This window comes from Tachyglossus aculeatus, chromosome 25 (genome assembly GCF_015852505.1).
Source record: "Tachyglossus aculeatus isolate mTacAcu1 chromosome 25, mTacAcu1.pri, whole genome shotgun sequence".
NCBI lineage: Eukaryota > Metazoa > Chordata > Mammalia > Monotremata > Tachyglossidae > Tachyglossus > Tachyglossus aculeatus.
In genome coordinates, this window is record NC_052090.1 from 22,218,586 (window position 1) to 22,279,334 (window position 60,749).

At 43.7% G+C, this 60,749-nt stretch overlaps 1 protein-coding gene across 4 annotated transcripts; it reads right to left on the reverse strand.

The window, feature by feature from the left end:
* Positions 1-18,389: 18,389 nt before the first annotated feature.
* MYBL1 (MYB proto-oncogene like 1) lies at positions 18,390-53,872 on the reverse strand. Of its 4 annotated transcripts, none has more exons than XM_038766744.1 (17): positions 53,782-53,850; positions 48,034-48,145; positions 41,790-41,895; positions 40,678-40,749; positions 38,196-38,288; positions 36,887-37,107; positions 35,835-36,009; positions 34,768-34,839; positions 33,342-33,443; positions 32,665-32,898; positions 30,919-31,287; positions 28,404-28,546; positions 27,668-27,782; positions 24,989-25,105; positions 24,526-24,627; positions 23,594-23,773; positions 18,390-21,042 (listed from the first exon to the last, which is right to left on the reverse strand). In XM_038766744.1, the coding sequence occupies exons 2-17, from the start codon at positions 48,057-48,059 to the stop codon at positions 20,914-20,916; spliced, it is 2,256 nt and encodes a 751-aa protein (XP_038622672.1). In that variant the 5' UTR covers positions 48,060-48,145; positions 53,782-53,850; the 3' UTR covers positions 18,390-20,913. The 4 variants fall into 4 exon arrangements, with proteins under 4 accessions (XP_038622672.1, XP_038622671.1, XP_038622670.1 ...); XM_038766743.1 differs by having other exon boundaries at positions 32,665-32,895; positions 33,342-33,446; XM_038766742.1 differs by having other exon boundaries at positions 33,342-33,446.
* Between the last annotated feature and the right edge of the window lie 6,877 nt (positions 53,873-60,749).

Sequence of the window (60,749 nt, forward strand, 5' to 3'; positions counted from 1 at the left end):
AGAGAACCAAACTCGATTAGGGCCAGGCTTGAGATGAATTCAGATGGTTCCCCAGCCCCCTATTTTGGGTGGAGAACTCCATAATAATTATGGTTTTTAATAATAATAATGCTGTTTGTGAAGCACTTATTATGTGCAAAGCACTGTTCTAAGCGCTGATACAAGGTGATCAGGTTGTCCCACATGAGGCTCACAGTCTTACTCCCTATTTTTACAGATGAGGTCATTGAGGCACAGAGAAGTGAAGTGACTTGCCCAAAATCACACAGCTGACAGGAGGCGGAGCCAGGATTAGAACCCATGACCGCTGACTACCAAGCCCCTCTTCTTTTCACTGAGCCATGCTGGGGTAGGTACAAGGTAATCAGGTTGGACACAGGCCCTGTCCCACATGGGGCTCACCCTCTTAATCCCCATTTTACAGATGAAGGAACTGAAGCCTAGTGAAGTGACTTGCCCAAGATTACGCAGCAGACTAAGTGGCAGAGTCAGGATTAGAACCCATGACTACTGACTCCGAAGCCCATGTTCTTGCCACTAGGCCATGCTGCTTCCCATGGGACATCAAAGGCCAAGAAACCCACTTCCCTCCTCCTGTCTCCCCCTTTCCCTACTCGCTTACCCTCCCTCGAGTAGTATGGCAAATCACTAAACTTCTCTGTGCTTGTGGTTCTCCATCTGTAAAATGGGGGTTCAAAACCTGCTCTCCCTCCTCAGACTCCAAGTGCTTAGTATTGTGCTCTGCACGCCGTAAGCATTCAATAAATACGATTGAATGAGTGCTCTGTCCACTGTAAATGCTCAATAAATAATATTGATTGGCTTGGGTCCCATGTGGGACAGGCACTGTGTCCAAGGTAATTAACTCGTGACTACCTCAGCACTTAGTCCAGTGCTTCATATACAGTACACACTTAAATACTACCACTACTATTATAGCACTTTGATCGGAAAGCCCAGGCAGCTAATTTCTCGCCACTTCTAATTTGTCACTGCCACCGCAACCTAGATCAAGCCAGGGTAAAAATAAAAGAGGCTGTGGCATTGCTTCCCCCTGCTGAGCCCAACCAGGCTCTGCCCTCTCTATTGCAGCTAGCAGCCCTTCTGCTACTTAAGAGCACATTTTGCTTATATTTTCATAGCTCCATGAAGCAGGAAGACTGTCAGAGCACAACATTAGTTGCTAGGAATTGTAATCCAATTCCCCACCCCACCAGCAGCAAGTGTAAAGTATCCCGTGACTGTTAAGACAAGAGAGCAAAGGATGGCAGCTGCAAGGTAGATGAAATTGAGAGGAGAGTGTGAGCAACCTCAAAGGGAAAGGCTTTTCTTCTCCAGCAGCAAATCCAAATGAGCTAGTGCTTTGCTGACAGAGGCTGCCTCCTGGAGAAGCTTCATCTCCTTCCCTGCTCCTCCCACAACCCCAGTCCTGCTTCCCATCACACATATACACCTGCAGCCCCCTCACTCAAACAATGTTGTAGGTGGAAACCAAAGCAGTATTTGAGGGAAATGGATACTCATTGCTGATGGGCTGAAGAGTCATTGGATTGGACCAGTTAACTCACCCACCAAGTATTCAGTGCTGACTGCCTGATTGATGGCCCACTAAAGAAGGCACACAACATCTGCACCTACATTTAGATGGAATTTGCCCATCTGTGGGGTGGGCGGTGATGCCAGAAGCAAAATGCAGGTATGTCATTACACATCCCATACCAACACCACACATCTGGGCTCAGACAGGCCCTGGAGAGAAAGTGAAAAACTGACCCACCTGGAAGGGTGTCCTATCGGCCCCTTTATATTCAAAGGAAGGAGTCTTTTAAAATGTTGCAAAAAATGGTGGGAGTGGGAAACTGATGGGACACCCTGAAGTGTTTCTTATTTGGAATCATGGAAGAATATGAGTAATGATAATGGCATGTATTAAGTATTTCTGTAGACACAATTCCTGTCCCACACGTGACTCACAATCTAAGAATAGGGGAGAGGAGTTTTCTTACCCTTATTTTTCTGATTGGGGAACTGAGGCACAGAGCAGTTCATTGATTTGCCCAAGGTCACACAGCAGGCCTGGCAGAGCTGGGATTAGAAAGCAGGCCTCCTGGCTCCCAGATTCGTGCTCTTTCCACTAGGCCACACTGTTTTAGAAAATGATTGTCTCTAAAGGAAAAGTGTTATTATCATTATTATTATTTTTAATGGTATTTGTTACACGCTTACTATGTGCCAGGCATTGCACTAAGCACTGGAGTAGGTACAAGTAAAGCAGGTTGGGCACAGTCAATGTCCCACTTAGGGCTCACAGTCTTCATCCCCATTTTTCAGATGAGGTAACTGAGGCACCGAGAAATTAAATGACTCCATTCAATCATTTTTATTAAGTGCTTACTGTGTACAAAGCACTGTACTAAGTGATTATAATTTAACAATAAACAGACACATTCCCTGTCCACAACGACTTTACAGTTCTGAGGGGGGAGATAGACATTAATATGAATAAATTATTGAAGAACAGTAATTACTGAAACTGAGGCACAGAAAAGTGACATGCCCAAGTTCACACAGCGGAAACGTGGGGGAGCGGGGATTAGAACCCAGACCCTTCTGACTCCCAGAACCATGCTGAATCCACTAGATCACATTGCTTCTCTATTATTTTATTTGTTAAGCACTTACTTTGTGTCAAGCACTGTTCTAAGTATTGAGGTAGATACAAATTAATCAGGTCAGACACAGCCCCTGCCTCACATGGGGCTCACAATCTAAGTAGGGAGGGAAAATAAGCGCTGAATCCTCATTTTGCTGATAAAGAAACTGAGGCACAGAGAAGTTAAATGATTTGTCCAAGGTCACACAGCAGGCAACTGTGATTGGTCATTGTTTCAGTTTGCTATAATTGTATTTATGTATTTATTGCTATAATTGTATTGAATAATTGTATTTTTGGAAAATACTATACTAAGCACTGGGGAAGAGTATTGTACAATAAAAGGTAAATATGACTCAGTCCCTGGCCCTTGAGGGGCTCACAGTGTAGGAGGGTGGGCGCTGGGCTTTTGGCTAAAATGAAAGTTTTAGATGATCTCTGCAAGTCTGGAAGTCTGGCATCCCCACTTTCCTTCCCCATATCCCCTGGATCATGTAGAATCAATCAGTCATATTTATTTAGCACTTACTGAGTGCAGAGCTCTGTGCTAAGTGCTTGGGAGAGTACAATGTAACAGTGTAACCAAGTTGGTAGGCATGATCCCTGCCCACAAGGAGCCTACAGTCTAGAGAGGGAGACAGACATTAATATAAATAAATTAAGGGTGTGTACATAAGTGCTGTGGGGCTAAGGGGTTGGTGAATAAAGGGAGCAAGTCAGGGAGATGCAAAAGGGAGTGGGAGAAGGGGAAATGAGGGCCCAGTTAGGGAAGACCTCTTGGAGGAGATGTGCCTTCAAGAAATCTTTGAAGATGGGGAGAGTAATTGTCAGATAGGAAGAGGGAGAGTGTTCCAGGCCAGAGTCAGGATGAGAGTGAGTGGTCAGTAACAAGATAGATGGGATCGAGTTAGAGTGCGTAGGTTGGCATTAGAAGAGCAAATAGTGTGGGCTGGATTGTACTAGGAGAGCAGCGAGGTGAGGTAGGAGGGGACAAGGTGATAGAGTGCTTTAAAGCCAATGGTAAGGCGTTTCTGTTTGTTGTGGAAGTAGATGGGAAACCACTGGAGGTTCCTGAGGAATGGGGAAACATGGACTGAATGTTTTTGTAGAAAAAACGACCTAGGTAGCAGGGTGACATATGACTGGAGTGGGAAGAGATAGGAGGTAGGGAGATCAGCGAGGAGGCAGTTAACGGTCATCAAGGTGGGATAGAATAAATGCTTGGATTACTGTGGCAGCAGTTTGGATAGAGAGGGAAGGGTGGATTTTAGCAATGTTGTGACTGAGCAAGGGCTTTGAGCACAGCCCCAAGTAGAACAGCAAGAACATAAAGAGGAGGTGGGGAGGGCCTGGATCCTCAACAGGGAACATCTGAGTCATTAATTCCAGAAATGAGGTTTCAGAGTTTTACTGCCATTTTTCCCTTCCTCCTGTCCAGGGCACTTTTGGTATGATTAAGGTGGCTCCTGAGCCTGCCCAATCCCTGACAGTTCGGATCGGGTGTCCCCTCAATGGTCACTGTGCAGTTTTCTCCCCCATGGGCAGCAGGAAATGTTTTTGTATCTACTTTACAAGGCTGAATGTGTGGAACATCTTTTTTCTGAGTATCTCAAAGAGGTGGGTTTCTTCAAGCTTACTCTTTCATTGATAATTATCTGATCTTCAGACTGGAAAGACTAAAATCTGAGTTGGGAAAAAGATTGAAATTTCCAAAATCATAAAGGGTGTAGAGCAAACTCACCTCTTGGATGTCTGCCAAATCCCACGACACCAAGACTAAGGGGCCACCACTGAAACTTGAAGGTGGTAAACTTAAAACAAACAGAAGGAAAAACACACTTCACCCAACAGGTCATAAACATACGGAATTTGTGAAGACATTGGCTGGTAAAAATGTCGGTAGGTTCAAGACAGGTGTGGGTAACTTCTAAGAAGTCCAGAATCAGTGACAAAAGGGGAAATTAGAGCTATTAGAAGACTCGAGGAGAGTTTAGCCAGACTCCTGGACAAGAAGCCTTCAGTTGATTATTGGAGGGAAAATTTGAAAATTCCTGTTAGATTGTAAGGCTCTTAAGGACAGGGATCACATCTCCTATTTCAGTTGTATTCTCCCAAGCAGTGATTACAATGATCTGCACACAGTGAGCACTCAATAAATACTATTAGAGGAGATGTTAGAAAGTGCATTCCGAACCAAGAGGTTGGATGTCTAGGAAGTAACTGATGCAAAGTTCTTCCAAACATCCTGTTGTCCCTTTCCAAAGAAAGAATTCTGAACCAGCTAAATGCTGCCTTATAAATACAAAGAGTGTCGGAGTTCATGGACCCAATGAAAAGTAAAGGCAGCAGCTAATTCAATCAGTCAATCATATTTATTGTGCGTTTACTTTGTGCAGAGCACTGTCCTATGCACTTGGGAGAGTACGCTATAACAGAGGTGGTAGATATGTTTCCTGCTAACAAGGAGCATACAGTCTAAGGAGCCGAACAGTAGCATCTATATTGCCATAGGTCAGGTCACCTGTTCTGGCCCTATCAACTTTGTTAGTAATAATAATAATAATAATTATGGTATTTAAGTGTTTAATTTGTGCCAGGCACTGTACCAAGCGCTGGGGTGCATACAAGCAACTTGGGTTGGACACAGCCCCTGTCCCTTGTGGGGCTCACAGTCTCAATCCCCATTTTACAGATGAGGTAACTGAGGCACAGAGAAGTGAAATGAATTACCCAAGGTCACACAGCAGATAAGTGGCAGAGTTGGGATTAGAACCCAGGACCTTCGGACTCAGGCCCGTTCTCTATCCACTACACAATGCTGCTTCTCAGCATTCTAAAATTCTAGTGGATTGTTTCCAGCCTAGCGGAAAGAGCATGAGATGGGAGTCAGAAACGTGGATTCTAATACACACTTTCTTCTGTGTGAACTTGGGCAATCATTTAACTCCTCTGGGCCTGTTTTCTCCTGTAGACTGTAAGCTTTCTGTGGGCACAGAACATGTCTACCGGGGCTTAATGGAAAGAGCACGGGCTTGGGAGTCTGAGGCCGTGAGTTCTAATCTTGGCTTCTCCACTTGTCTGCTATGTGACCTTGGGGAAGCCACTTAACTTCTCTGTGCCTCAGTTACCTCATCTGTAAAATGTGGATTAAGACTTTGAGCCCCACGTGGGACAACCTGATTACCTTGTAACTAATCCCAGTGCTTAGAACAGTGCTTTGCACATAGTAAGGGCTTAACAAATACCATAATTATTATTATTATCATTAACTTTGTTAAAGTGTACTCTCCCAAGTGCTTAGAACAGTGCACTGCACACAGTAAATGCTCAATAAATACAATGGATTGATCTATTAAATTGGACATAAGATAAGCTGTTCTGCCTCCCCCTTAGACTTTGAAGCCAGTGGCAACACTGGGACCAGAACCCAGGTTTCCTGACTCCTAGTCCCATGCCAAATGCTTAGTCCAGTGCTCTGCATATAGTAAGCACTCACTAAATACCGTTGTTTGACTGCCTGATGCTCTTTCCACTAGACCATGCTGCATCCCCAGAGGGATTTCGTATTCATTCAACTTCTTGAGATCTTGGCTTGGAATCTCCACTGAGAGATGTCACTCCCAGAACCTCCCTGCCACAGCTTTGGGGCCCTGAATCCAGCTGGAGCCAGACAGAAGAATGTGCTTTCCCAGTTGCCACCTCCTTGCAGGCTCTTGGAGACGGTAAATATTGACTGTTTGCTTGGCAGCTGTTTGATCCCCACTGCCCTCCGCCCCTTAGGACCTGTCCTTTGGCCAAGGATGCAAGTTGGCAGTGAGGCCTTTCAGATGTGACTGGTCCCTTTTGGAAGCAGACCCTGTTCTGGCAGCTGGGAAATTACTCCTGGTGGCCTGGCAGAGCCGTCCCCGTTTCCAAACCATATTTACAGGGGAAAAGTTCATTAAGAAAAAGATTTGCCTGGCTTGTGAGATTCTCTCATTCTTTCTCTCTTGCCCTGTCTTTCTCACACACTCAAATACACATGTTCTGCACACCCAGAGAGGCCAGTACCACTGAATCTCATCAGCACTGACTCGTCTTTGAAAAATCTTTCCAGCTCCACTGTCCTCCCTATTCTCATTATAAGCAAGACTCCCAGAAGCTGATGCTTACAGTCTGTGTGACGGCAGCCAATAGGAGATAGGGTTGATTTGTAAATAATTAAATATGCCCATCTTTCCTTTCCCCCTTTAGATTGTGAGCTCCCTAAGGGCCAGGAACTGAGGCTTATTTATTCTTTTTTTTTGTTTTCTTTCCCAGCATCTAGTTTAGTGCTTTTACTCCATAAATACCACTGAATGAATGAATTATTAATAATTGTAATAATAATAATAATGGTATTCGTTAAGCACTTACTATGTGTCAGGCATTGTACTAAGCCCTGTGATGAATACAAGGAAATCAGGTTGGATACACAGTCCCTGTCCCACGTGGGGCTCACTGTGTCAATCCCCATTTTACATTTAACTGAGGCACAGAGAAGTGAAGTGGCTTGCCCAAGGGCACACAGCAGACAGGTGGCGGAGTTGCGATTAGAACCCATAACCTTCAGACTCCCAGGCCTGTGCTCTATCCATTATGTCATTCTGCTTCTTCTCCCAAGCGCTTAGTACAGTGCTCTGCATACAGTAAGTGCTCAATAAATACAACTGAATGAATGAGTGAGCACTCACAGAATGCAGTACACTGTATTGAGCACCTGGAAAAGAACAATGGAAATCACATTCCCTGCCCACAAGGAGCTTACTCTTTAATGGGGGAAACGGTCATAAAAATCTTTACAAATAGAGAAATCAGAATTCTCCCTCTAGACTGTAAGTTCTTTGTGGACAGGGAATATGTCTACCAGCTGTGTTGTACTCTCCCAAGTGCTTAGTACAGTGCTCTCCATTGAATACCATTGATCAGTTTATTGATAACGGATTGAACAGTTGTGTATATGTATGGACACATGAATGGTACAGATGGTTGTGATATGACCCAGGATGTTAAGAATTAAATGGGGAAGGCTTTTTGGAGGAGGTGGGATTTTAGAAGGCCTATGAGGGAGGGCTGAGAGCTGCTGGATTTAGGAGGAGAGGGAGTTCCATGCTAGGGTAAAAGTAAGAGCAAGGTGCCAGAAGCGAACAAGGAAAGAGCAGGGTTCAGTTAGGAAGTGAGCCCCTGTCAGGCAAGGGGGATGTGCTTTGCATTTGGTATACTCTCCCAAAGACTTACTACGGTGCTCTTTACTCGGTGTTCATAAACACCTTGGATGATGATGATGATGGAGGAGAGACTCCCTCCACCCCCCACCCCCACCTCTTCTCAGGCATTACTGAGAAAGAGAGAGAGGAGCAGCAAGAGGAGGATATAATCATGAGTTCAGCACTTCCCTTCCAATTGGGGCCAGGAAGATGGGCCTTGGGCAGGAGGTGAGGCTTTCCCCATTGCCCCTCTGCAAGAAATGGCCTGGGGTCTTGAGGAAAGAGTAATTCAGGACCTTAATGTGAGTCAAAATGAGAGTCCAGGCAGACCCATTCTGAGGGCAAAGGGGCAGCCAATAAAGGTAATTTGGGGAGTGGGTAAGGGCTCAGAGTTGCCCAGTTTTCTCAGAGCTTCTGCCACAGCTCTGCCATCCGCTGAGCTGGAATGAAACCACCCCCCTGTCTGGAGAGATGCAGCATCCGTCCTCTGTGGTTCGCTGGGTTTCCACCCTATGTTTGACAGCAGGGCACAGAAATGGCAAAACACCCCAATAACTCAGATTTGGGGCTTTTTTGTTTTGTATTGTTTTTTGTTTTCTTAAGGCTCTTTTTTTCTTGTTAAGAAAATGACCAAACCTTCCGATCCCTCGGCAGGCAGTGGGACGGTCTCCCCAGATTGTGTCAGAGGTTTCAGCTCTGAAGTTAGGTGAGATCTCTCTGGGCAAGCCTTCCTGTCTCCGAGTTGTCATGCGGGGAGGGTGCCCCACAGCCCGGGACCAAGATTTCCCCACAACTTCATAGCAACAGCCGAGTAATATAAACATTTACTTTACTGCAAAAAGCACCCCACAAGTCCCTTTCCCCATAAGCACTTCTCCCTGACTGTGCCCACCCAGGACTGTTCTCCAGGAGCCCAAATAAGACAGCTGGATCAAAAAATTCCCCTTTTCTCTCCTTCGACACTGATGTTTTCCGCTCCCTGTCTCTCCCGACACCTCGCCCCACCCACACTTCCCTTTTTTGAGAGAGTATGTGTGTGTGTGTCCGTGCCTAATGTAACTTGTAAGTTCCGTTAAGGGCAGAGACTGTGTCGAGCTAGGTTCAGCCTGATGCACAGAGCAGTCAGGGTTAAAACAATAATAATAGCTCTGCCCCAGATCAGTTGGAACTCAATGGCGTGCAAACATTTATCGAGCCTTTTCTGTCCCAGGGCCATATGGAAACTCCCCCTTAGTCACTGGCATGGCTCAGTCAACAACTGAGAATAAAACGGTTTTCAAAGCCAGAAGAATGAGTAGGCCAGAACAGCCCCTCACCCGGTGCACCCACAAAATCAAAGGGACATTTCTCTAAAGACCCTGTCACAGAGAAAGAGTTAATTTCTCTTCTTTTTTTAAATTATTATTAAAGCTCCTTCCCGCCAAAAATTACGCAGCAGCGGGTCTGAGAGCGTCTGCCAGTTGACCTCGTTGTCACATCCATAATTGCTTCCCATCTGGTGTCTGGCATACACAAAGCCTGACTCAATCTCTGAGCAGGAGGACACATATACAGCCTGGCTTGCTGCTGGCAAAGCATCCCGCCCAACCTCCCTCTCAACGGATGGCTCCGCAGAGGGCTATTTCTTCTAGAGCTGGCCCGAGGTATTTTGGCACCCTGGGCAGATTGTTTAAAATAGCCCAGCTAGTCAACATACATAGGTAATAACCATTTATTTATTGCACGTGCTGATTTGCAGATGTATAATACATATCCTGTCTGATTCATTCAGTCATTCAATAGTATTTATTGAGCGCTTACTGTGTGCAGAGCACTGTACTAAGCGCTTGGGAAGTACAAGTCGGCAACATATAGAGACGGTCCCTACCCAGCAACGAGTCTGATGCAATATTCTCACCCAATTTCAATAGAAACGTGAACACGTGTGATTTTATATTCATTTGAACTCTATAAGCAAAGTGCCCCTATGGCAGTGGAACCCCGGACTGCCATGGAACCCCAGCTCCGATTTGAGGAATTGGTAGAACAAAGGCTGTTGGGCCAGGGCACACTCTACCCAAGGATGGGGGCTCAGTCCAGCCAGGTGGGCTCGGACCCCTCACGGCCGACTTCAGGCACTTGAGCAGGGTGGCACTAGGAAGGGGCTGGAGAAATCCTGAACCAAAAGGGCGGCCAACACCCGTCCCCAAACAGGGCCAACTTTACAACCTCGCACAGGCTGAGAGGAAACCTTTAACCTGCTCAAGGGTACTCTCCAAACACAGCAAATCACACCCTCCGAAAATTGAAATTACCCCCGAGCTCTGCCTCTACTGAAGTGTAAAACGATACCTGCCGTTTAACCTTTCAGTGAAATGCAGAAAGCTGGTTCATCGCCACTGACTTCCTGCTTCTGAATGCCACAGATGAGAGGCTCCTACCATGGTTTTTATTTTTCAGGGTTCCTTATGACTTGTCATTTACAGCTATTGTCTATGGATTATAGTTCAAACAGGCAGCTGTTGGAAATGCCTATGGTGCTTGCTTTGCCAATTACTTTACATTATCCCATGCCATAGTTAGGTCTCACCACACTGGCTAAAAATCTGGATTAAAAATAGCTGATCAATTTATTTTTTAGACATGGAGCCTATGGAGACATCGTCAGCCTGGCAAGGCCCCCTACTTAATTTAGCCAAAAGCTGTCTCATTCTTATCCTTTAAATCCTTTAACTTGAACTTCCTCCCTCCACCCGGGCTGTAATATGTGCCAAACATCTCTTCACAGCATTGGGTTTATCTGGCTTCACATCCTCCCCACAAATGTTACCTCTGGCCTGGCTCCTCCTTTAGAGGGTGTGCAAATGCGCAGACGAGTTCCCTGGCAAGAGGGCATTGTCACTGCCCTAAACCAGTCTACGTGTGGTACTAAATTGGGCACCCGTCAAAGCTAGTTAAGCAGGAACGGTCCCTGTCCCTCTAGGAGTGTATAATTCATTCATTCAATTGTATTTATTGAGCACTTACTGTGTACTTAGAAGAGTACACTGTCACAATAAACAGACCCATTCCCTGCCTACAATGAGCTTACAGTCTAGAGGGGGAGACAGACGTTAATATAAATAAATTGCAGATAACCCAGGCATAGCATTAAATGGCTTATCAACAGCTTCAACACAAATTCAGAAGACATTAATATATGTTACGTAAAAGCAAAGGCATAAGTGCATCTTGTAGGGTAGTGAATAGAGAGGGGTTTTAGCTCTTCAAAGACTGTCTGTCCTGCTTCTTTCCTTGAGTCTCGCTCCCAAGAAGCTCCAATCCCATTCAACCGCCACACTCAAAATAAAACGTTGGCCCCCATGGCTCCACTTTTAATACCAACATCATTTTGTTCCTTCAAAAGGAGGATACGTAAAAGGACCAGTAAGTGCAGCATTCCTATTAATAATTATGGAAATAATTATGGTATCTGTTAAGTGCTTACTATTTGCCAAGCACAATACAAGATAATCAGGCCAGATACAGTCCCTGTCCCATATGAGGCTCACAGTCTACATTGGAGGGAGTTGGATTTAATTCCCATTTACGAAACTGAGGTATAGAGCACTTAACTTGCCTAAGATCACACAGCAGACAAGTGACAGTCAGGATTAGAACCCAGGCCCTCTAACTCCCAGGCCCTTCTGAAATCCTTGCCATCATCTAGCCAGACCACACTGCCATGGGAATTACATCATCTCTGAAAAATCAGGTTTGGTGACTGTATTCTTTCAGGCAATCCACTGGCCCTAATGCAATGAGTCCACTTTCCATAAATTAGAGCATCTGGAAAATCAAATTATCCTACAGTTTAGACAATGGAATCAGAAGGGCACATATTTTCAGTTCTTCCTCCAGCCTCCTATCACAAACTGAAATTATTGGATTAAAGCAAGGCCAGTTGGAACATCAGAATTCATGAGATTAGATCAATTCTATCAGTAAAAACTGTCCAATGGACCAGTGATCACATACTCCAGTGGACTAAAAAGCATAGGGATTCTTGTATTCTAGTTCTAGCTATCCCATCCAGCCTGTTAGGTACAGATTTTATAAATGAAGGAGCCTTTTTCAAGTCAGTGGCAGGTGGAGAAATCGACTTTGTTCTGAATTTTCAACCAAGGCACGATCTATCAGGGGAGCCATTGCTTCCCATGTAAAAGTGATTTGGGGAGCTGCCTCCCCCGGTAGATTGTGAACTCTCTAAGGGCAGGAATTATGTCTACTAGCACTAGTATTAGTAATTATTATTAATCTTATTTATTGAGTGCTTACTATGTGCTATTGGTTTCTTCCAATCTTCCCTCTAGACTGTAAGCTCCTTGTGGACAGAAAATGTGTCTACCAACTCTGTTGTGCTCTCCCAAGCAGTTGGTACTGTGCTCTGCACACAGTAAGTGCTCAGTAAATACCACTGATTGATTGATTGATTCCAAGCACTTATAACAGTGCTGTGCACACAGCAGGTACTCAATAAATTCTGCTGATTGTCTGATGGATTGGGAGATAAAGCATTCAAGAAGCCATTAGGTGTCTTTTCTTCTGCCACTTTAGAAATGACATATATAACTAATAAATTGGATAAATAAGTTCTTAAAAGTCGCTCTAAAGCATTTTAGGAGCAAGGTTCAGAGGCTTGAGACATTATTATCTCTGAGCTAGAAAAAGAGTTTAAAAGTTAACTTGAGACAGTCCCACTATAAAATGATGACACTGCGGTCAATAGAGTCCCACTTACAAATTTGTTGCAGGATCACATAATAAATATTCCAAAAGTCAAATTCCTTATGCAACAAGAAGCAGCATGGCCCAGTACTGGGAGTCAGAAGGACTTCCGCTATGTGTCCTTGGGCAAGTCATATAACTTCTCTGTGCCTCAGTTACCTCATCTGTAAAATGGGGATTGAGACTTTAAGCCTCATGTGGAACATGGACTTTGCCCAACCCAATTTGCTTGTATCCACTCCAGCACTTAGTACAGTGCTTGGCACATAGTAAGCACTTGACAAATACCACAAGTATTATTATAAATTCGTGGATTAACATGGTAGCAGTTTTGATGGAGATTAATACCATGAGTCCCATGTGGGACATGAACTGTGTCCCACCTGATCAGCCTGCATCTACCCCAGTGCTTAGTATAGTGCCTGGCACATAATAAGTGCTTAACAAATACCAAAAAACAACAACAACAAAAAAAGTTTGACTCAGCAACCCCAGCCGTCATGATTCTGGTAAAGTGCAGGTTCTTTCAAAGACCTTTTTTTAAATCTAACAAGCAATGGCTTCATACTTCATTCTTCAGTCTTTGTTTTTTATTAGTTTAGCATTTTTCAGCATCCTTTACACTTCTATTTATGCCCTGTAAATAGAGCAGTGGGGAATTGCTTTGTAAGTATTCCCTGAAAAGGAGAATTCTTAAAAAGCCCTTCTTCTTTGAATGTTTTGACACTGAATGGAGTAAATGGAGGAACTTCCATACTTTGTTCATCAGGAATTATACTAGTAGAGGATGGAGATTAAACGGTCCATGGCCTGTGAGCAGAAGGGCGGTTAATTTTGCTGTTCCTGGTGGAGCAGGCTCAGATGGATCTGCCCCCAAACTAGCAACCCCGTTGAACAAAAGCCCGTAAATGTGTTTGTTTCATGCTCCACTGAATGAGCACAGTGTGTAAGTCTGACCTTCCATGTGCTTATTATTCATTAGGAAGATTCACCCACCCCCGCTGGACTGTTCTTTCACAAGGAACAATAGGGAAACTCGGTTTAGTGCCACATAGAAAGCCCACTCCGCATGCTATTAAAAAGCCACCACGAGTCTGTCGTAGCATCTTGGGTTTCCAGAGTTGTCTTTCACCCTGAAGTTTTGTCTACAAACAACTTCCAAGAGCTGCTTTGTCCACTACTGAAATGCATCAGCTCTGGGATAGTTTCAGGAAGCTGTTGACTGGGCACATTACCACATCATAGAAGAGTTTAAGATAGGAAAGGGGGAGGTGATTCACCCGTAGCGTATAAAAATGATGACTGCCAAAGAGTAAATTGTGAGAATAGGAGCCAAAAACATATTGTACTGTGTTTTTTTTTCAATCAGTCAGCCAAGTTGGAGTGACATGGAACTCAATCAGTTTCTCAGTAAATGTGTTAAACCTGAACCATGACTTGATTTAGCTCTGGGGAGTAAGTGAGGGGATGCAGCATGGTGTAGTGGATAGAGCACAGGCCTGCGAGTCTGAAGATCATGGGTTCTAATTCCGGCTCCACCTCTTGTCTGCTGCATGACCTTAGGCAAGTCACTTCACTTCTCTGGGCCTCGGTTACCTCATCTGTAAAATGGGGATTAAGACTGTGGGTACCATGTGGGACATGGACTAGGTCCAACCCGATTTGCTTGTATCCACCACAGCACTTAGTACAGTGCCTGGCACAAAGGAAGTGCTTAACAAATACCACAATTATTATTATTATTATGCAGGAGAGGAAGGGAAAGGAGGAATGCCCAAATTGGTACCAGCTGCTCTTTTTCCTGTGTTCTCACATACTGTGTCTGAGCCCATCTATATTTGGATAGGAGTTTGAGTCAGAAAAGAGGGGAAATTTGTAAGTTTGAAAGGAAAATAGGTTATAAAAATAAGAAAATCAGAATTAGAACCTAAGTAGGACCCTACTTTTCATGACTCCTTGTGGGTAGGGAATATGTCCACCAATTCTCTTATATTGTACTCGCCCAAGTGCTAGTATGGTGCTCTGCACACAAAAGCACTCAGTAAATACAGTTGATTGGCTGATTGTAGAGGTGGTGGGCTAATATTTCACCCATCACATATCCTGTAGTAATTTAGTGATGATTTTAATGGGGGCCTTAGTAGGATTCCTCTCTTTTTTAATATTATGAAATTAAAGTGTGTTCTTCATGGAGACAACCAACCTATTTCATCTTGTGGGAAAAGAGTAAATCTCCAGAACAAATTGCTTTGAAGAATAGAGAAGCAACATGACCAAAGCAATAGAGCATGGGCCTGATAGGGACCTGGGTTCTAGTTCTGACTCTACAGTTTGTCTATGTGACCTTTGGCAAGTCACTTAATTTCTCTGTGCATCTGTTATCACAACTGTAAAATGGGGATTAATCATATTTATTGATTGCTTACTTTGTGCAGAGCACTGTACCAAGTGCTTGGGAGAGTACAACCTAACATTTGGTAGACACATTTCTCTCCAACAAGCTTAAAGCCTGAAGGGGGACACAGACATTAATATAAATAAATAAATTACAGATATGTACATAAGTGTTGTGGGGCTGAGAGAGGGATCATCATCATCAATCGTATTTATTGAGCACTTACTGTGTGCAGAGAGGAGTGGGGAAACATTGACTGAATTTTTGTAGAAAAATGATCTGGGCAGCAGAGTGAAATGTGGACTGGAGTCGAGAGAGACAGGAGGTAGGGAAATCACCAAGGAGATTGATGCAATAATCAAGGCAGGATAGGATAAAAGCAGCATGGCATAGTGAATCAATCAATCAGTCGTATTTATTGAGCACTTACTGTGTGCAGAGCACTGTACTAAGCGCTTGGGAAGTACAAGTTGGCAACATATAGAGACAGTCCCTACCCAACAGTGGGCTCACAGTCTAAAAGGGGGAGACAGAGAACAAAACCAAACATACTAGCAAAATAAAATAGAATAGATATGTACAGGTAAAATAAATAGAGTAATAAATATGTACAAACATATATACATATATACAGGTGCTGGGGGGAGGGAAGAATAGAGCTCAGGCCTGGGAGTCCAAAGGTCATGGGTTCTACTAGCTCTGCCACTTGTCTTTTATATGTGACCTTAGGCAAGTCACTTTACTTCTCTGGGCCTCAGTAACCTCACTTATAAAATGGGGCTTGAGACTGTAAGCCTCATGTGGGACAGGTACTTTGTCCAACCCATAGTAAGCGCTTGACAATTATTACAATTATTATTATTATAAATTCTTGGATTAACATGGTAGCAGTTTTGATGGAGATTAATACTGTGAGCTGTGTATGGGACATGGACTGTGACCAACCTGATTAGCTTGTCTGTCCCAGTGCTTAGTATAGTGATGGGCACTTAGTAAGCACTTAACAAATACTACAAAAAAAAGTTAGAGAAGCAGTGTGGCTCAGTGGAAAGAGCACGGGCTTTGGAGTCAGAGGTCATGGGTTCAAATCCCGGCCCCGCCACTTAGCTGTGTGACTTTGGGCAAGTTACTTGACTTCTCTGTGCCTCAATTCCCTCATCTGTAAAATGGGGATTAAGTCTGTGACCCCCACATGGGACAACCTAATCACTTTGTATCCTCCCCAGTGCTTAGAACAGTGCTTTGCACATAGTAAGCACTTAATAAATGCCATTATTATTATTATTATTATTATTATTTGCCCTGCTCTGCTCATTTAGCCTGGACAGGGATTTATAGGTTGGGATTCTGTTATTTGAATTCCCAATTACTGGTAATTTGTAGCATCATTTGCCTTTCTCCACAGATCCCGCACATTCCTGAATCTTGTCCCTGTGGGCAGCAAAGGATAGCTGTATTCTTTCCACAACTTCCTCTAATTCTTCCCATTCAGCTTCACTCACTCTTGTATGCAGGTTTTCACATGAACTTCTTTCCCTAACTTTTTTTGGCTTTCCCACTGGTCAGACTGTAAACTAAGCAGTTTGGTATTTGATAAAACACCTACAGAAATGTGTTTGCTTTAGTGCAAAAGTTTTCTCTCTGAATAATTTAGGGAAAATTAGTATCTTTTTTGAACTGAAAAGTAAATAGCCCTTTCAAATTGAAGAATAAAATTCCAGTATAAATACCATAGCAATATCATCTTTTGGCTCTTCTCATGAATGAACTTTTTTTGGATTCAATGTCTGAGTGATATTTATCCTCAACTAGCTTCAAAACCAAATTTGTGATCTAATCCATCATTATTGCTTCTGGTTGAATTACTTCTCCCTAGTAATTAAGTGAAACCGTCCACTTAGCAGTGTGATAGTAATATCCCATTTTATCGACACTTGTTATTTTTAAAGGGAAACATTTATAGGACAGCTTTAATTAGAAGCTACCTATTCTGAACCATGGCCACAGTAAAATTTTGATTCTCACTTGCATTTTAGCAAGCTTATGAGAACACTAATGCAAAGTAAATTCTATTTAATGAAGAGGTTGCAGTTGTAGTTCAGTTTTATACAATTCAGGAATATAGTTTGTTGTGCCAAAAATTAAAATTTCCTTGTTGATGACTAAAAGAAGCCTCTAAAAATTTTTTAAAGGAAAGCTGTTTGCAGTTCACTCAATACCCAAATGAAAGTTAATTCAGGACAAATGTCAACTGTGACTCGCAAGTGGTTAAGTTGTTTTACCCAGGGAAGTAGCTTTGAGAGGAAGACTGCTTCAGGATACATTGTGTCTGTGTCTGCTAAAGTTGGCCTGCTTAATGTAGGGAAACCAGTCACGTGTTACAGGAGAGCATGACCCAAATCATTATGCATATAGTTCTGCTCTGAGTTCAACATGTGAACTGGATGGTGAAAGCTAAATGAGCCTATTTTTCATCTTGAGTAATCCTCAGCTACCCAATCTTTTCTCACGATGTGACTGAATGGATAAATGGGAGTTCCAGCAGCTCTAAAATTCTATGATAATTGGGATTTTTAGAAGGGTCTCTTCCCAAACTGTCCCATCCCTGCCTATGTGCACTGTAGCTGGATCTCTTGGATCCCGTCTGTAGTCGTCTTAAAACAGAACGATGGGAAGAAAGGAGAACGAGGAAGAGGAGGGAATATTTCCATGGCTCTCCACTTAATATAATCGCACAAGACTTGACAAAACTGTAGAAAGGTTTATGTCTTGTTCCTTTTGCAAAATGAAAACTGTGGAGAGACCTGCTGTAGACATCAACCCAATAAGAACTCACAGTAGTCCAAAGAAGTACTAAGTTCAGTGCTTTGCACACACTAAGCGCTCAGTAAATGCGACTGAATGAATGAAGTCACGCTCATTTGATCGACACTGCTCCTTGAGCCAACCTGTAAGTGAGGGTGTTTGAGTGCCTGGGAGCTTTCGCAACCGAAAAAAACACTAGTCTATCGTTGACTCCACTAAAAGTCCGAACAAACTGATGGATTCCTAGGGTGGAAGACAAAAGTCGCATAGAACAAACACCAAAGACACGCAGAGTCGGAAGGGACCTAAAGAGGTCATTCAGTTCAACTCCAAGCCTTTTGGCAGATGATGGGCTAAATCATCCAGTCCAAATAATTTAAGATCTTTTAAAAGTAATAAGTAGTGACAAAAACTCCTCAACCTCCTTTAGCCTTCTTAGCAGACAGTGTTCCACCTGTACTTGAGCTCTGGGGCATGTCGTTTTTTAATGTCTTTTGACCTGACTAATTCCTTAAGACACAAACCACTTGTTCCTCACACAAAATAAACATGATTTCACATTAGCTTGTACACAGATGTTTTATTTTGGATGTCAATATCTTTGTATGCAAGATTCTCTTACAATGGACAAGTGTTTTCCCAGTACAACAAAACCTTAGTCAAGGTAGTTTGTTGTACAATAATGTTAAAATCTTAAAATGGAGTAGTTGACATGTGAAGTCAGTTTCCATGCAAGTTTGGCTGCTACATGTATGTCTAGTCTAAAAACATCCTGAAAGGAATTCAAATGCACATATATTTAGGACACTAAAAAGGTGATTCAAGATGTCTGACATGTTAAAAGATTAAAACTTTATCGCAAAAGCAACAAAGCAGTTAACTGAAGGGCTGAACCAATACCAACCAAACATTTGCCATATTTAGTAGTCTTTAAGGCTGATACATCTGGAATAAATTAGCTAGTATTGGAAACATAATGCTCAAGGAAAAAAAATATTTTACGATTTTAAATAAATCACAGATAACTAGACCTTGATGATTTCAGACTATATGCTAGCTAGCTCCAGATTTTGTTAAAAAACACTGCCATCTATTTGTTCAATTTCTGTGAAATGATACTTTATTGACTTTCCTAAATGCATTTTTCCCCTAAGGTGAAATGCTTTGGAGAAGTCAATTAGGTAACAATTAGAAAAACTTGAGAAAGTTTGCTAAGGAAGCTAAAACTAGTTGCCCCTTTTGATATCAACGAGGCATTAATCGTGGAACTAATCATTTTTGCACTTTGTCCATAGGCAAAATATCAAAAAAGAATTTAGATTTAAGCAGTTAAGTCATTCTGCTCCTCTGCCCAGGTGCAAAATATTCCAACATTCAATATTTAAAATTTGATTTAATCTAAAAGCAGATGGGACAACCTTGAGCTCTAAAAAAATAATTTCATATATTTTTCATATTTCAGCATTTTAAAATCACTTTGGTTTTGAAACAAACTCTTCATATTCCTGGTATGTTTAGCAAGAATTTGCCAGGTAAAAGTTGATCCCATTAAGTTAACTTGAGAAACTGCCATCATTTGATTTGTATCTGAACACACAGTGCATATGGTGACTCTTTCCTTCTCTCTTAGCAGCAAGCCGATTCTGCTATTCTTTTGTAGCAGCATACTTCGGGAGTGGAGAGGGAGAGAGTATCAGAATTATAAATATCTAGAATTACAGTGTACAATTCTGTTTACCTGTCAGTGTTTTAAGTTGACAGCACAACATTATATTCTGCAAGAAATGGACTACATAAAATCTCTACAACAAAAGCAAACCAAGACATTCCTTCAAAAAGAAATAAGTGCAAATACCTAAAATAGGTAACTGAAGCAACTGTTGTAACCTGTAGAGAAACACAAAAAGTTTAGAAAAGGACAAAAGTTTTCATAAATAAGAGAATGTTTTCCTCTACTTTTGAAATATTAAGTAAATAATAGAACTTCCAAGTGCAGCTAAGACTTTGAGAGACCAAGGTGCCATGTTAAACATAAAAATAAACCGTCAAAATTTAAAGCACATATACAAATTATCGAGTTAATTTACATGACTCCCAAATATAATCTAAAAGGAAAAAGAATATAATTTAGAAAATCATTAAAAACTACTTTATAACCAACATGATTTAAAGGGTATAGTGCAATATTTAGGTAGATGTGACATACAGGATAGATTTTTATTTTTTTTCAGCCCATAGAACTTACGGCCGTTCCATACTTTAAAGTTAAAACCGTCCTTAGCTGTCATAACAGGAAACAACATTGGCTTCTAGACACCCTGTATACATATAAATATCTACATTTAAGCTGAAAATAAATTACAAAAACAGGCTCCTTTCCAATTTACAGTTTCCTTGTTCCTACATACTGTACAATACATTCAACAGAGCTCTCAGCTTCTCTGAGATTTATGAAGAAAATACTGACTCTTCACTAAAAATGACAAAAAAACCCTCCTTTGTTCAACCCTGACTACCTTCTAGTACCATTCACAAATAAATATATTTAACACTGTAGCTAATTTTAATGTTTTTAGAAGCATATCAAAAACTAGTAGTGCAATGGTCTATCCTTTAAGAGCCTTTCAACTGTGTTTCTGGGTATGTGGTAGAAGAAATTGCTACATAAGCAGATAAGCACTTAGGTAAAAGCAAATTTCATTAAAACTATGTACGCACTTCATACATAGACTAGGTTTTCAGAAACAATTAAGTACTTGTGATCTGTACAAACAAAATAGCAGAGTAGCCAACTATTTTATGTATAAATGTGTATTAAAAATTGGCTGTTAACATTCATGCACGCATGTTTTTCCCCCACCTTATTCTTTAAAAACTACCTTTTAAAAAACTCATCTCTAAAAATCGCCCGGCAAGAACCTTCATGCTATCCCTTACTAAACTGGCCTAACCTCTTGCCTGCCTATGGTTAATTAAAAAGACTTAAAAATGCTTAAGTTGGTCTAAAAAGTTTTAAAAAAATTGACAAATTTCATTAAATTTGAATACAGAGTGAGGGAATGCATTTGTTTCATCATCTGTACTGATCGTTACAAGATGAGAGCTCTTGAAGTGCTGCTGGTGGGTGTATATGTGCTTAGATATCTTCTTGCTTGTTCAGTCATGATTCGTTGATCTTCCGTCTTCCCGTAGACTACTGCTTCCCATTCACAATTTGACTACAATGTGAACATATTTCAAGGTAAATTTAAGGTCTCTCTCTCACAAACACACACATGCACACACACACACACACACCCCTATAAGAATATTTTAAAAAGTTGGTCATTAAAATATTCATGCATACCCAAAAGCTATATTATCCCTTTGGTTATTAAAAAAAACCTCTTTAAAAGTCCGCCAAATCCTCATAATACTACCTTTTATCATGGCACCCCAAGATATAGTGCTATGTATATTAAATTTAGATTCCATCCTGAGATTCCAAACTTCACTCCACATCAATTTTCATGAAGCTCCCAAGAGCTCCCCACAACTAACTCATAACCCTATATATTTACTATGATATCCGTGATGATGGTGATGATAGAGACTGTCTCCCATCTCAAATGATGGACTAGCTTTGGTCCTGAAGTTTGGGGACTGAGAATCTACACAACGGAAATGATTATAGTGTAGGGGTTTGGGACAGATTCAGTGACACTCTCTTCCGTGCCAGCTGTGTTTCCACTAATGTACAGAGTGCCATCATGTGAGCAGGATGGCAAGGCTGCAGCACTTGGAAAGTGCACGCTAAGCTTCTTTGTTTTTTATGTATGGGTCCAATTTACAGTTTAATTGACCGTGTATTTTGTTCTTAACTACAGTTTATCAATTCACGTGGGTTGGCTAAAGTGCATTAAAAAAAATCTTTGTCCTTTAATGGAACATCTGGAGAAACTCGGTTCCTCCCAGACTCATCTTCTAACTGTGCTTCACTCTTGACTCTCCCACCTCTAAACCCTGGCTCAGACCCGTCCTCCTGCCTGGCACTGCAATCCCTTTCTAGTCCCCCATACCACAGTGATCCCCGTCTTCAAAGCCTTTCTAAAATCCAATCTCGTCTAGGAAGCGCTCAACAATTTTTTTTCCCCTCACCCCTCATCTAGGCATTTCTGCATTGCCTCAGCACTCTTGTACTCACAACTCTCCATTGCATTTTTGCAAATACCGACGTACATACTCTGCTTATCTAGGCACTTCCTTCTATCCACAAATGATTATGTCTGCCTTCCCTGCTCCTTTAGACGGCAGAAATCATGTCCACTAACTCTATCTTAGAGAAGCAGCATGGCTCAGTGGAAAGAGCCTGGGCTTTGGAGTCAGAGGTCATGGGTTCAAACCCCGGCTCCACCAATTGTCAGCTGTGTGACTTTGGGCAAGTCACTTCACTTCTCTGTGCCTCAGTTACCTCATCTGTAAAATGGGGATTAAGATTGTGAGCCCACCGAGGGACAACCTGATCACCTCGTAACCTCCCTAGCGCTTAGAACAGTGCTTTGCACATAGTAAGCGCTTAATAAATGCCATCACTATTATCTTATTCTCCCAAGTGCTGAGTATAGTGCTCTTCCCTCAGTAGGTGCTCAATTAATACTGCTGATTGATCATGAACTTAATTCATAAAGATATAAACACACACAAAACCAGCCATTTCTCGTGTTCAAAGTTAATGCCTATAAAAAATTAAATTAGTCTTTGTATGGTGGGTATGACTGAAGAGATCAGTGGTACAGAATCTCTTTCCCACAACACTGCAAAAAGTCAACCTCATTGTACTCTTGTGATTGGCTTTTCAAATGACAGTAACTGCCGGGGTTTGTTTTTTTTTGGAATGGAAGCTGCTATCCCCTCACCCTCACCCCTCGGATTCAAGCTCTCCATCACCTCGCCCCCTCCTACCTCACCTCCCTTCTCTCCTTCTCCAGCCCAGCCCGCACCCTCCGCTCCTCTGCCGCTAATCTCCTCACCGTGCCTCGTTCTCGCCTGTCCCGCCGTCAACCCCCGGCCCACATCATCCCCCTGGCTTGGAATGCCCTCCCTCTGCCCATCCGCCAAGCTAGCTCTCTTCCTCCCTTCAAAGCCCTACTGAGAGCTCACCTCCTCCAGGAGGCCTTCCCTGACTGAGCCCCCTCCTTCCTCTCCCCCTCCTCCCCCTCCGCATCCCCCCCACCTTACCTCCTTCCCCTCCCCACAGCACCTGTATATATGTATATATGTTTGTATGCATTTATTACTCTATTTATTTATTTAACTTGTACATATTTATTCTATTTTATTTTGTTAATCCGTTTTGTTTCGTTCTCTGTCTCCCCCTTCTAGACTGTGAGCCCACTGTTGGGTAGAGACCGTCTCTATATGTTGCCAACTTGTACTTCCCAAGCACTTAGTACAGTGCTCTGCACACAGTAAGCGCTCAGTAAATACGACTGAATGAATGAAGTTTTTCAATGAAGTGAACCACTTGTTTTACTTCAAATTAGTTATCTGCACATTCCAAGAAAAGTTAAATAAATTTCTTTTAGCTGTTCCAAATAATAGAGAGAAAACTTCCTGAATGTCAAATTATACCTTAGAAATGGAGTTAGTGCTGACTTGAATGTCAAACTCTTCACCAGTATTTTTAAGTAAAATTGTAATCAATTGAAGACTATAAGGCAAGTTTTACTGGGTATGAATCACTAGATAACAAAATAAGAATAATCCCAAAATAATTGTAGAAATTCATACCTGAATAGACTTTTCCAATTTGAAACCTTTCGAAGTGCTAGGATTTGGCTTCTTTTTAGCAAATGTGTAGGTTTTGTTGGTTAAATTTGTATCTTGTTTTTCTGGTGTGACATTGCATCTGTTGTCATGTATCTCCAATAAGGGTATCATTAATAAAGATGTAGTAAAGATATTTTCTGACTGAAGAGGAAAAAAAGAAAGACAAGAAAATAAAGTGCCTAAAGGTGATTCAAATCAAAGCCAAACTTGTATGAGAAATAAACCCCTCTAAGGACCTTATTTTCAAGAAAACTTTGCTTTTACTGTTATTACTGATGCATAAGAAAAAAAACCCTAACATTATAGAGGTTTCTGAGAAAAAAAACCAATCTGTACAGAAAAAAAACCTCTAGTAGGTTGTTCTGCCCATTTAAGTTATCTAGGACCCACCATAAAAATATATTTGTAATACGAGCTACAATTACTATAAAATAAAATTATATACTCGTACCAAATAATATAATAGTTATTTACTTGTTCCAAATAATACACTGATCAAAACTTCATGGCCAGAGAGCATCCTATTTGTAAGAGAAAAGCACAGAAAAGATTTTCTAACTTATTTTTAGTCCAATTGAGACTCATCGTCCTTTGCTATATTGTAAGCTTGTTGTGGGCAGGGAACCTCTCTGCCAACTCTGTTATATTGTTATTGGTATATTATAGTCTCCCAAACACTTAGTACAGTGCTCTGCACATAGTAAGCACTCAAATACGATTGATTACTAAAAGGCAACTTGTTCCCTGTGTGGCCACTAATAAACTTTTAGTTTTGGGCATGAAATGATCAAGAAACCAGAACCTACTATTCTGAAAAGTTCACATGACATAATACACCATGCCAGAACTCTCGCTGGCTTCAATAATTTTGAGGAAAAAGCTTCTGCACAAACCTGCAAGTCTGAAATATCTTCCGTTGAAAGTGGAGTTCGCTGTTCTTTTTCCCAGGGGTCTAAAACCAATGACTTTCTCACTTTCTTCACAGAAGAAACCTGCTGTAGAAAAACAATTCAACATAAAAGGCATTTTAGTGATAGGGAAGCAGCATGGCCTAGTGGAAAGAGCATGGGAGTCAGAAGACTTGGGTTCTAATCCTGTCTCCGCCGCTTGTCTACTGTGTAACCTTGGGCAAATCACTTAACTTCTCCGTGCCTCAGTTACCTCATCGATAAAATGGGGATTAAGACTGTGAGACCCATGTGGGACATGGACTGTGTCCAACCTATCTTGTATCTACCCCAGCCTGTAATGCAGTGCCTGGCGCATAGTAAGCATTTGACAAATACCATAAAATAAACAACAAGGCTGACCACTGTTTCCCCAATATTACGCCCAAAGAATAAATGGAAAAGTTACCTCCTGTTTGCAGCTTTTATAGACAGGTTCATCTTCCGCTTTGAAGAATATGTCTCTTCCAGTTTCTTCTTTCAAAACTTCTCTGATGTCTTCTTCCAAGAATGCAAGTGGCTGGGACTGTTAGTTTTAAAATAGATTTTTAAAGTTATGAATTATTTTCAGCTGTTACGTTTCTTCAGGTAGGAAGCTACATTTAGCCCAATGTACAACCGTACACTCCAGAGAAGGTAGACACCAGTGGGTTTGGCTGATTTGATTTTTTTCAAACACAAGTTGGAATAGAAATCATTAACTGAGTCAAATCCACATGCAAAAGGCAGAGTGCCCTTCCCTCCCCCTCACCAAAAAAGTCTCAATTTAAAATATCAAATATCCACATTGCTGGTTAACCCCCTGCAACCTGGATCAGTGGGTGGGTTATAGTCTGGTGGTGCTGGGGAGCAAGGGGAAACATGGCTCGGTTTCCAATTAATAGCATTTATTGAACATCTGCTGTGTGCAAAACACTACATTAATCCGTGAGAGAGTATGATGGGAGATGACAACACTATTTCTGTTTAAAAGGAGCTTACAGTCTAGTGGGAACTGAATCCAGAGGGTTGGAATTGGGACCCAAGCATCCCCTGCACTGTCAGTAATCTAAATTATGCAGTGGTCTGAAGTAGGTTCTCAATGTTTCTGATAGAAGCATTCGTGCTCTCTAGTTCCCTCTTTCTCTCTTTTACATACATACATATATATTATATATGTAACATTTTATATTATATAATAATTATAATACACATGTATTATATATTATAATACATAATACCCAATTTGATTTGTTTTATTTGTTTTTCCTGGCTTTTAAAAAATTCATTCAGGTAATAGTCTTTTTAAAATGAGCAGAGATAGCTTGGATAACTGTGTGTGTATAGATGTAATCTAGAAAAAAACAAATAAAATTGGACATCATATTTAGAAGGTGGGAAAAAAAAAATCAACCAATCAGTGGTATTTATTAAGTGATTACTGTGTACCTAGCCCTGTACTAAGAGCTTGGGAGAGTACAATACATTAGAGTTAGTAGGCGCAATCCCTGCCCACAGGGAGTTTCCAGTTTCCAGGGGGACACTATATTATCATCATCATCAATCGTATTTATTGAGCGCTTACTGTGTGCACAGCACTGTACTAAGCGCTTGGGAAGTACAAGGTGGCAACATATAGCGACAGTCCCTACCCAACAGTGGGCTCACAGTCTAAAAGTGGGAGACAGGGAACAAAACCAAACATACTAACAAAATAAAATAAATATCTGTATTGGAGATTTGATCTCCATCAGTTATCCAAACCTGATTATATACAACAGTCCCAGGCCCAAGTACTCTGGATAGTTGACTTCTAACAGATTATTCTTTCAAACAAGAGTATATCATTGCAAGTCCAGCCAAGGTTGAGTGTTAGTTATACCCACTCACATTATATGTTCCTAAATGGAACATGTCACTTGTTTATTTCTCAAGCACTCATACAGTGCACTGCATCAAATGGGGACTCAATGACTACTAGCCACACCAAGAGAGCGAGGCCCATGGGCAGATAAATGAAATAGAGTAAATTTTGGTTAAAATACCAGTTTTGAGGGATAAAAAATGGAAAACCTTCATTCCCTTCCATGGGACATGATAGCCCCACACTATAACCAAAATTACATTTTAATTATGTAGGCTATAACTGGAGTTTATTGTAGTAGAAAATCTGCAAAGACACAAGTGCCCACCTTTCTCCAAGGGTGAAAAAGTGTTTATACCCTGCCTTTGGCCCAAAATTTTGGCCAGTAGCAGCCCTACAAAATTCAAAGCTACACTTCTAATTTCAAAAAGATGTTGTCAATGTTTAATCTTCACCATTAACTTCCGAGTGAAATACAGAAGTAAAGGTGAGACTTTTCTGCCTTTAAGCAGACTGGTCAAGCGTTCTCTGCCCAGGAGGCTTCAATAACTGCTCAACAAATCCTCACTCCTCTCCCACTACAACGCAGCCCACACATTTCAGTTCTCTAATACAACCTACTCACTCTCACCTCAACTGCTGTCGACCCCTTACTCACATCCTCCCTCCTGTCTTGAACTCCCTTCCCTCTATATATCCAACAGACCACCACTCTCCCCATCTTCAAAGCCTTGCTAAAATCCTGTCCCTTCCAGGAATTCTCCCCTAAGTCTTCATCCTTCTACCATATTCTCCCTCCCTCTGTGTCGCCTATGTCCTTGGATCTGTCTTCTTTAAGCACCTTGATCTTCAAGCCATCCCTAACCTATGTCATCATTATTATCATGATGGTATTTATTGAGCACTTACTATGTGCACAGTACTGTATTAAGTGCTTGGGAGAGTACGATACACATTCCCTGCCCACAGTGAGCGTACAGTCTAGAAGATACATTTAAGTACATATCTTTATCCTTGATTGCTTCCCTTGTCTGTAATTTATGTTAATGCCTGTCTCCTCTGTTAGACTTCAAGCTCCTTGAGGATAGGGACAGTGTCTCCCAGTGGTATTGTATTCTCCTAAGCATTTAGTACATTCCTCTGCACAAAGTAAATTCTCAATCAATACCATTAATTATGTACTCAGGACCCATTGGGTGATGAGGGTGATGGTAAATGGGGAAAACAGGCAAAATGTATACAAACCACAATTTTAAGAGGCCCATATTTTTTCTCCTGAGCGGCGAGAGCGTTCTTAAAAGGAGTGGGAGTTCTTGGTGTAGTTCCGAGGATAGATCTCCTTATAGTAGGTGTTCTAAAACTGACCACAGAGGTATTGGTACAATAATCAATATTTTGCTTCATAAATAGGATCCCCAATAATGTTAAAATAGCTCAATTGAAGCTGTTAGACCCACATCCACACTTTATATTTAGTTGCTCTGTAGATGTTTCTTTGGTTTATATCTGAACTAATGTCCACCTTAGCCCACACAAACCTTGTTTAAAGAACACTAGTAATCTATGAAGTTTTAATTAAACTCCAATATCTTTAAATAGAAAGCATCAAAAGATGAAGATCTTCATCTGAACACAGTATTTAAATTGCAGTTTAAAAAGCAGTCATTTATTTAGAATGCGGGAGTTGCCATCTTGAACTTCATATTAAGAAATGATATTGTAGTACATATTGCGGGCACACGACTGTTTCTTTTGAAGCCACCTTGCATTCTATCTCAATAAATGTGTGTTATCAGAAGAATGTTCCCTAATTTCTTAATAGAGTTCTATCCAAAACATGTAGGGAAAACATGGGAGACATGGCAGAACCGACTGTATTGGAGGAAACCTGGAGTTTAAGGCCAATGGCTTATATGCATACTGAATGATTGATTTATTGGACACTCCTAATACAAATGGGTATAAGCTCAAATTTTCTTACCCTGCATTCTCCTTCTGATCTTTCGGGGTGGCTTCTTTGTGAAGAGGAGTTGTAATAAGAACTTTCTGGCCACAAATTGGGGTTGATGTAAATGCAGGATTATCAAGATTAAGTTGTTCATTTCCGGAGCATGTATTGAAAAACTAAACACATTAAAAAAAAAACCCCACACATTGAATAATTTATGTAATGTTCACTACATAAAAGTTTCCATTGATGATTTCCTTCTTTTTTTTTTTTTATTATAGAATTATCATACACTTGCTAATGAAAGCTTCTGGAAAAGAAAACATACTTTTTAAAAAAAATGATACTTGTTAAGTACTTACTCTGAACCCGGCACTGTACTAAGCACTGGAGTAGACACAAGCTAAATCAGATTGGACACGGTCTCCACGTTCCCGTGGGACTCACAGTCTTAATTCCCGTTTTGCAGATGAGGTAACTGAGGAACAGAGTAGTTAAATGACTTGCCCAAGATCACCCAGCAGACAAGTGGCAGAGTCAAGATTAGAACCCAGGCCCCTCTGACTCACCAGCCCGTGCTCTATCCACTAAGCCATGCTGCTGTTGACTAGAGAAACTCTTCCTGTGTACTCATGGTGGGCAGCTCATGAACTGCCCAAGGACCCAGAGAAGGCCAATCAATTAATCAATCAATCGTATTTATTGAGTGCTTACTGTGTGCAGAGCACTGTACTAAGCGCTTGAGAAGTCCAAGTTGGCAACATATAGAGACAGTCCCTACCCAACAGTGGGCTCACAGTCTAAAAGGGGGAGGCAGAGAACTAAACCAAACCTACTAACAAAATAACATAATAGAATAGATATGTACAAGTAAAATAGAGTAATAAATATGTACAAACATATATACATATATATAGGTGCTGTGGAGAAGGGAAGGAGGTAAGATGGGGGGATGGAGAGGGGGACGAGGGGGAGGCCAGGGTGGAAGTTGAGAAGATCGCAGAGCCTGCAATGACAAGATCTTCCTTCCCGCCTCCACTGACACCTTCTATAGCTGCGCTCAGCTCCTGAGGAGAGGAGCGCTCCCTAAACACTGCCCCACTGAAGCGGCTTATAAATGACCCCAAGTCCACTTCGTCCACTCGCCTCACGGCGCTGACCGGCAAGAGGGCACCAGGAAGGGCCCGGTTTAGGGGTACAGATGGAGGGCAGACTGAGATGGCCTCAGTGTCCCTCGTTCTCGCCCGTCCCGCCGTCGACCCCCAGCCCACGTCCTCCCCCTGGCCTGGAATGCCCTCCCTCCGCACATCTGCCAAGCTAGTTCTCTTCCTCCCTTCAAAGCCCTACTGAGAGCTCACCTCATCATCATCATCAATCGTATTTATTGAGTGCTTACTGTGTGCAGAGCACTGTACTAAGCGCTTGGGAAGTACAAGTTGGCAACATATAGAGACAGTCCCTACCCAACAGTGGGCTCACAGTCTGAGCCCTCCAGGAGGCCTTCCCAGTCTGAGCCCCCTTTTTCCTCTCCTCCTCCCCATTCCCCCTGCCCTACCTCCTTCCCCTCCCCACAGCACCTGTATATATGTTTGTACAGATTACTCTATTTATTTTGCTTGTACATCTTTACTATTCTATTTATTTTAAGGATGTGCATTTAGCTTTATTTCTATTTATTCTGATGACTTGACACCTGTGCACATGTTTTGTTTTGTTGTCTATCTCCCCCTTCTAGACTGTGAACCCATTGTTGGGTAGGGACCGTCGCTATATGTTGCCAACTTCTACTTCCCAAGCGCTTAGTACAGTGCTCTGCACAAAGTAAGTGCTCAATAAATATGATTGAATGAATACTTAAAATAGTAGAATCAGAGAAATATCATTTGGCAATCTTGATGTTGTTCACCTTTTGAAAGTGGGTCATCTAACCTGATCTAGCTCTATGAGAATAGTAATAGCCTTCATTGTACATTCTTGGTATACCAAAATTTTCCCTCAAAAAACCAACCCAACTACTTTTTTATGTTTAGATTACAAATTATCCAGGTCCTGAAATTTCCTTTCTTCCATCTGCTGCATCTATTTTGGTCTTTCCACTGATCATTAACAAGAAGGTAAGGCATTAAGGAAAAGAAAGAGAAACTCAGAGCCCAGGCCTGGGAGTTAGAAGGACCTGGGTTCTAGTCCCGGGTCTGCCACATGTCCACTGTGTGACCTTGGGCAAGTCACTTCACTTCTCTGGGCCTCAGTTACCTCATCTGTAAAATGGGGATTAAGAGCGTGAGCCCCATGTGGGACAGGGACTGTGCCCAACCTGATTAATTTGTGTCTATCTCAGCTCAGCACAGAGCATGGCACATAGTAAGCACTTAATAAATAGAATCATTATTACTGTTATTATCAATGAATTTCATTTATGCTATAGCATCTTTTATTAGTTTTCTTGGATCATATATTCTAAGTTAAAGGGACTCACTGTCGCTGCAGAGGTTTTTATACCTGACAACTTAATTATTCTGGAAAAATAAATGAAAAACAGAGTTATTACCTGTGAAGGAGAAAAAGGTAGTGTTTTCACTGGTGTATGTTTTAATGCAATACCGACAGCATCATTCAATGAACCATCATTATGATCGCTGACTGGTGAATGACCAACTCGAATTCTTCTCTTCTTTCTTAGAATAGTAGGTGGAGTGCTAAATTTGGCTTCATTTGGTGATGTTGAAGGAACCTCCTCACTCTCACTGTTACTACTGGATTTCTTCCCCTCCAGCACAAGGCTGACATTAAACTGACATTCCATGGATCCTTCACTGTGCTGAATTCGCATTAGTTTAACTGGGGTTGGCTTGGCAGGGGAAGCAGTAGCAGCATCAGATAGGTCAAAACTGGCAACATCACTCCATGCTACAGGATCCTAGAAAAGACAAAGTGGTTTGCAGTCAATCTTATCTTAAAGGGAAATCATCAGAGAACTTGCACCACTGGTTGACTGACTTCAGAGTCTCATAGAGTATGGCATTTTCAAGCAGCATGGCATAGTGGATAGAGCATGGGACTGGGAGTTTGGACATGCGTTCTAACCCCGGCTCCGTCTCTTGTCTGCTGTGTGACCTTGGGCAAGTCACTCACTTCTCTGTGCCTCAGTTACCTCATCTATAAAATGGAGATTGAGGCTGTGAGCCCCATGTTGGACAGGGACTTTGCTTGATTTGCTTGTATCCATCCCAGCACTTAGAATAGTGCCTGGCACATAGAAAGTGCTTAACAAATACCATTATTATTATTATCATCATCATCATTATCCTTTACTTACATTAATCTACTGTTATTAACCTACTGTGCCAAATACTTGGGAAAGTACAACTGACTTAGAAGATATGATCCCTGCCCGCAGAGAGCTTACAATCTTGTGGGGAGTCAGATAAAATTAATTACAGAGGAAGAAGATAATTTTACATAAAAAATACATTATATATTGTTTTAAGACTTCAAACAACATTTATGTTCCAGAGAAATATGTTGGTTTTTTCCCTTGAAATTCAGAAAATTTCAAGTAACTGTCCTCCATGTCTCACTAAATCCAGCATTTGTTTAGACTCTTATGGATCTTTTGTGTTCCAGCCATTAGTCACTTGTGTTTTATGCCTTGAAGATTTGTACATTTACATTGTAAGCTTCTTGAGGTCTCTGACCAAGTCTTGCACTCTAGGATATTGCTCTATATAATGGATACTTAACAAGTTGACAATTAATGGAATAGATTATCAAGTGTTTGGACAACAAACTATACATTGTCAAGCCTTCCCAGACTGAACCCCTTCCTTCCTCTCCCCCTCCTCCCCCTCCCCCCGCCCAAATATATGTTTGTACATATTATTACTCTATTTATCTATTTTACTTGTACATATTTATTCTATTTATTTTATTAATATGTTTTCTTTTGTTGTCTGTCTCCCCCTTCTAGACTGTGAGCCCGCTGTTGGGTAGGGACCGTCTCTATATGTTGCCAACTTGTACTTCCCAAGCGCTTAGTACAGTGCTCTGCACACAGTAAGCGCTCAATAAATACGATTGAATGAATGAATGAATATTAGGAGAACAAATAGGTAAAAGGTATGCAAGTGAAATGACTGAACAAGCATAATGTTATATTGTTCCTTCATGAGTACCAAGGATTCAAGGCTAATCCAGAATTATATGTTCTTACAACCCAGAAATAGAGGAACCCACAGATTGCAAGCACAAAGAGAAACTATCCAAAGCCACCTCAATCACATATTTTCCAACTTACTGATTCAATGAGCTCGAGAGTCTCTGCAAATTCTGGAATGGTCTGTAGAGATGATAGCACTGCATTTGCTTCCACAGCCAGGTACTTAGTGGGTGAATTCTGCTGAGCAGATGCATTCTGATTCTCCTCCATACCGTAAAACTCGCTGGTTTGCTCTTCAAGGCTGTTTAGAGTATTAGACATGCTTTCATCCATAAAGAAACTGCCAGACCAACTAGATAAACTCCCGGTCTGCTAAAGATACAAAAGAAATATGAATATTATGTAAAATTTCTGATTTAGATAAATTCAACCCAGAGGCCTTCAGGAAGGACACCTAGCCAAGACATAACACACTTTGTATCCCATTACAGTATAAGCAACATTTGAAAACACTATTTTTTTTTACACATGGTAAACTAAAGGCGACCTTATTTTCTTAATAGTTTATTTTTTTAAAATGGTAATTTGATACCTTCCTTTAATGCTTAGGATTTACTTTTTTTTCCAAGGTGACATAAAATCATGAAGTAAAACTGTCAATTTGTTTCCCCATCAGATAATCTTCCCCACAGACAAAGCCAACGAACATTCCCTGGAGGCTTCCTGTATTCCTGAACAATGCATTTTTAAAGTAGAAATTTAAAAAAGAGCTACGGGATTGAAATAGCACCCAGAAAACCCGAAGAGTTCCTTACTGAGGAAATTTGCTTTCTTCTGACTTCATTCTCAGCTGACATAAGAAGCAACTCAAGTTCCTTTATTTTCTTCTCTTTATCAGGATCATCATCAACAATTGGCTGCTGAAATATATATTTTAAAAGACGAGGAAAGCAGAAAATGAACAACAAAATTAAAGGCCATCTCAAGTAGTTATATTTGTTGCAAGCTTCCACTGGGACAGCGTAAAGCCTAATACAACTCTGAAGCATAGTCCTACCAGATCCAAAATATTCAGGACTTAATTTTTTTTATGGTATGTGCTAAGTGCTTACTATATGCTAAGCAGCGTCCTAAGTGCTAATCAGGTTGGATACAGTCCGTGTCCCACATGGAGTTCACAGTCTTAGTCCCTATTTTCCAGATGAGGTAACTGAGGCTCAGATAAGTTAAGTGACCTGCCCAGGGTCATACAGCAGATAAGTGGCAGAGGCAGGATTAAAACCCAGGCCCTTTTGACTCCTAAGCCTGGGTTCTATCCATTAGGCCGTACTACTTATCAATAAGTTACAATAAAAATGTTTCAGACTGATCAGCAAAAAGATATATTAATTCCATCAGTCAGTGGTATTTATTGAGTACTTGCTGTGGGCACAGCAATGTACTAAGCACTTGGGAGCGTACACTGTGGTAGGTAGGCACCAGCGTGAGAAACAGCGTGGCTCAGTGGAAAGAGCATGGACTTTGGAGTCAGAGGTCATGGGTTCAAATCCTGGCTCTGCCCATTGCCAGCTGAGTGACTTTAGGCAAGTTACTTCACTTCTCTGTGCCTCAGCTACCTCATCTGTAAAATGGGGATTAAGACTGTGAGCCCCCCATGGGACAACCTGATCACCTTGTAACTTCCCCAGCGCTTAGAACAGTGCTTTGCACATAGTAAGCGCTTAATAAATGCCATCATTATCATTATTATAGACACAATCTCTGCCCACAAAGAGCTTTGACAGTCATTACAATAAATTACAGCTGCGGGAAGCGACAGAGTACAAGGATGTGTACCTAGATAAATGAATTGGAAAAGAGTATAGCAAGCTTGCTAAATCATGAATTTCACCTATTTTTTTTATAGACTTTGAGTGCCATGTTCAATTTTTGACATCTGCACAGAGTTTACTCAAGGTAAAATCTTTTGGAAAAATGTATTGCTGTTTGAGAACTCAAAATCAACAAGTGAGAAATAACAAGTGCCCAATTGCAAAAAAATGTGATTTACCATATCAAAATCAATCGGTCATATTTACTGAGTGCTTATACTCTGTGCAGAGCACTGTACTAAGTGTTCGAGAGAGTACAACACAACAATGTAACACACACATTTCCTGCCCACACCGAGCTTACAGTCTAGAGGGATTATGCGTTAGTCAAGAGTACTAGAAACCGATCAGGCTCTTAATGAAAAATTACCTGGATAAAAGCAGAAGCCTGAACATGTTCTACACAGTTGACTTCTGGTGACACATACTGATAGCCTGGGATCTGAAAGTAATCACAGTAAATCCTCTCAACACCTTATGAATGTACTCTCTCCAGAATGAACATGAAAGCTGAGGGAAAGTACTTATTTCAGATTTCAAAGTGTATAAGCAATCAGCCCAACTTCCCTACACAATATTGGATTTCCCTATCATACAGACTCTTAACATGTTTTGGGATGATTATCTTGTGCTTTCGTTAGACAGCATTTCTGCCCCAGACTTCTCTGAATCCCACGTCTATAAAATACACAATATTGGATTTCCCTATCATACAGACTCTTAACGTGTTTTGGGATGATTATCTTGTGTTTTCGTTAGACAGCATTTCTGCCCCAGACTTCTCTGAATCCCACTTCTATAAAATATTACCTGTAGGTGAAAACGAATAAACTGAGGTTTTTTTCACCTGTACAATCCAGCAACTGCCCAGGATGAGCTAAGGCATAAAATGTGCAAAAAAAGTAGTGGGCAGGAGAGTTATGGGTGATTGGGAACATTAAAAATTCTAAGATCCTTTCCTACGGAAGTACAAACTTACACCACTCAGTAAGGTTGCAACTGAGACCCTGGAAAACTGTCTCCCACCTGGAATACTCCAATTAAGCTATGGGTAGGATGTTCAGCCATTAAGATACTACAGAAGTGAATGGCAAGCACAGTAATGACACAAGGATAAAAAAATGAGACCCTTTACAACCCCAAATTAAACACCTTTACATTCCTTCATTGCCCACATTTAGTTTCTTAAGATTATCTTCAAAATAGAATATAAAGAGGGCACAATTTAATGTATTCAATTTTAAATATAATTGTCAGTGAAAAAATACAGTACTGTATGTCAATATCTAGTTGACAGTGATGACCGAATTATAAAATAGTTTTTAGTTAAAACAGATTTTTAAAATCTTTTTTAAGGTGCTGCTAATGTTAAGAAACCAAATCTTTCCCCACATAGCAATAAAAGCATTTTTTAAAGGATATTAAAAAAATATGTGCCTGAACAGGTATGTAAAACTGATTCTGGGTTTGCAAATGGTCCATTGTCACACAAGGTTTGTTTTGAAGCTTGGAAGAAGTTTGCTCTGTTTTGATTCCATCTTGTAAATAGCCCTCCTGTTCCACTTTTCTTCGCATAGTAGAATTCCAATGATTTTTGATGGAATTGTCGGTCCTAAGAAGTCACAGTGAATGTTAGGAAATAGGAAACATAGTTTTGCAAAACTTCAAAATCATATAACAGCATAAGTGATATAAATTGCCCTCCAAATTTAAATCAGCCTATTTTTCCAAACAAAAAGTTCATTCCAAACTGGAAACAAAAATATCTAACAGTTGGCTGAAAGTCCAATATATTCAAAGTACTAGTAGATGAAAATAGAAGTTCAAAATGAAATATCCCTTCAGCCAATGATTAGTTACAATGCCTTCCAATCAGTTTGCCTGCGGTTACCACTAATACTACCTGGAAAGTCTGAGCTGATGCACAACCAAATAAAGGACAGCAGCCATCAAATAAGGCACTAAAAATCAGCACCCTAGACAACTGAACAGAGTGCACACTTTTTTTTTTAATCCACAACTTTACAGCTTAGATCAGTAAATCCTGAAAGTTTCTCATTTTCCTTTTTACCATTTACAGACTTGATTTCAGCCATGCACCACCCAAATGTGACATCTACCTGATCAAGACTGATCTACAGCCAGTTGGCCTAGGAAAAGGAGCATGGAGATTTTTGTGTGATTAGAGGCAAGTATCTTCATCAGCATAGTGGTTATTGAAGTCATCATAAAATTATTCACTCAAGCTGATGATGATAAATCTTGGTTTAGAATTTATGGTAACCTGCAGCATAAAAGTTTCCTAGTTTGTCAGAGTTAATTTTCCGTTAGAGATCGAATAAAATCTCTAAGCTGATTTTGAAGAGATTGACAATTTTATTTTTCTCAGCTTTCTGTGTATCCGTTACAATGTAAAGACTGCAGTACAAGTACTGCTCCAAAGAAGATCACGTTTTAGCTGTACTTAGAAGTTAATTCATTTTAAGCACCTTCCAGGAAGTAGTTTGGCAATTTCGGCCCAACGATTTCCCAGCCGTTTATGAGCTTCATATATTATCCTGTCCTCCTCTTCTGTCCATGAAGACTTCTTTACCTCGGGATTCAGGTGATTGTGCCATCTTTCTCTGCACTGCTTGCCGATTCTTCCTTTTAAATGTTTTGCAATTAAAGACCAGCGTTTGGGGCCGTATTTCTGAACTAATTCGATAACCTGATCAATGAAAAAATAAAAGTATCAGCATTTTTGTGAGAGAAAAGGAACACGAGAAGCAGTGTGGCCTAGTGAATAAAGCACAAGTCTGGGAGTCAGAAGGACGTGGGTTCCGATTCTGGCTCTGCCACTTGTCCTCTGTGTGACCTTGGGCAAGTCGCTTCACTTCTCAGTGCCTCAATTTCCTCATCTGTAAAATGGGGATTAAATCCCATTTCCTCCTACTTATTCATTCATTCAATCGTATTTATTGAGCGCTTACTGTGTGCAGAGCACTGTACTAAGCGCTTGGGAAGTACAAGTTGGTTGGACTGTGAGCCCTATGTGGGACGGGAACTGTGTGAAACCTGAATATCTTGTACATACCCCAGTCCTCAGTACAGTGCTTGGCACATAATAAGCACTTAACAAGTATCATACTAATTATTAATTATTATGATTTTAGTAAAAGAAAATTTTCAGGGCTATTGCCTAGGAAAATCACTTGAAAAACTGTTGTTACCAAATCAATCATCAGCCAAATGGACACTCCTAAGGCTGACTCAGACTGAACTGAATTAGGTCTGAAGAGGAATAGGCAAAACACCTTATCCTCAAGCGGGTGACAAATTAAGAATTATTTTCTAGAAACTACACGTCTGCCTTCCTGGCTAGGTTCAAGACCACCCATTTCAGTAAGTTATCAAAAATATATGTATCTGAACTACTGGGATTTATTAAATGAAATTCAGCTTCCTATTAGTGAAACCATATGTAGGACTCATGGTTGTTTTAGTTATGGACTATCTTCCTTCCCTGAAAGACATAAAAAGGCTGTAGCTATGTAGTCTGTTTTAGTAAACTGTATTGAGTTGATAATTCCATCAACTCAAATTTCCACTTCAAAATGATCTTACATTTTTTTTTGGTAGAGGATGATATACGGCTGCTCACTAGCTAATCTTTACACCTTGTCCCTAGAGCAAAATCTAATGCCAAGTTATTTTAAATTCACACTGTACATTGCAAGACTGGAAATGGTAGGAGAATCTGGGAGCTGTAGCATATTTTTGTTCAACACAATAAAAGTAAGGAACATGATCAATTACCCTCTGATCTTCCTCTTTAGTCCAGGGACCTTTTATTAATTCTGGGTTTAAGACTTTTTGCCATCGATGCTGACACTGAAAATCAGAGCGGTTCTGAAAAAGTTTAAAATATGATTCAGCAGTTGGACACAAATTTCTCTTCCCACTACTGGTACCATGATAGTGGAGCTGATTTTTGTTTGAAGTACCCCCATATTGATATTTTTACACCCCAAAACTTTCTGCTCTGCAATTACGGTAAAAAAAAAACAAAACAAAGCTGAGTTGACAAAACTTCCCCAACCATTACCTGGTCTCATTTCACAGACACTTTTGAAAAACAAAAAGCCCTTTAAAAAGTATCCCCCTAAATACTAAAAAGGCCTATCAAATGATAAAGTCCTTTAGAACAATTTAGCAGCTACTTTTAATCCATTTCAAGTATCTGATCTGAAGCCAGGCCAGAACCAAATTGCTCACTTCATCACTCCCATGGAAGAGGCGATTAAAATGAAACAATCATGTGCCAGTTTGAGTTTTATTAGGATTTAAATGATACCTTATCACGCTCAAAAGTTATATAACCTCCTTGACATGTACATGTCAAGTGACTTCAATTCCTACAGCTCTGGAATTGCAAAAAAACCCACCCTTGGCCCAGGGCTATATTAACCCAGGGGCTAATAGAGCTGAAACCCACAGGCCCAGGGATAACATTAGGCCCAAACACCCCCAACGTGGCCCCCAGCTACACAACCTGCTGCCATTGTCCCAACAACCCACGCCCACACCAATGCCAAAAGAAAGCTGCCTTCATGCGCGGCCATATGGAATAGGCTTTCCGTCTGCAAATCACCCCCTGTCCTTTACTGAAATGCCTTCCCTTTCTGTGCAGCTCTAGTCTTTTGCCAGGGACGGTCCCGGCATATGACTGGCAGACAAATGGCTCTCACTTCGGTGAGAGGATGTGGGGACAGAGGGAAGGGGGCAGGGTGAGGAGAAGGTAAGGGCACAGAGAAGTTGACACTTTAGGGCACTGGAAAGACAAGGGGGAGGCATCTTTGGGGAACCTCCCTTCCAACCCCAGGGATTGGGGCACTCAGCAGTGCCACTTTGGGGCCAGGGTATTCTCCAGAAGCTGCAATCCCAGGGAGCATCTCCAAATTCCTGACTCAAAGGAACAAAGCAAGCAAAAGTGAGATGGGAAGGAAACCATACCCTTACTGCTCCCACCCTCCTCAAGTTTCAATTTTAGAGCCACTCCCTGGGAAGACCCCCCGGCTCGATAACTGGTCTTAAAAGGGGCCTATATCTGGCTTGCTGTTTCTCTGCCTCCACCTGCAGGACCAGCAAGTTGGTGGGTGGCTGCCCTGTCCTTCAGCTCCATAGCTGATGAGACACTGTATGCCCTACGCAGAACTTCTTGGACAGCCACTCTCTCGGCCTGCCCGGAGGCAGAGGAGAACGCTACTGTGGGGTTAACTCTGCTGCTAGGGAAGCCTGGATGTCCACAAGACTCAGGATAGCCTCTTCATCCCCAACCTGGGTCACAGTGTAATGTTGAGGGGTGTTGTGGAGCCCCTGGAGATGCTGGGAAATCTCCCTCTCTCCCTCAATCTCTCTGTCTCTCAATCTCTCTCTCAATCTTTCTCTCTCTCAACCCCTCCCCTGCACCTATCTAATGACTGTACAGTGTGCTGACTTGATGGCATCATGTAACATGGAGGCCTTGCAAAATTGATTAGTGCTATACGCCAGTGGGAGTTCATCAGGTCCAACCTAGGACAGTTACTATTTAACAACCTATTATGAGAACATTGCTTTTTGTTTATTTTTTAATAAAAAATGCTTCTTAACAGGATTAGGCACTCATGATTACAAATACTAAGTACTAAAATGGCCTACACACTGTAGTTTTCTAAACCTCACAATGACTCATTTATCTTTTTTGACCATAGTATGTTTTGGGTACCCACAGGGTATGTGGCCCCAGGCCAGAAACCTCTATACGAAGAAGCCAGTTTAATGACCTTTTTGTGTAAGTCCCTTAAGACCAAAGTCTACTGTCACCCAAACTAACTTTATAAAACTACTCAAAGATGACACTGCGGATGATTTTAGTACCAGCCAATACAAATTCAATGAGAGACAACTGGGATTTTGGGGTTCTGACATCTTTGAGGGTAAACGGTAATTGTTGCAAGACCTGTTGCTAATATAGTGTTGCCACTCCGTGGCTTCTGAAACAGTGAAACCTTGGCTCAGCCACGCACCGCTTAAAACGTATCCAAGAGTCAAGAGATTGCAAATATCCAACTGTCCATTTCTGTCTCCTACTCCTCTTTACCTCAGTCAATGAACACTCCCCCATTATTTCTTGCCTCCTTATCCTCCTCCGAACACTTTGTCCAAATTAGCCTGACTCTAGCACTGTACAGTCTGAACAAGGATGTCTAACTTTCCACATGTAAAATTATGTTCATTTTGAGAGTGCTTCACTTACTTGAAGGTGACTAGCAATTAGCGTCCAATCATCTGTCCCGTGCTGCTCCACCAGTTTCTTTAACTTGTCATCCTGGAAAGAAAGCGTTGTGAATTGGAAGGTATCCAAGTCACAGCGTTAGCCCTTCTTCACCTCAGCCATACCCAAACGAGGGGCCATTTTTAGAAAGCCTAGGTTCCCTGCAAAGCAACCCGACCCTATTCCACTTGTGGACAAATGCTCTTGCTGTCTCCCTAAACTGAAGCTCCTTGTGGGCAGAGAATGTGTCTACCAACACTTTTGTATTGTACTTTCCCAAGCTCCCTGTACACATGAAGCACTCAGTACTTCAGTGTTGACAAACTGGCCCCTTAAGGGCTATGAGGCAGAGGAACCTCTTCCCTGCAAGGATGAGAAGCAGCGAGACCTCGTGGAAAGAACACAGGCTTGGGAGTCAGAGGACCCAGGTTCTAGTCCTGGCTCTACCACTTGTCTGCTGTGTGACCTTGGGCAAGTCACTTAACTTCTCTGTGCCTCAATGACCTCATCTGTAAAATGAGGGTTAAGATTGTGGTTTTAGACTGTGAGCCCACTTTTAGACTGTGAGCCCACTGTTGGGTAGGGACTGTCTCTATATGTTGCCAATTTGTACTTCCCAAGCGCTTAGTACAGTGCTCTGCACATAGTAAGCGCTCAATAAATACGATTGATGATGATGAGGGTTAAGATTGAGAGTCCCGTTTTAGACTGTGAGCCCACTGTTGGGTAGGGACTGTCTCTATATGTTGCCAACTTGTACTTCCCAAGCGCTTGCACACAGTAAGCGCTCAATAAATACGACTGATTGATTGATTGATTGATTGAGCTCTGTGCGGGACAGGGACTGTGCCCAACCTTAAAAACTTACGTCTACCCCAGGGCTTCGAATAGTGCTTGACTCTAGTAAGCACTTAAATACTATAAAAAAATACAACTGATTGATTGATACCCTTTCTGGTGGAGGCAGAGAGTATAAAACCACCAACCAGTGGCTCTAGGTAGATATATTATATCAAGACCTTTCAGTAAGCCATACGAATGTGACGTTCAGCTTTTCTGCACTGCGGATGTGCATCATTCAAAGCAAGTATTACCTCATCTCTTGTCCACTTCACTCTGTTCCAGAGCTTCTTCATTCCTTTTTGCTGTGGCACTTCGTAATCATGATCGGCATACTGAAGGTCATCATCTTCATCCTCACTATTGAGTGAAAAAACAAAGGATGATAGAGTTTAAACAAAACTTGGGAAGGAAAAATTTTTAGACCAGATCTCTGGAAGCAATCTTCCCCAAGTTCTAAGTGGGAAATTTAGAAATCAATATTAGCAACCCCAAATAAGAACATTAATCTCTAATCTATGAAATGATCTAAAGCCCCATGTGTATATAAATAGCTTTATCCAAGGACGGTCATTTCCACAGCCCCTCCCTGGTTTATATTCTGAAATATGACACATTTTCAAAATGAGCATACAGTCCAAACTTATGTGTAAAAATGTAGTATACTAAAATCAGTCAATGTGTAAACAAGTGACAAATCGGTGTAACAGTGTTTTTCGTGGAGGAGAGGGATGAACATGGAGTAGAACCTCGAGGAGAGGGGCAGAGGAGATGGGAGCTTGCTGGAGGTTGGGGTGGGAAGGGAAGAAAGGGATAATGTTAGGAGGGGGAGTGGAATTCCGTTCTGGCCCCCCCCCCCCCCCCATCAGGCTCTGGTGAAGTGAGTCATCCATCTGCTCATCCCCCATCCCCTGTGAGGGTGGGCCAACCATCTGCCCTCCCCTTCCGGGCCTCCCCGTCCAGAGAGCTGAGGTGGGGGAACCCCCACCCCAAGAACAAGGCGAGAGTTGGTGCTGCAGAGCTACAGCCCTGGTCCGAGGGGCTTCAATTCCACGCAGCTTCACAGCTTGGCCCTTATTGCTCCCTCCCGTCGAGCAATCAGTTGATAAATGGTATTTATTGAGCACTTATTGAGTGCAGAACACTGAACTAAGCGTTTGGGAGAGCAGCAACGGTTCCTGCCCTGCTGCCAGCTGGAAAACTGAATGGCACTGCACCTCCAGAAGCTTCAGATTGACACCCCAACTCCAACCCTACCTTTGCCCAGGGAACCTCACAGGGTCCCCAAGCCTCTGGGGTCAAGGAAGGTTGACAATGTGCCCCAACAGGGCTGTGAGGCCGAGGAACCTCATCCCAGCAAGGATGAGAAACGTGATGATGGCGTAACTATCCTCTTTCTGCCTGCAAGAGGAAGCATCAACATCTCAGCCACACCCCTGTGTCCCTCTCCAGCGCCAAGAGGCAGACCAACCAGTCAGTTAATCAATCTCAGTTACTGAGTGCTTATTCTGTGCAGGTGATTGTACAAAGTGCTTCAGAAGGTACTTGAGAGTTAGTAAACAAGCGCCCTACCCTCAAAGAGCTCACAAGCAACAGAATAAAAAGAGATGTACATAAGCACTGCCCCGGGGGTTGATATGGAGGGTAAGCATCCAAATGTTTGGTGCCTACTGCATATGGCAGTGTTGAAATAGCAGTAGGGCGGGAAACAGGTTGGGGAGATGAGAGATTAATCAAGAAGGCCTCCTGGAAGAGAAGCGATTTCCGAAGGCCTTTAAGATGGGGAGAGCAGTTTAATTTAAATTTTCTTGCTTGATTTATAACTGTTGACCAGTCCACTTGCTCAACATTAAAGTCCCTCTTGAAGCTTTTGGAACTAGGAAAGTCCAGCTACAAAAGTAACCCCCTCCTACAAGCATATTTTTCTGGGTCTTGTTCTACAAAAGTCAAAGCAAAAAAATTAATGTCTGAGGTGTAGATGAGTGGTCATCTTTAGCCATTTGTTTGAAAGATCTGTCTAAAGTCCCTTTGGTTCAATGTTTTAAGAGAAGGGAAGAAGCAAGTACCCGAAAGAGTCCACCATATGCCCCCCTGCTCGTATGAGGAAGACTCCCTGATCTAAAAGTCAGGGCTTAGACTGATCTCATTCCATGAGCTGGGGGGGCAGGGGGTCACACAATTTTGGACAGTCGAGAGAATGTCTACCTCCCCTTAAAGGAGTAAGAACCGGTGAGCTCAAGTAGTCAATGAGATCCAGTTAACTTTGATGCCGCTTACTATTGATCAAGCACTGGGACAGGTACAGGATAGTCAGATCAGACCCGGTCCCCTGCCCTACATGGGGCTCTTAGTCTAAGAGGGAGGAAGATCAACTATCGTATCCCCATTTTACAGATATGGAAACTAAGGCACAGAGACATTAAGTGAGTGGCCCAAGATCACCCAGCAAGCAAGTGGGGAGGCCAGAACTAGAACCTGCCCTGTAATGTAATCAGTTCTGTGTTCTTTCCATTAGGCCACAACTAACGAAAGGTATTTAAGGTCAACTGTCGTGGCAGATTTGTAACCGTAACGGATCTCATTTTTCTGTCTCTCCTCAATGATTTACAAACATGATATATAGATTTCTACCACCTTATCCTTCTTTCAAGCAGTGATAACGGAGCAAAACAAAAGAAAATGAATGTCCTGTCCATGCAATAAATTCTAACTGGTCCTGGACAAGCAGATATCTGAAAAGAAACTAAAGGAAAAAAAAAAGTCCATAAAGTTGATATCACCTTTCCAGTCATAGAGCATGTAGAAGAACTAGAATTAGGGTTTGTGGTGCTTAGGGAAAATGGTCTGGGGTAATTACCTGAGGAAATTTGTGTCAAAATAAAAGAGGTTAAAGGATGAATTGGCATACCTTCTGTGATACACACCCACACCCACCCCCACCCCACCACCCCACGATGTGAAAATGGATGGATTATTGTGATAGCAAGCAAAATGTCCTGGTAAGATAACACAGTGATATGATCACTCATCTACATTTTTTTCAAACTTTGGCTATATGCTTAGGTTGCAAGTCCTTTAAGACTCAAGTCTCTGCAGGCAAAGCATTGAGTGCCCTGTTTGCATTCTTATCAGTGATATTTTGAGTGCCAAAGAGGAGATTAGATGTGATCTTTAAGTAGTTACCAATCTCCTTTCAAAATGACGATCTCAGATAAGCAGCTGTAGAGTTTGAGTGACTCTTTAGAGGCTCATTTTCCTTTGGAGTAAAAGATAAATCAGGGAACTAGTTTCCCAAGGATTTTTGAAGCTCCCTACCTGCACAGTGTGTCTCGAGGTTAAAACGTAACTTTTTAAAAAAGCATATTGCCACAATTTTGCAATTCCAGTCTTGATTTTGCAGAGGGCTGGTGACCGAGTTCACAGGACAAAGAGAAAACAGGCCATCCGGTGGCTATTGATGGAGGCTGCAGGCATGAATAATTATTCCAAGAGCAAGATGGTAAAGAAGGTAACAGATTTGCCTACCTGAGTTCTAGAGAAGTTTTAACATCTCATTTTCCTTTGGAGTAAAAGATAAATCAGGGAACTAGTTTCCTAAGGATTTTTGAAGCTCCCTACCTGCACAGTGCGTCTCGAGGTTAAAACGTAACTTTTTTAAAAAAAGCATACTGCCACAATTTTGCAATTCCAGTCTTGATTTTGCAGAGGGCTGGTGACCGAGTTCACAGGACAAAGAGAAAACAGGCCTTCGGGTGGCTATTGATGGAGGCTGCAGGCATGAATAATTATTCCAAGAGCAAGATGGTAAAGAAGGTAACAGATTTGCCTACCTGAGTTCTAGAGAAGTTTTAACATCTCATTTTCCTTTGGAGTAAAAGATAAATCAGGGAACTAGTTTCCTAAGGATTTTTGAAGCTCCCTACCTGCACAGTGTGTCTCGAGGTTAAAACGTAACTTTTTTAAAAAAAGCATACTGCCACAATTTTGCAATTCCAGTCTTGATTTTGCAGAGGGCTGGTGACCGAGTTCACAGGACAAAGAGAAAACAGGCCTTCCGGTGGCTATTGATGGAGGCTGCAGGCATGAATAATTATTCCAAGAGCAAGATGGTAAAGAAGGTAACAGATTTGCCTACGAGAGTTCTAGAGAAGTTTTAACTATTTCATATAACGGATGCCCCTGAATGAAGCTCCCGCTAACTATCTCTAAATGAGACCTTACCGGTGTGAGGCTATTTCTCAATTTGAAAACATCTTGTCAAGGAAAGAAGACTAAAGATCTTCGAAATCACAAAAAAGCCACCATCCTAAAGCTGTTTCCTTCAAAACCGATATCAATGAATCAACTCCTTCCAACTCAAAAGGAGCTGTGCTTTCTTTAGAGAGAGAAGGGGAGTGTGGATATCACTTGGGAACATACCTAAGGGTACCACAATCGGTTGATTACTGACAATCAATCAATCAATCAATCAATCGTATTTATTGAGCGCTTACTATGTGCAGAGCACTGTACTAAGCGCTTGGGAAGTACAAATTGGCATCACATAGAGACAGTCCCTACCCAACAGTGGGCTCACAGTCTAAAAGGGGGAGACAGAGAACAGAACCAAACATACCAACAAAATAAAATAAGTAGGATAGAAATGTACAAGTAAAATAAATAAATAAATAAATAAATAGAGTAATAAATATGTACAACCATAATAAATATGTACAACCATAACTGTACAATCAACTGACACTGATGGGAACTTAAGTTACTCTATTAAAAGTTCATTCAGTCAACCGTATTTGAGTGCTTATTGTGTGCAGAGCACCGTACTAAGCTGCGTAGAAGCAGCGTGGCTCAGTGGAAAGAGCACGGGCTTTGGAGTCAGAGGTCATGGGTTCAAATCCCGACTCCACCAATTGTCAGCTGTGTGACTTTGGGCAAGTCACTTAACTTCTCTGTGCCTCAGTTACCTCATCTGTAAAATGGGGATTAAGACTGTGAGCCACATGTGGGACAACCTGATCACTTTGTAACCTCCCCAGCACTTAGAACAGTGCTTTGCACATAGTAAGCGCCTAATAAATGCCATTATTATTATTATTACTAAGCGCTTGGAAGAGTGCACTCTAACATTCCCTGCATTGCTTGTTACCTAGGTGCAAACCCAGACTAATGTAACATACCCCCACAGTTTTTAAGTAGGATGTGGACTGGGAGGAGATAGGTTTCAAAGAGCTCAGAGACCAGAAAGCTGCTATTTTTGGTGTTTTCTGCCTGACTGAAAACTCCCAGGTCTTGTCAGAGACTTGAGATGAGCCAGGCTGGGAGCCCAACTCACAAAGCTGCAGGGGCCATTGCCCCCGTGGTGCGAGCACCCATGCTTGGTATAACAATGAGTCTTTACTTAATTTGTCTGTATTAAGTCACCTAGAACTTGTTTTTACAGGATTCATGCTTATGAGTCTATGCAAAATTGCTAATCAGTAAAATGCAAATTTGCCAGACAGTAAATATATTTTTACTCTAAGATACATATGTGTATATATATAGATAGATAGATAGCATAAGTAGAACTTCTAGATCTCTGAAACCCACTTTGTGTGTGTGTGTGTGTGTATAATATGTATATATTATATATGTACATATGTATATATGTAAATATGTTTGTACATATTTATTACTCTATTTTACTTGTACATAGCTATTCTATTTATTTTATTTTGTTAGTATGTTTGGTTTTGTTCTCTGTCTCCCCTTTTTAGACTGTGAGCCCACTGTTGGGTAGGGACTGTCTCTATATGTTGCCAATTTGTACTTCCCAAGCGCTTAGTACAGTGCTCTGCACATAGTAAGCGCTCAATAAATACGATTGATGATGATGATGGTGATGATAGTTTGCTAGCAACTAAAGCCACACACATATACAATGGCTAACAAAACTATGGCATGTTATAGCTGGAGAAATGGAGAGAAAATAAAACAATTTGACTGACATCATACAAGTCAACAGTGAAGCGTATTAGTAACAACCTAACATTTCCTTTACAAGCTATATACACTTCCCCTTTAAAATGCTGCACACTAGAATAGCTCCATTATAGCCTCATATGCATGTAAAGTTTAAGACCACAGTAAAGACATTTATGGCGGAAAACTGACATGCGGAGCCTTAGAAGAGAGGCCATGAGAACATAGAACACCCTAGGAGTATCCTAGGGGACAGTATTATGTACCACCTTCAACAATATTCTCCTAAGTTGTAAACTATGAGAAGTTGTAGCTCCTAATTAATTTTACTTATCCAAGCTTTATGGCCTCTTGTCCCACTTATTTTGTACTTATATTTTGATCTTAATAGCCTAAATAAAAAAATCCCTATGTGAATGTCTGTAGTGACAAAGAGTTCAAATCTACTGTGCAACCGGTGAATAATAGATTCCAGAGCTCACAACACGATCTGCATGAGAACCAAGTAGAAAAATAAGATAAATCTACAGGCTTGATTACCCAATCTTCTTCTCTTTCCTTTTCATATCTGCAACTGTAGAATGTAGGTGAACTCATTTTTAGATTACAAATGAGAAATTAAGACTGGTGATTTTGGTTAATTTTCTGATATCTGCAAAACATTTAAATCATAGTCTACTATTATTGTCAAAGACAGGTCAGAAGAGATACAGATAGTAAAAAAAAAAAAAACCCGGTGATTAGCAAAAGCCTAGGAACTGGGATTAAAGTAATGATTTTAAAGTACTGGGATAAGACCAATAAGCTCAAATAACTTAGTTCACACTTTCACATTCTATCTATATATATCGTAATGGGTAAGTAAGGCCTAAGGTAGGTCATTGGTAACCCACATTAAAGAGGTATATTATAAATGCTATTGAGTAACACTGTAACTTGTAACTGGTGGTCCAAACAGAGCTTCGGGACAAAAAAAAAACCCCAAAACCCTCCGCTTTACAGTTTTGTAAAGCTTGAAAGGTGGAAACTGCCCATTAGTTTCATTTTCACCACTACGCATGCCTAAAGGAAGAGCTTTCCTAGGCAAGTGTGAAGCTGCGGATCGCTTCTGAAGAACTAAATGCAGACATTAAGCTACTCCAGAAGAAAATATTTCCTGTTTCCTTTCAACCTTTTGAAAGCAAATCATGACCGTCCATGTCCCATTTGATCATAATCAACTTTAAGGTAGTGCTTTATCAAACTGTTACAAATGCATAGTACGGTACTTACATCTCAAAGGTTTACGTAGACATGGTTGAAGTTCCTAAGTAATGAAGGGTTAATTCTAAAATTTTTGCCCACTTGTCTAGTGTTCTTTAACTCCTGTGAGGCTAAGTAGCAATACTAAAAGTGAAAGGACCGCTCCAGTTGTTTTTTTTTTTCGGTCAGTCTTCCAATAAGTCAGTTGGGAGAGGCGGCTGGCACTGAAAATGTGGTGGGGGGCAATAAATTTTTGTCTTCAGACAGCACACGGCTAATAATCCCTCGTCCTCGGATGCATCAACGCAATAGCTATCAAACTCGTTGAAGGGAAAAACAATGTCGCCGCTTCGCTACAACACTCTGTCTTCTCAGTGCTAACTGTCAAACACGTCTAGACAGCCAAATGCTAACTTTCCCATCCACTGCAATTTTATACTTGGAATTGGAGCTACCAAAACTCTCGTTTCACCCTGCGACGATGTCACCGAGTCATTAATATGCCAAAAAAAAAAAAAGAGATGTTCGACCTCTTTGAGAAATCGTCTTACATCTTTCTCCCCCTGATAGTCCTGAGGGTTTGCCGGGTCACCCACTGCAATTTTATATTAGAGTTGGAGCTACTAAAACTCTCGTTTCACCATGTGACGATGTCACCGAGTCATTAAATACATAAAACACACACACATATATACAGTAAGCACTCAATAAATACGAGTATATCAGTGGAAAGAGCATGGACTTTGGAGTCAGAGGTCATGGGTTCAAATCCCAGCTTTGCCAATTGTCAGCTGTGTGACCTTGGGCAAGTCACTCCACTTCTTCTCTGGGCCTCAGTTACCTCATCTGTAAAATGGGGATTAAGACTGTGAGCCCCTCGTGGGACAACCTGATCACCTTGTAACCTCCCCAGCGCTTAGAACAGTGCTTTGCTCATAGTAAGCGCTTAATAAATGCCATTATTATATATATAAGATACATTATATCTTAAGGAGGAGCAGCGTGGCACAGTGGAAAGAGCCTGGGCTTTGGAGTCAGAGGTCATGGGTTCGAATCCCGACTCCACCACATGTCTGCTGTGTGACCTTGGGCAAGTCACTTAACTTCTCTGAGCCTCAGTTACCTCATCTGTAAAATGGGGATTAAGACTGTGAGCCCCACGTGGGACAACTTGATCACCTTGTAACCCCCCCCAGCGCTTAGAACAGTGCTCTGCACATAGTAAGCGCTTAACAAATGCCATTATTATTATTATTATTAGATGTTGGACCACTTTCAGAAATCGTCTTACATCTTTCTCCCCCTGAACATCCTGAGGGTTTGCCAGGTCACCCATCGCAATCTCATGTTCAGAGTTGGAGCAACTAAAACTCTCGCTTCGCCATGTGACCGAGTGAGTAACGTGCAAAACCAAGAAACATGTTGGACCGCTTTCAGAAATCGCCTTCCATCTCTCTCCCACCGGCCGCCCTGCGGGTTTGCCGGGTTTCTAGAAAGGCGGGCGCATCCCGAAAAAGGGGATACTCCCCCTCCCCACGTTTGCTGGGAAAATGGGGTGGGAGGAGGGGGTCGATGCGCTGAGTATTTTCTCCTAGAGAAAACTGTCCCAAAAGGTGGTGATGATACTGAGAGGTCACCTCCTCCAGGAGGCCTTCCCAGACTGAGCCCCTTCCTTCCTCTCCCCCTCGTCTCCCTCTCCATCCCCCCATCTTACCTCCTTCTCTTCCCCACAGCACCTGTATATATGTATATATGTTTGTACATATTTATTACTCTATTTATTTGTTTTACTTGTTCATATCTATTCTATTTATTTTATTTTGTTATGTTTGGTTTTGTTCTCTGTCTCCCCCTTTTAGACTGTGAGCCCACTGATGGGTAGGGACTGTCTCTATATGTTGCCAACTTGTACTTCCCAAGCGCTTAGTCCAGTGCTCTGCACACAGTAAGCGCTCAATAAATACGATTGATTGATTGATTGATTGATTGGTGATGTGGCCTGTTCCATAGGGCCGCACTGAGGATGCGGCCGCCGGAGGCGGTGACCCAGAGAGCCACCCCCCCCACCCCCCGGGGAAGGACTTGAGGACCCCCCGGTGTCCGGCGGGGAAGCCCATTCATTCATTCATTCATTCATTCAATCGTATTTACTGAGCGCTTACTGTGTGCAGAGCACTGTACTAGGCGCTTGGGAAGTTCAAGTTGGCAACACCTAGAGACGGCCCCTACCCAACAGCGGGCTCACAGTCTAGAAGGGGGAGACGGACAACAAAACATATTAACCCACTGTTGGGTAGGGACTGTCTCTATATGTTGCCAACTTGTACTTCCCAAGCGCTTAGTACAGTGCTTTGCACACAGTAGGCGCTCAATAAATACGATTGATTAACAAAATAAAATAAATCGAATAGTAAACATGTACAAGTAAAACAGAGTAATAAATCTGTACAAACATCTATACAGGTGCGGTGGGGAGGGGAAGGAGGTAGGGCGGGGTGGGGGGGAGGATTCATTCATTCAATCGCATTTATTGAGCGCTTACCGTGTGCAGAGCACTGTACTAAGCGCTTGGGAAGTACAAGTTGGCAACATATAGAGACAGTCCCTACCCAACAGTGGGCTCACAGTCTATCAATCAATCATATTTATTGAGCGCTTACTGTGTGCAGAGCACTGTACTAAGCGCTTGGGAAGTACAAGTCAGCAACATAGAGAGACAGTCCCTACCCAACAGTGGGCTCACAGTCTATCAATCAATCAATCGTATTTATTGAGCGCTTACTGTGTGCAGAGCACTGGACTAAGCGCTTGGGAAGTACAAGTCGGCAACATATAGAGACGGTCCCTACCCAACAGTGGGCTCACAGTCCAAAAGGGGGAGACAGTGAACAAAACCAAACATCCTAACAAAATAAAATAAATAGAATAGATAGGTACAAGTAAAATAAATAGAGTAATAAATCTGTACAAACATATATACATATATACAGGTGCTGTGGGGAAGGGAAGGAGGTAAGATGGGGGAGAGGGAAAGGGATGAGGAGCCCTCGGTGGTGCAGGAAGCAAGATGGCATGCTACAGTGCCAGAGGTTGGGAGTTCAAATCCCACCTTGGGGTGGTGGCTATGAGAAATTCAAGTTTTTCACCTGTATCTATGTCTGTACATATTTATTACTCTATTTATTTTACTTGTACATATCTATTCTATTTATTTTATTAGTATGTCTGGTTCTGTTCTCCATCTCCCCCTTTTAGACTGTGAGCCCACTGTTGGGTAGGGACCGTCTCTATATGTTGCCGACTAGGACTTCCCACGCGCTTAGTCCAGTGCTCTGCACACAGTAAGCGCTCAATAAATACGATTGATGATGATGATGATGTTGGGTAGGGACTGTCTCTCTATGTTGCCGACTTGTACTTCCCACGCGCTTAGCCCAGTGCTCTGCACACAGTAAGCGCTCAATAAATACGATTGATTGATTGACTGATTGGAGGAGGTGGGCTCTCAGTAGGGCTTCCCGGTGGAGGAGGGGGTGGGGGGTCCCCTCTCTCTCCGACCCCGACGGCGGCAGGGCTGAGGCTTCACCCTCCGCGGAGGGAGAGGAGGGAAAGGGAGGGAGAGGGACAGGAGGGAAGGGGAGGGAGAGAGAGGGAGAGCCCACTCTTTTAGACTGTGAGCCCACTGTTGGGTAGGGCCTGTCTCTATATGTTGCCAATTTGTACTTCCCAAGCGCTTAGTACACTGCTCCGCACATAGTAATTGCTCAATAAATACGATTGATTGATGATTGATTGATCTCTTGATGTTGCCAACTTGTACTTCCCAAGCGCTTAGTCCAGTGCTCCGCACATAGTAAGCGCTCAATAAATACGATTGATTGATTGATCTCTAGATGTTGCCCACTTGTACTTCCCAAGCGCTTAGTCCAGTGCTCCGCACATAGTAAGCGCTCAATAAATACGATTGATTGATTGATCTCTAGATGTTGCCAACTTGTACTTCCCAAGCGCTTAGTCCAGTGCTCCGCACACAGTAAGCGCTCAATAAATACGATTGATTGATTGATTGATTGATCTCTAGACGTTGCCAACTTGTCCTTCCCAAGCGCTTAGTCCAGTGCTCCGCACATAGTAAGCGCTCAATTAATACGATTGATTGATTGATTGATCTCTATACGTTGCCAACTTGTCCTTCACCAAGCGCTTAGTCCAGTGCTCCGCACATAGTAAGCGCTCAATTAATACGATTGATTGATTGATTGATCTCTATACGTTGCCAACTTGTACTTCCCAAGCGCTTAGTCCAGTGCTCCGCACATAGTAAGCGGTCAATAAATACGACTGACTGATTGATTGATCTCTAGATGTTGCCAACTTGTACTTCCCAAGCGCTTAGTCCAGTGCTCCGCGCATAGTAAGCGCTCAATAAATACGAGTGATTGATTGATCTCTAGTTGTTGCCAACTTGTACTTCCCAAGCGCTTAGTCCAGTGCTCCGCGCACAGTAAGCGCTCAATAAATACGATTGATGATGGTGATGATGATTGGGGGGGGGGGGGGGTCCGGGCCGGACGGTTTGGCAAGTCCAACTCGCCGCGCGCGCCCGTGACAACCACCACTCCCCCGGACCCATCACCCTCATCAATCGTATTGATTGAGCGCTTACTGTGTGCAGAGCACTGTGCTAAGCGCTTAGGGAAGTACAAATTGGCGACATACAGAGACAGTCCCTACCCAACAGTGGGCACACACACACACATACACACACACTCCCCCAAAGGGGGTCGGCGGCTGGACCGGGAGGAAAGGGAGGGAGGGCGGACGGTCCCCATCATCAATCGTATTGATTGAGCGCTTACCGTGTGCAGAGCACTGTGCTAAGCGCTTAGGGAAGTACAGATTGGCGACATACAGAGACGGTCCCTACCCAACAGTGGGCACACACACCCACCCACCCACCCACACACACACACACACACACACACACACACCCAAAGGGGGTCGGCGGCTGGACCGGGAGGAAGGGGAGGACGGGCTGTCACCCACCTGCGCGACCTCTTCGCCATCCTTCAGCCGGTACTACATAGGCGCGGGGCGGCCCCCCCCCCTCCGCGGGCTCCGGCGGGGATGGCCCGACCCCCGCCCGGGGACCCCCGCTCGGCGGGCGGGATTCTCGCGGGGGAGGGGGGGGGGGGGAAAGGCGGCTCCCGGGACGGACGGGCGGGCGGACGTGGCCCCGCTTCTGCTCCTATCCCCGGTGGGGAGGGGAGGGCAGGACCGCGGCCCGGGCCCGGCCCCGCTGCTGCCGGTCGGGGGCGGCGGGTCGGCGGGTCGGCGGGTGCCGGGCCGGGCCGGGCCGGGCCGGGTTTTGTCCGCGCCGCCGCCGCCGCCGCCGCAAGTGGCGCCCAGCCTCCGCCCGCGGCCGCCGTTTGAATCTGCGCACGCGGCCACGAGCGCCATTGGCTGCCGGGGACCACCGCCAGGGGGCGGGGCGAGGGCGGGGCAAGGGCGGGCGGGCGGGTCGAGGGAAGGCGGGGGGCGGAGGAGGCGCGCGCGCGCGCCCCGGGGGCGGGGGGAGGAGGCGCGCGCGCGCCCAGGGGGCGGGGGGGAGGAGGCGCGGGGGCAAGCGCCCAGGGGGCGGGGGGAGGAGGCGCGCGCGCGCGCCCAGGGGGCGGGGAGAGGAGGCGCGCGCGCCCAGGGGGCGGGGGGAGGCGGCGCGCGCGCCCAGGGGGCGGGGGGAGGAGGTGCGCGCGCGCCCAGGGGGCGGGGGGCGGGGCGCGCCAGGGGGGCCGGGGGCGGGGCGCGGGGGGGGGCGCGCGCCCAGGTGGCGGAGGAGAGGAGGCAAGCGCGCCCAGGGGGCGGGGAGCGGGGGCGCACGCCCAGGGGGCGGGGGGCGCGCTCCCAGGGGGCGGGGCGCGGGGGGGAGCTCCCAGGGGGCGGGGGGCGGGGGGCGCGCTCCCAGGGGGCGGGGGGCGGGGGGGAGCCCCCAGGGGGCGGGGCGCGGGGGGGGAGCCCCAGGGCAAGGGGGGCGCGGGGCGCGCGGCGGGGGGCGGGGGCGCGCGCCAGGGGGCGGGGCGCGGGGGCGCACGCCCAGGGGGCGGGGGGCGGGGGCGCGGGGGGGGGAGCCCCCAGGGGGCGGGGCGCGGGGGGGGCGCGCGCCCAGGGGGCGGGGGCGCGCGCCAGGGGGCGGGGCGCGGGGGCGCACGCGCGGGGGGCGGGGGCGCGCTCCCAGGGGGCGGGGCGCGGGGGGGAGCCCCCAGGGGGCGGGGCGCGGGGGCGCACGCCCGGGGGGGCGGGGGGCGGGGGCGCGCTCCCAGGGGGCGGGGCGCGGGGGCGCGAGGCGGGCCGCGCGCGCTCCCCGTCCCCCCTCCCCTCCCGGCCCCCCCCCCCGCCCCCCCCGCCGCCATTGCCCCCTCAGCCGGGCCCCGCCCCGTCCGCCCCCCCCCCCCCCGGGCCTCACGCTACTGATGCCGTTTATCAAGCGCTGACTCCGCGCAAAGCGCCCTCCTAGGCGCCAGGGAGGCTACAAGGCGGTCAGTTCGTCCCACGCGGGGGCTCACGGGCTCCATCCCCATTTTCCCGACGAGGGAACTGAGGCCCGGAGGAGTGACTGGCCCAGAGATGTGAAGCGACCCGCCCACAGTCCCGCAGCTGACAGGCGGCGGGGGCGGGATTCGAACCCACGACCGCCGACTCCTCCAAAACCCGGGCTCTCGCCACTGAGCCACGCAGCCCCTCGGCAAGGGCTTCCAGCGGCCGCTGAGTTTTCGGACGGAGGAAAGGCTCCGGGCCAAGAGGACATATTGATTGTACGTATTTATCACTCTATTTATCTTGTACCCATCTATTCTATTTATTTTATCTTGTTAGTATGTTTGGTTTTGTTCTCTGTCTCCCCCTTTTAGACTGCGAGCCCACTTGGTTAGAGACTGTCTCTCTATGTTGCCAACTTGGACTTCCCAAGCGCTCAGTCCAGTGCTCTGCACACAGTAAGCGCTCAATAAATACGACTGATTGATTGATCAGGCCGTCCCACGGGGGGCTCACAGTCAATCCCCATTTTCCCGATGAGGGAACTGAGGCCCAGAGAAGTGAAGTGACTCGCCCAAAGCCACCCAGCTGACAGGCGGCGGGGGCGGGATTCGAACCCACGACCGCCGACTCCAAAGCCCGGGCTCTTGCCACTGAGCCGCGCTGCCCCTCGGCGGCCGCCGCTTCTCGGACAGGGCTTCCAGCGGCCGCTGAGTTTTCGGACGGAGGAAAGGCTCCGGGCCAAGAGGACATATTGATTGTACATATTTATCACTCTATTTATATCTTGTACATATCTATTCTATTTATTTTATTTTGTTAGTAGGTTTGGTTTTGTTCTCTGTCTCCCCCTTTTAGACTGTGAGCCCACTGTTGGATAGGGACCGTCTCTAGATGTTGCCAACTTGTACTTCCCAAGTGCTTAGTACAGTGCTCTGCACACAGTGCTCAATAAATACTAATAATAATAATAATGGCATTTATTAAGCGCTTACTATGTGCAAAGCACTGTTCTAAGCGCTGGGGGGGGTTACAAGGTGATCAGGTTGTCCCACGAGGGGCTCACAGTCTTAATCCCCAGTTTCCAGATGAGGGAACGAAGGCCCAGAGAAGTGAAGTGGCTTGCCCAAAGTCACACAGCTGACATGTGGTGGAGCCAGGATTTGAACCCCTGACCTGTGACTCCAAAGCCCAGGCTCTTTACACTGAGCCACGCTGCTTACGATTGATTGATTGATTGATTGATTGACACGGGCATCCCCGGGGCGGGATGCCAGGACCGGAGGGCGGGCTGGGGGACGGCGATGGGGACAGCCAGGCAGTGGGGCCGGCCCAGTCCCACCCTTTGGGACCGAAAACCCGAAGAATAATAATAATTATGTTGCCAACTTTTACTTCCCAAGCGCCTAGTGCAGTGCTCTGCACACAGTAGGCGCTCAATAAATACGATTGAATGAAGGAAAATAGTAACGATGGCATTTGTTAAGCGCTTACTATGTTCCAAGCGCTGGGGGGATACAAGGTGATCAGGCTGTCCCGCGGGGGGCTCACAGTCTTCACCCCCATTTTACAGATGAGGTCACTGAGGCCCAGAGAATCAGTCAATCAATCGTATTTATTGAGCACTTACTGTGTGCAGAGCACTGTACCAAGCGCTTGGGAAGTACAAATTGGCAACATATAGAGACAGTCCCTACCCAACAGTGGGCTCACAGTCTAGAAGGGGGAGACAGAGAACAAAACCAAACATACTAACAAAATAAAATAAATAGAATAGGTATGTACAAGTAAAATTAATAAATAGAGTAATAAATATGTACAAACATATATACATGTGCTGTGGGGAAGGGAAGGAGGTAAGAAGTGAAGTGACTCGCTCAAGGTCACACAGCAGATGTGTGGCGGGATTAGAACCCACGACCTCTGACTCCCAAGCCCGGGCTCTTTCCACCGAGCCACGCTGCTTCCCATTCCGAAGAGCGGAGTCGATTCCTGTGATAGTCGCTTGCACGGCAGCATCCTTCCTAATAGGATTTGCTTAGCGCCCGCGGAGGGCAGCGTACTGTCCCTAAGATCCTTGTGGGCACGGATAGTGTCTACCACCTCTGTTGTAGTCTAATAAGGTATTTGTTAAGCGCTTACCATGTGCCAGGCACTGCACTAAGCGCTGGGGTAGTTAGAAGCAAATCGGGTTGGACACAGCCCCTGGGCAGACCGTGCTCAGTCTTCACCCCCATTTTACAGGTGAGGTAACTGAGGCACAGAGAATAATAATGAAAATGGTATTTGTTTAACGCTTACTATGTGCCAGGCACTGTACTAAGCGCCGGGGTAGACACAGGCAAATCGGGTTGGACACGGTCCCTGTCCATGTGGGGCACACAGTCTTCATCCCCCCTTGACGGATGAGGTCATCATCATCATCATCATCATCAATCGTATTTATTGAGCGCTTACTATGTGCAGAGCACTGTACTAAGAGCTTGGGAAGTACAAATTGGCAACATACAGAGACAGTCCCTACCCAACAGTGGGCTCACAGTCTAAAAGCACAATTACAGCAGGACAGTGGAGTGGCCTTACACACAGATAAACATAAGAGCTGAGGTTAGGTATAATATAGAAGCACTAAGGATCACTACCAAGGATGGCCGTTGGATTGCCACGATTTGGAGGGATGATAATGAATCCAGGGAAGACTTCTTCGAGAAGATGGTAAGAACTGTCACTGAGGCCCAGAAAAGTGAAGAGGCTTCCCCAAGGCCAAACAGCAGAAAAGTGGTGGAGATGGGATTAGGACTCTCCCAAGCACTTAATACAGTACACACACTAAGCACTCAGTAAATACCACTGACCGAACAAGGTGCTTGGGAGAGAAGCGGTATAGACTCCGACAGCAAGGGGTTTACCATCTCACGGGGGAGTCTGGCAGATCTGCAAATAGGGGGAAACGGAAGCTCAGAGATAGGGCAGAGAGTAGCATCATCATCAATCGTATTTATTGAGCGCTTACTATGTGCAGAGCACTGTACTAAGCGCTTGGGAAGTACAAATTGGCAACATACAGAGACAGTCCCTACCCAACAGTGGGCTCACAGTCTAAAAGCACAATTACAGCAGGACAGTGGAGTGGCCTTACACACAGATAAACATAAGAGCTGAGGTTAGGTATAATATAGAAGCACTAAGGATCACTACCAAGGATGGCTGTTGGATTGCCACGATTTGGAGGGATGATAATGAATCCAGGGAAGACTTCTTCGAGAAGATGGTAAGAACTGTCACTGAGGCCCAGAAAAGTGAAGAGGCTTCCCCAAGGCCAAACAGCAGAAAAGTGGTGGAGATGGGATTAGGACTCTCCCAAGCACTTAATACAGTACACACACTAAGCACTCAGTAAATACCACTGACCGAACAAGGTGCTTGGGAGAGAAGCGGTATAGACTCCGACAGCAAGGGGTTTACCATCTCACGGGGGAGTCTGGCAGATCTGCAAATAGGGGGAAACGGAAGCTCAGAGACAGGGCAGAGAGTAGCATCATCATCATCAATCGTATTTATTGAGCGCTTACTATGTGCAGAGCACTGTACTAAGCGCTTGGGAAGTACAAATTGGCAACATACAGAGACAGTCCCTACCCAACAGTGGGCTCACAGTCTAAAAGCACAATTACAGCAGGACAGTGGAGTGGCCTTACACACAGATAAACATAAGAGCTGAGGTTAGGTATAATATAGAAGCACTAAGGATCACTACCAAGGATGGCCGTTGGATTGCCACGATTTGGAGGGATGATAATGAATCCAGGGAAGACTTCTTCGAGAAGATGGTAAGAACTGTCACTGAGGCCCAGAAAAGTGAAGAGGCTTCCCCAAGGCCAAACAGCAGAAAAGTGGTGGAGATGGGATTAGGACTCTCCCAAGCACTTAATACAGTACACACACTAAGCACTCAGTAAATACCACTGACCGAACAAGGTGCTTGGGAGAGAAGCGGTATAGACTCCGACAGCAAGGGGTTTACCATCTCACGGGGGAGTCTGGCAGATCTGCAAATAGGGGGAAACGGAAGCTCAGAGATAGGGCAGAGAGTAGCATCATCATCAATCGTATTTATTGAGCGCTTACTATGTGCAGAGCACTGTACTAAGCACTTGGGAAGTACAAATTGGCAACATACAGAGACAGTCCCTACCCAACAGTGGGCTCACAGTCTAAAAGCACAATTACAGCAGGACAGTGGAGTGGCCTTACACACAGATAAACATAAGAGCTGAGGTTAGGTATAATATAGAAGCACTAAGGATCACTACCAAGGATGGCTGTTGGATTGCCACGATTTGGAGGGATGATAATGAATCCAGGGAAGACTTCTTCGAGAAGATGGTAAGAACTGTGGCCTGATACATCTGAAGGGGGGAGGGAGTTCTGGGCAGGGGAAAGGGCATGAGAAGAGAGGGCAGAGGCAAGAGTTTAGAGCATGATAATTACAGGAGTCTGGGCAGAAGGAAGACAGTTAACTGGCCAGAAGCAAATGAAGTGTTGATGTATAAAATGGTGAAAGCTGCCGGAGAGTTTTGAAGCTAGGGAAGCCACGTAGAGATTTCCTAAAAGCAGGGGGAAGAGAAAACGAGCTTGAATCAAGAGCGGTACCTGCTTGAGTCAAGAGAAAGGGACAGATCTCCAGAAAATATTTTGAACAATCAGCAAGATTTAGCCGTACTTTGTGAAAGCTGAAAGGCTCTGAGGAATCACACTTGACACCCAAGGTTACGGGCTTCTCAAACCGGGAGGATAGTTGTTGTTAACAAGGATGGGATAATTAGGAGTGTGTTTAGGAAGAAAGGAAAAATCCAGTTTTAGACATGTTGAATTTGGGGTGCCAGCGAGACATCCAGTAGGAGTAGTAACAATATATGTGCCCACTGAGGGCAATGCACTGTAACACGAGCTTGGAAAAAAGTTCAGTGGAAGCACTGTATGAACAGGTGGTATATCTATTAATTAAATTGTGCCCTCCCAAGTGCTGAGCACACAGCAGGTACTCCAAAAAATACCACTCTGATTTATTTAGCCATGAGATACATTCTTTGCCCATAAGGAGCTTACATTCTAGAGGGGGAGACAGACATTTAATTGCAGATCAGTACATTAAGGGCTGTGGGGCTGAGGTGAGATCCAAGTGCAGAAGTGATACCGAAGGGAGAGGGAATGTGGGCATAAATACATAGTGCTAGAGCTGATAGAAGTCGAGGCATTGGGAATTAATCAGGGAAGGCCTGTTGGAGGTGAAATTTTAGGAAGACTTTGACACTGGAGAGAGCTGTGGCCTGGAGAATTTGGAAGGAGATGGAGTGGGGAGTTTCAGACTGAGGAACAGCAGGAGTGAGGGGAGTATAGAGTGGGATGAACAGTTAAAAAATATTCTTGTTAAAAAAATAAAGATTGGCACCTTTAACTTTCAAAGCAATATGCTCTATTGG

Bases quoted from the DNA above. Each gene is read 5' to 3' on its own strand.
- MYBL1 (XM_038766742.1), bottom strand. From the start codon at position 48,059: ATGAAAAGGAAAGAGAAGAAGATTGG. The intron at 33,447-34,767 runs GTAATTTTTCAT...TATATATTTCAG, and splicing joins AGGCTTCTGCTTTTATCCAG to CAGCCAATTGTTGATGATGA. The intron at 21,043-23,593 runs GTATGAATTTCT...TTCACATTGTAG, and splicing joins AATTGGAAAAGTCTATTCAG to TCAAATTGTGAATGGGAAGC.